Below are 72,089 nucleotides of genomic sequence, written 5' to 3'. Positions count from 1 at the left end.
TTGATAGAATTAGCAAACACCTGGCCTGCACTCTTTCATTTAATATTCCTGTGCATATTTTTTGAGGAAAAAAACAACTTATTAGCTTTTCCAAGAAGCCCAGTCTCATTCTGCAGATGGTGCAATTGTGTTCTGTTAATGAAGAGCTGTCTGCTGTTTTTTCTTCTCCTAGTGCCACACCCAGATAGGCATCTCCAATGCCGTCAGAAGGTAGAATCCCAACTTTTCCTGTCAGCTTTCTCATATTGTTCATCCATACATGGTAGCATATTTTGGAAATGTGTTAATTTGCATTTGCAATTTTTCTCTGTACTGGAAAGGTGTTTTACCAAGGGAGACTTGATTAAAGTGTCCAGTAATCTGAGATGTCTAGGATCTGCTGTTTCCAAACATTTAGCCTTTTACCGAGCTGTATTTCGTAAGCACAGTGATATTTGATTGTATCTGTGATTATATCCTCCTTTCCTTCTTTTGTTGTTCCAGTACCTTCTATTTCCTTCTTCAGAGTTTCACCAAATCATTGGCATCAGGTTCTCTTGTCCCTTCCTCATCTTCTTATACCTGTCACTTTCCCCAGGCAGGTCTAGCTCTTCACTTGAGTGCTAGCTCCTCCTCAGATGAACACCCCCTCCATTAGTTGCACTCATTCTCCCTGGTTTACCAGTTTTCCTCTGCCTCCAGCTCTTCGCCAACCTGTTTACCCACCTCCGTTTGTTTCAAAACTGTGTTTTCCTCTAAAGGATCTAGCTGTCTTGCCTGAACAGCATTAGCTTCAGACATACAGCTCTTAAGCTGGTCAAATCGCAACGCAGCTCCATATGATTCTTGCTTTCTTTGTTTGGTGTAGACTAATAGAGCTTGTTGTAGTGGTGGGAAGTCGTCAAACAAACTGAAGAGATCTGAGCTTTGAATTTCTACTGCAGCTATCCAAAAGTTTATAGAATGTCCAGATGGGAACAGAATCATAGAATAGTTTGGGTTGGAAAGGACCTGAAGATCATTTAGTTCCAACCCCTCTGCCATGGGCAGGGACACCTCACATTAAACCATGTCATCCAGGGCACTACCCAGCCTGGCCTTGAACACTGCCAGGGATGGAGTATTCACAACTTCCCTGGGCAACCCATTCCAGTCCCTCACCACCCTTACAGTAAAGAACTTCTTCCTTATATCCAATCTAAACTTCCCCTGTTTAAGTTTTAACCCGTTACCCCTTGTGCTATTACTACAGTCCCTAATGAATAGTCCATCCCCAGCATCCCTATAGCCCCATAGGCGGCTGTGAGGTCTCCACGCAGCCTTCTCTTCTTCAGGCTGAACAGCCCCAACTTTCTCAGCCTGTCTTCATATAGGAGGTGATCCAGTCCCCTGATCATCCTCGTGGCCCTCCTCTGGACTTGTTCCAACAGTTCCATGTCCTTTTTATGTTGAGGACACCAGAACTGCACACAATACTCCAGGTGAGGTCTCACAAGAGCAGAGTAGAGGGGCAGGATCACCTCCTTCGACCTGCTGGTCTCGCTCCTTTGGATGCAGCCCAGGATACGGTTGGCTTTCTGGGCTGCAAGCGCACACTGCCGGCTCATGCTCATTTTCTCATCAACCAACACCCCCAAGTCCTTCTCCACAGGGCTCCTCTGAATCTCTTCCCTGCCCAACCTGTAGCTGTGCCTGGGATTGCTCCAACCCAGGTGTAGGACCTTCCACTTGGCATGGTTAAACTTCATAAGGCTGGCATCAGCCCACCTCACAAGCGTGTCAAGGTCCCTCTGGATGGCATTCCTTCCCTCCAGGGTATCAACCGAACCACACAGCTTGGTGTCATTGGCAAACTTGCTGAGGGTGCACTCAATCCCACTGTCCAGGTCAGCGACAAAGATGTTAAACAAGACCGGTCCCAACACCGATCCCTGAGGGACACCACTCGTTACTGGTCTCCAGCTGGACATTGAGCCATTGACCACAACTCTTTGTGTGTGGCCATCCAGCCAGTTCTGGGGGTAGAGGAAGGGGAAACTCTTAGTTCAGCCTGAACGTGTTCACTGCTTACAAACACATTTAAACTCAATAGTCTGGGGGTTTTCCAGGTAACAAAGAATGACACTGTTCAAGAAATGTGACATTACTTTCCTATTTTGGAGACAACAACCCTTGGTTAGACCCCACCTCAGGCCTTAAAAGTTGGAAAAACTAAATCTATGAGTTTAGAAAGGGAAGGGAACTAATAAGTATAGAATATGATCATTTAGTTGGGATCTACAACAGTCATTAACTTCAACTGCAACTAGATCTATTAGAGGAACTGTTAGACTGACATGTCAAGGATGACATGAGGACAATATTAGCCAGTTGATTTTACTGCAGAAAAACACTGCATCCATTTCCCTAGCTGTGAACAGTCTCAATGGCCATGTGACTGTAATACTGGTACAACATGGCAAGATGGAAATTGCAGCTTTTATGTGGTATAGAGCTAACTTCCAGGGGGACTGGAATAAAATCCCTCACACTGTGTTTGACATTGTTGCTTGATTTATGATGATGAACATCTTCAAAGCAAACCCCATGAAGTATGTAAGTCAACAGACCCGTAAAATCTTGCTGTCCTAAAGACTAATTGAGACCTCCAAGCAGGTTATGGTCCAGGAAAAGACAACTCTGTAGTACTCTGCTGTCTACAGAGTTCCCTTGAGAAAAATCTGATATACTCAACCGTGGTGCTGAGGCCAGAATCAGATCCCCATTGTACAATAAGCACTGCTATTAAATGATTCATGCTTGATTTCAAGGATTCTCTTTCCAGGAGTAACACTAAGTTAGTCATACTTTTATGGCTAACAGCATACAAAACTGGATAAATTTCTTCAGTGTAATAGGATAAATCAGTTCTGGTGAGAGAGAAGCCAGTTATAAAGTACAGAAAATCAATGTAAATGTGTTGATGTAATGGGTTAATTATGTACGCTATCATGAAATATATATTTTGAAGAGGGAAGGAAAAGAATTTATATACAGCTCTGAGAAGATAGATTTAGCAACTCTCTAAGTATATTTATCTTAGCTTTTCCAGAGAAATATTTTATTAAGCAAACTCAAAGACATGATTTAGACAAAATAAAATAATTTCTGGTACCTTTGAAGTTTCATTCAAATGTTGAGGTTTGAGATTTGAAGTTTCATCCAACTTTTGATATACCATTAAAATTTTATTTTTAAATTCTGGACTTTTGCAAAATTATTCCCAATTAAGAGATATGTGATTAAGATGAGTTTTCCGTATTTATTTTTTAAAAGAAAGGTATATTACCTATTCAAATATGTAAGCATCTGGCTTCTGTGGAGTTGGCACTGCCTTCTTCAATTCCCATGATCATAGGTGTAAATCACTGTACTGTTTCTAAGTAATCTACTCCTAGAACTTATTATTGGAGACTCCCTACCCCTTTTTCTTCTTGGAAACAACCCGTCTTCATATTTCTGGAATGACTGAGGCAGAGCTTCAGCAGAAAGCAGCCTCATTCACCCAAAAAAACAATTGTAATTCATTTCCTGAGCTTCAAAGGCAGGAGGAGTCCTGTGGAAAAAATAATAAGAAGAAGCAATTGTAAATAAACTATTGATTATCCAAATCTCTCTACTAAATGATCTGTTCGTATGTTTCTCTGTATATTGACTTCCAAACAGGCAGAAATGAATTCAGTGTCAGGCTGTTTAAGTAATTGAGGTCAGAAAATGTATATGCAAGTGCTAAAGATCAATACCCTATGTGCAATGTACAAACTCTACTGGAAACATGCGATATGTAGAAATTGGATACTGATATGTATATAACACATATTTACATAGATGCATATGCATATGTGCAGCTGCATATATCTTTTCATATACATGCAAATATTTCATCAAGCATTTTACATAGAATATTGTCATAAAATGAGCTGTGCTTCCAAAAAGAAAATATTTTGTCAGATATGTACATGGCAGTCAAGGCTGCATCAAACTACTCAAAAATTATTTGGTTAAAGGGTAAATACACCTTGTACTTCATAATGAAAATCTTATAGGTAGGGGTGGAGATTAACACTGCAGGCTGTCTGCAGAATATTAATAAAATTCAATATATTTTCTAAAAGGTATAATTTATATTTTGTGGAAATGAGTCTCTTTTCTAATAAAATTCTTCTGTCCTTCATTCTGTTCATATAATTTTTCTATAAATCATCCTGTAGGAATTTTTCTAAATATTCATCTCAGAGAGAACCTATTTAAATAAGCCCTCTTAGCAAGATATTTCAGAATTAAAATTACACTATGAGCAATACTGTATCCAATATGCTTCTTTCTATAGAATTTCTTTGTGACCGAAACAATATTTTGTAGAATTACATTATGTTAAAACAGCTGATCTGAGGTGATGCTTCTAGTATATAAATACCATGTAAATAAAAGATCAACAAATTATCTTTAACCATTTTAATTTAACCAGTCCCTGAACCTGTGCGAAAGTAGCTGATTTTCTCTCCACATCTACATATATAGTGGAAAAAACCTAAGGGCATTGCACTCAGCCTCACCACAACGAAAGAATAAGAAAGGGGAAAAGTGCTGCTGGTTATACTTTATTTTCTTGCATTTGCAGTAAGCTAGAACATTATGTTTTTTGTAGTCATGTAGAAATAAGGTTTGTGATGTCCCTGGAATTCTTGGGGAGGTTTGATTAAAAAAAAAAAAATGTAAATTATATTTTTAGGGAAAAAGGCTGGAACCAAACAAAAGAGAAAACCTGACACTATCTGCTAGATGCAAAAAGCTTATATTCCAATTCTGGGTCATATTTTGTAGTGCCTTTTCAACTCTTAGATTAGGTATTTGCTTGAAGCAGAGGGGGACTTGAACACATACATAAATGCTTTTCTGAATTAAGATTTACTGACAAACTGAATTATTCTCACTAAAAGACGGAAAACAAGTAGTAAATGAAGGTTAAAATTCCAGAAATGTGCCCATAATTTTATTTTCTACTTTAAATTTATATTTGCACAATGTACAAAAGAAGTGCACAAAAGTAAAAATTAAGGTCATATTTATTGGAAGAAATCACAGTTCTCCCCCATGTTACATATAAATCCTACCAGAGAACATATCTGTTGCTAAGTTTCCAGGAAACTTGGAAACTGCATATAGTTATGCTGATATGCATTACTCTGTGCCTACAAAAAAGCTGTTAAAGCTTGCATGGAAACTGACTGATGCATAAGAACAGGCAAGCAAATGTTTCACTACACAATCTGGAGTATAGACCAATATTTCTGTTGAAGCTAGATATTTAGTTAATAATAATGCCATTACTAGGTAATATACGATATCTAATTTACCACATATAATAACACATAGCAATATATAGTGGTATAAAACTATACACACAAACATATCTATGTATACACACATAATTACTTCCAAACCTTATACCAAACAAAAACAGCTTACTCCAGGCAACTCTACTCTCTGTGAAGCTAAATGTTCACCTACTACTGTATTTGGTGACTGTAAAAACAGCCAATGGAGGAAGAAAAGTGATAGCGGCTGTGTGGCAAATATAGATTAAGCTGCTTCTGCATAAGCTCCCACACTGGCTGCTACTAGTTGTAGAACTGTCCCCATCTGTAGGTCATGGTACAGAACAACACAGCACATTATGGACCCTCCAGGATTCATCTGCTTAAAAGATGTCTTCATATGAGTTGGTTAAGGATGCCTTTTCAAGTAATTGAAAAAACAAAACTCTTCCAATATAATATTCATTTAACCTAAAGTAATCATTTAAAACACGTCAGATGAGTCTCCCTGAGGAGTGTGATAAGAGAGTTAGCTGCTGACCTTAGACTGCCAGGTAACATCATACGAAGGGCCATAGTTAGTAGGTCTGAAGGAGGAGAAAAATAATTCTACAAACTCATATTTGACAAGTGAAGGACAACACCTGGACCCTCACTGTAAAGCCCAAACATTTTTACACCCACTCCGGTTCTAAGTGGTATTAAATTCTGGGAAGTATTTCTGCTTGAAAACATCTCCTGTCAGATTAATGTCTGTCCCTATTAACTCTAATTGACCATCTTCTGCCTCTTGCATTATGATATAGGGCAAACAAATATGGCCTACATTCTTTCTCTCTACCTTTATTTTATTGACTTTTAGTGTACAGTGTCATCTTTTCTAAAGAAGGATTTGCATCTTCTCGTTTTTTTCTGAGGTCACCATCAAAAGGTCTTTTCCTGAGCCTTTTCTAAGGTGCCACACTTCTGCTGCTGCCAGAAACATCCTGTCTACATGGGGCTGGTAGATTCGACCTAGGACATATGAGATGGCCATGCAAGAGCTGGGAGGTTGGATAGGATACAATGGGGCATCTCAAGTAACACTTGAATCTGAAATATGGAAGTTTAAATTAGTTGCCATCATAAGAATCTATGTGGATTCTTATTTACTTGTTAGAAGCCATAAAAATGTCTCACACATCCAAATAGTACTGGCAGCTATGACATAAAATCACAGAATAACAGAATCATTAGGGTTGGAAGGTACTTCTGGAGATCATCTAGTACAACCCCCCTGCCAAGGCAGGGACACCTAAAGTGGGTTACACTGTTCAAGCAGGTTTTGAATGTCTCCAGACATTCAAATCCATAATAGATGGGTCCTTCCCTGGAGCAGCAGCTTGAGGTAAAGTGGAAAGCACAAGTTCTATGAAACACCATTGGATGACAATGTATTGTCAGCTAAATTGAGCCCAGAATTCCACCCCTAATGTAAAATCAGGTAAATTCTGAGTGGTTTAATCTAATTTCCTTCAAATGTGTTTTTCTCCTCAGTACACCATCCTACTACTATTTTTGCCATCAGAGCCATTAAACTCCTGCTTCCTTCTCTTTATGACCATAAACACAGGAAAGGGTGACCATACAGCCTTTATGAGAAATTGATCAAAATATAGCAAAGGTCACAATGGGTAACCTTCTTTGTGGGAAGCATAAAATGTTTTAACAATTACTTTAAATGGTAGCTCATAATAGCTGTATACACTGTCTAGACGAAAAAAAAACACATGAAAAACCAAGAAAACCCCAAACAAAACACAGATATTTCATCCTATTTTTAATGTTTTGGCAGCATCTGCAGCCTCCTGTTCTTGAAGGGTTTTGTTTATATTTTTATCTTTTTATATAATGGGAGACAATTATAGCTTTGATACATCTAATCTGGAAGAAAATATTTCTTCTAGGAAATATTTTAACAGTCCATGAAGATTCATATCTTTTCAGTGATTCAGTATTCTTGTCTGTTTTGAAACTCAGTGTGTCTTTCAGCATTTTCAACAGGCCCTGAATTTTAGATCTGGCAAATTTTGGCCTTTTTCTAGGGTGGTCCTCCGAGACACGTCATTTCAGTTTAAATAATAATACTTAAGTTGTCATCTCAAAGTAATTATCTTATTCCTTAAGGGTTAGTGGGAAAAAAAAAAATCTGAATTTTGAAATTTGAATGAACATTTTCAGTTTGTTAATCTGGATTAGAGAGTCCTGTGAAAAGATGTTGCTCTTGTTCATTTTCTTTTGAGCTCCCATTTACACTGTGTAGTATTCACCAGGATCACTCACATAATGGTACTTTGCCTGCCACAAATACTATGCCCTTTAACAATTTCCTTCTTGGAAGACACCTTAATAAGGCATTCAGTGATGAAATACTTCAGGAGCTGAGTAGCTCATATTCTAGAAGGCAGCTGTAAAAAGGTAACTTTAGTTTTTCCTGTGTCTGTGGAAAACTGCCAAATCCTACCAGCATGTCTAGTTTCCCAGAGAAAGTAAACCTTAACAATTCAATCAATATTCCCTCTGTACAAGGAATCAGAAACTTTCCTATTTCACACTTTCCTCTGGAGACATGCTATGGGTAAAAAAAAGCAAAGATTATCTAGGAGAGTTGTTAAAGAAGTAATTCAGTCCCTTGACTTTTCAGGTAACTGGAAGAGACTTTCAAACGCCATGTTTCAGTACTTTCAGCTTCCTTTGTTAGGCTTAACTATGTCCAGAACATAAAAATTAAAAAAAAAGCATAAGTGTAGACACTTCACTGAAGAACCGGTGTTGGGAGTGCTAAATGTGGGGTGATCCATGTAGTCTGTATGCAACCTATGCAACCTATTTGACCCATCCACTCTTTCATATTTGTAGTTCAGCTTCATAAGACACAGACTCAGTTCGTCCTAGGCCTTAACTCTTCTCTGTGACAGACTTACATCATCTCAAACTTAGCCTTTATTCTGCAGGATGAGGTACAGTAGCTGAAGCACATTCATGTATTACCACCTCAGCTGCACATCAGGCAGACAGCTCTCCCGCAGGTCTCATGCCGGGAGCTATGTAGGCTCACTGGCATTAATACCCTAAGGGAACTAAAACAGCAGGAGCAGCAGACCAAGCTCATTGCAACTGAATCCACCTGAATGACGCCTCCTTATGTTGAGTCTTTATTTGCCTTTTGTAGGCTCTTTGACATACAGTAAACTATTAAGAACAATTTTCCCAGAAGCAATTTGACTGTCCTTCAACAATTACTGCAATCGGTCATCCTGACTTTATGCAACTTTCAGGTTTTTTGGCACATTGTACTTTTAATCGCTTTTCTTGTTTGTCCATTGCTCTGAACACTGTCTTTTCTTGTGATCATACCAGGTGCCACACCCATCACTCAATATCTGATCTCTGTTCTACTGCTTTCCTTTCCTCTTCTCTTGCATTATTTTGGCATTATGCTTGTTTCTCTGCAGGTTTTCCTTTTAATTCCATTCCTGTTTCTTCTGTCTGGGAATATAAATGACACATATTGTCCTGGGTAAATATTGAAGTGGTTTTGAGCAATTTTTAATTGCACCATTTTTGTTCTGGTTACTTCTGAGGGGAAGAGAACAATATTAAGGCATTATTAAAGTGGCTAAAGTATTTTTCCTCTTATTTTAAACAGCCTAAGTGGTAGGCTACTGTTGCAAAACAGTTTCTGCAGTTGAAAGATGGAAATAGATGCTCTTAGAAGATAGCTCATCTTGAGCAGCTGAATCTCAGTTCAGATGCCCATGTGTAAATCAGATGACTAGGGGTGCTCCAGGCCTCCAGGTGCTATTTCAGAAGGAGTTGTGTCTCCCCTAGCTCCTGCCTAACCAACCTGGTGCAGGTGACTCAGAGCTGTAGAGCATTTCAAATACTGATTGAGTGTGTTGATAACGTTGCTGTGTCCTCTGTGTCTACTTTGGGGTGAATCCAAGCCCTGAAAGTACCAATTCCTCTTTATTTCCTATAAGGAGGCCTAAATAATCACATCAGATCTTTCAAATAATAAAAACTAGCAGGACTGACATGCACTTACAGCTGGTGGAACTGATACCCTTATGAAGCAACAGACTTAAAGGCAGTCCTAATTTTTAGAAGAAGGTTTAGAATTACCTTGGAGCTTTTGAAAAACACACATGACTCTTAGAAGGGTTCAAAACCTTTCTGTCTAAGATAAGTTTTAGTCACTGTGAGTTAAAGATCCGGATTCTCTCAGCATGTCAGTTTCTAGCTGTCCAGTACAGCTTACTGATGCCTCTGACAAGCATGTGGACTTTTGCCACACAGTTCAAGATAGGATTAATTCCCTCTAAAACTGATCAATAAAGGGAGGGCTTTTTTGGGCTGTTGTTTTCTTCTCTAGTGTTCCAGCTTCCAGAGTTCAACAAAAGCTTGGTGTGCCCTTTTCAATCAGCAAAATATAGATGTCTTTTTAAAACCTGTGTTCTTACTTCTTCCTGCTGGACCTGGGAGGTGCAGCTCTCCTTTGAACTACTTCAGCTACTTGCTATGGAGCAGGGGGACGTTTAGAAGATCTACATCTAGATCTTGTCTGCCTAAATTATAGGAGGTGTTACACCTCCTGTAAAACTTTTCGTTCACTATTTCTGTAAGGTCTTCCCCTCCCCAAGGGCTCCCCTGAAGCATAAATAGTCCTTATTCAGTCTCATTTTCTCTCTGAGAAAACCAGCCAAATGCATATACATGTTCTTTCCTGAGTAACAGGGAGCACATTAACCTTTCAAATCAAGAAACTTGAATTAAATAGGAACATATTTACCAATTTAGCATTTCGCATGCTCCCTACAATATTTATGTAACTGAAATTCAACTTTTTACTAATTTTATAACTACTGTTTTGCATTGTTTCTTTTATCTCACTGGCATATCTTACATATTGATAGAATTTCATTTTCCTCTGATTTTACTCCTTTTTAATGTTCACTTTGTATTTTGACATGCTTGATTTTCTTTCTACAAAACCCTTCCTCTCTTACTTTGTCATTATCCAAATACAAAATACTGTAAATGTAGTTTTACTCTTATTTTATGTTAAGCAGGATTAAGGCTTAAATTCATGTCATGAAAGATGCAAACTACACTTGTATAATCTCTATCAAGAAACATTAGAATAAAAACAACCCAGCACTGTTTGCTCTCTACTTCATAGGCATATATCTAATTAAGTTATGCTGCTCCTAAAATTCAAAAAGCTTAATCTTTTTCTATCCTTAAATTAAACTCCCTGTGCTCTACAATGACCAAAACAAATAATCTATGACCTACAAACAAGACACTTGCATTCCCTAAAGATTTACTCCATCTTCTCCTCTAGGTTATACATCTTTGAACCTCTCTTTTCTGTAACGACCTTCTGGTGTTCATTAGCATGCTGATTACCATTAACACAGCTATAATGCAGCAATTTGCTTGGTGTATGTCGAGGAAAAATGCTCATCTGAATGCAGTCAAGGGACAAAATTAACTGCATAAATCTACAGCACAAACTGGATCTCATCCAACTTTACATGAGTCTTCCTCCCTCTGCTAGGTGTGACATCACCATCTTGCTCCCCGCTGGTGGCTTAATAAGTATCCCCAGGTTCCACACTATTTAATTTTCCCCTTATCTAAATTTTACAGTTCCAGTGATAGCTGACCACCTTGCTGTGTTTTCTTGCAATATATGTTTGCCTTTATTTTTCCTTCTGTCTCTCCTAATTAGTCCTCAAGTTACATATACATTATTTAAACAAAGGTTATACAAATATATGCGTATGTATGTATATATCTATGTGCCACTACTTTCATATTTGGGGAAATATTTTACAGGGCAATAGAGTAGGATATTTTGTAGCAAAGAATACATTTAAAGAATTAAGATTCTGGCTGAGATATGCATGCTCTGGTTATAAAATAATTATACCATATAAGAGGTGGTAAATACCAGCTTAAATATTTCTTGCTTTGAGTCTGAGAGAAAATTTTTTCCCAGGAAAAAGCCAGAACAGCTTTATAACTTGTCTCAAAATGACACAAACAAATAAAAAGTCTGATAATTTTGTCACAGGCTGGTGTGGTGGACCATGGTGGACCATGGTTGACTGCAGCAGGAAAAGGATTCACACAATGAAACTTACCAATTTCAGTCAAAGGCATAGGTTTTTTTTCTAATTATTGTAATAAAAGTAAAATTCCACAGTTCTCTGTATATGCATAGATCTTACTTTAATCCAGTTATCCTGAACTAGTCTCATTTGGAATCTGGGGATTTAGTTCTGAGAGAGGAAATGTAATTAAGAAACAAACTAGCTTTGGCTATAAGATGTTCAAAGACAGGGAAAATGGGTCAAGAAAAACAATAACTGGCAAATGAGGGGGTAACTGAGAAGGAGAGGAAGAAGTTAGTGAATTAGGGTAAAGACCCAGAAGAATGTAAATAGTATGGGAAAGAGGAGAGAAAAAGAAAAATGAATCCCACTGAAGGGTATCATGGTCCTGGCAACAGCTGTGTTTAGAGCAAGAAACCTGTAGGAAGACACAGATGTTTTTATTGACCTTACACTCAGGTTTCCTGGGGCAGATAAGAAAAAAGAGTTCATCCTGGCAGTGAATAAAGGACTTGATTGGAGTATGCATCCAGATCTGGGAAATGGGCAGTTTCCCAAGCATCATGATTAAGTTATGGCTAGAGTGAATAGTGGGGAAGAAAGAAATTACCAAGGAAGTGTATCTGTAAAACTTCTCTCCCCTGTGCTGGGCACATTCCTCCTCTCCAATCCCGCACTCTGCACTGCATTCCCATGGTGTACTGGGGAAAGAGAAGAGCCAGGTGAAAGACAAGGAGCAAGGCACAGGTTGAATAAAGAAAAGCATAACTTCAGCAGTGCTGTAGTGTCACCTCCTGAGAAGCCTCTATTGCCTTCTGCTGTGTGTCTTTTGCATCATAACACTTTTGTGGTATTAATATAACTTCTGTGAGTGGGGACCATAATTCATGCAAGTTTAATAGACTCCTCAGGGCAGGATCAGTTACAAGTGCACCAATCCTGGCAGAGGTTTGTTCAACCTGTTCTTAAAAACTTCCACTGATGGAGCTCTTATAGCCTCCCTAGGCAACTTAATCTACCACTTTACTACTAGAAATGTTTCCCAGATGTCTAACTGGGATCTCATTAATTTAAGCCCATTAATCTTGACCTCTTTCAACATCTTTTATATAGTTTAAAAAAATTACTACGTGCCTCCTCTTTTTAATCTCTACTTCACATTCCAGTTTTTCCAGTCAGCGTTGCTACTTGTCTACCTGGAATATCAACAGGGAAGGGAAACTACAGGCAAGAAATTAAAAAATAATTTAAAAAGTAATGGTGAGTAAAATAGACACCACTGGAACTTTACGGGATAAATTCTGTCCTGTAGAAGCATAAACTGGCCTATGTGCCAAAGGTAAAACAGAGGAGCGGATATCTTCAAAAAGGTCAGAGAAGTATCCCAAATGAAAATTAGAGGAACAGTGAATGATTATGCTTTTCTACTAGGCAAACTCTGAGCATCATTCATAGCAGTTTCAGTTTGGAAATCTTTACTTTTATAGCAGAATTTTGGGGGGACTGAGGGTAATCCCGAAATAAAGAATGATAACAATTATCAGCTGCTTGAGAATCCAAACATCTTTCAGACCATTGTTCTTTGCCAAATTATGTTGAAACACAACACAGACCAGCTTTTTGACTAACTAACAATATTTAGCAGTTTGCCTGTTACGCTTTTGCTTAGTGAAGTGGTGATTTCAGGGTTTCCTTAGAATAGGAAGTTCATAGTAGTTTCTTTTTTAATCTGATGTAAATTCTTCAGATTAGAAAGAGCTCATTTGCTGTAAAAAGAAGAGTTACAATGAAGATGCAGTAATAAAAAAGGTGGGGCTTTTGGGAAATATATAACAGAAAGAAAACCAGAGAAAAATAGAGCATTTTTTCCCAAATGTTGTTAACATGTGTCATGCTTAAACAAAAGTGTGAATTACTTCCTCTGCCTGATGACTGTAATAAATTCCCTTGTTGTTAATAACACTGACAAAGAAAAACAACAAGCAGTTTAGTAAGCGGTATGAAAAATTGGAGATCAATATCATATTAAGTCACCTAAAAATGCAAGTCCTTTAAGCATTTTCCAAACACAGAATAGGTCAACAAGGGGATGATGCTGTGGTGACGAGTTGTACACCACACTGTCACTTAAATGAGAAGATTAAGGAGTAATCTTTTATTCTAGTTCCTATGTGATTTGGGTATAAATGGAGATGTCATGAAAGTATAGGATATCTAAAGCTCAGATGAGGCTATGCCTATGGTAAAGCTTGGTTCCCAAGGATTCTTGCTGCATACCTGGCTATGTAGCACTGCTGTATATCAAAATGAAGCTGAAGAATCTACAGCAGCCTCATTTGCACCTTCCTTTCCAAATGATGGAAATTCAGCACAAGGCTGGACCAGAGTGCAGATTACAGAAAGGAACTAAAGAGAGACATGGAAAATAGGATGAACTTTACCTTGAATCATACCCTTAACTGTGAACTGATTTGTCTTTCTGCTGATGGGATAAAACCAAGAGAACAAGGAAGTCTTTGCCCTTTAAATTAATTTCTTAACACAGAGCTCTGGGTGCTCTGAATCTATGTGCTCCCCAATTTTAGATAACTACATCAAACACTATGAAATGGAAGGGCATACCAGAAGTTCAGAGGCAAGCTGAGCATTAGGATCAAAAGAAGAGAAGGAAAATAAAGTCATATTTTACTTTTACAATAACAAAACCAAACACTAACGCACATGTGGTAGTAGGGAGAAAAAGGCGCTGCTTATGGCAATCAGCTTGTCCTACTGGTCCAAAGCATCCTAATTATTACATCAGTATTGTGCATTGATCTCGTACATATGCATCCTACAAAATATGTTTTCTCTCCCTTTTTCTGCTCAGCAAAACCAAGTCTTAGCCTTTTTTCTTATTATCCTGATAAAGACATACACATTTAAGATCTCATAATTTATTAATCAGTTGTTTAATTTCCTTCAAATCTGGTGGGAAATTCTACCTCAGATGCAGACCTCATACAACACTATGAAGAAGATATATGTATATATAATATATATATATTTAACTTGCATTTGAAGATGAGGACCAAAATCAGACACACACTCCACAAGTGATTTACAATTTTAAATATGGATAAGCTGCTTTTTTTCTCTATAATCTCATGTGTATTTACTAGTATCAAAGCATTAGGTGCTTGCGAGATATATGTGCTTTAAAAAAAGATTATACATATATGTGTTTTAAATAAAGATTATACATATGTGTAACACAAGTAAACAGAAATTGATATGAACTGAATATACAGGAAGATGTAACCGAAGGAGATTGATAAGGGAAGCAACAGGACACAATGAAAATCTGTGACAAGTGGAATCAAAGATAATAAAAAGGAATTTTTGAAGTAAATCAACAAAAGAAATCCAAAGAAAAGTTCTTACATGGTACTATACAATGTGAGTAGTAACTCAGAAAAGGTAGAAACATTCAATTAACAAGTCTTTTCATAGACAAGAAAAAGCCACAGATACAGTCTCTTTAGAGGATGATTAAACACTTCCCAGTCCAAAACCAATTCACTTAACACAGAGATACCTGAATTAATCAATAATAACTCAACAGATAACTTGTATGCAAGAAATTTAGTTAGTTTCTCAAAGACAGCCTCCCTGGACCATAGATTCTATCTTCTCAATAGCTCTTAAACTACTTTGAAGCTCAAAATTCGTACAGGAAAACCCAAAGCAATTGGCTAAGATAATAACAGACTTATTGTCCTGTGCAAAATAACAGACTATATGGAAATTCATTAACAAATAATTAAAGTACGATAATATAATTAATGCTAATCAATAAGGGCTCTTGAAATTTGGTCTTGATGCTGTAATGTTATTAGAAGTTTAGTCGCTAAAGGTAATTATGTGAATATAATACACTAAAACTCCTGTGAGACATTTGACTTGGTGACTCATGACATTTTGATTATGAAATTAGACCAATATATTATATAGGACCAATTAAATAGATTAAAACCAGGTTAATTGATAGCTCTCCAGATGTAATTATAAATCACTAATCATTGTTGTCTGGGTACATTTCTACCTAAGTTCCAGTGGGTTTACTTCTATTTAACATTTTTTATAAACGACAATGAATAAAATATAAAATCATCACTAATGAAGTTTTCAGATGACATAAGATGGAGGGAGCATGCAATAATGAAGAGAAAATATCATTGATGCAGAGTGATATAAATCCCTTCTAGTCTCAGCCTAAATGCAAAAAAAAAAAAAAAAAAAAGGGTGTTTTTTTGAGCACAAATATACAGAAAAATTAACCAAACTGGGGTTAGCACAATGGAGTTACCTAATGACTGGAACATGTTTTGTGGCTCATGTAATATGGAAGGAAAACCTTTAGTATGACCCTGTTAAAAAAAGCAGGTGCAACTAGGCATTTTGTCAAGCAGAAGTTAAGCTGAGATGTGTATGAAAGACAGGAGTCTCCGTCACCTTTGATAAGGCAACAGGAAATTTTATTCTTACTGTGATGAATATACATAACCATCACTGGTGGAAGCTGGTCCTTCGCCATCATGAACAGGAAGCAGTGTTTCTATTTTATATGATAATGTATATGATAATGTATATGATAATGTGACACTGAAATGAGCATTCTCCTAAAACACATAAATTCTGTGATTTATCTGAGGTTAAAAAGGATGGACGGAGAAGCCGATCTTCTCAGTTAACATGCTTACTAGGTCAACATATGGGAGTTACTTTGATCTTGGCTCATGCAAGATATCAGGAAAAAGAAGCCTCCTATTAAAATTTCATGCCTTATAATTAATGATCCCTTTCATAAAATTGCCTCTAATATCTTTGAATCTCAGACAGACTGAGTCTACCTGCAGGGAGAATTTTCTTTGCAGAGATGCATGGAAGATCATAAATTGCCCTGTTTTAGTAATTTATTGGGTCTTCGAGGGGCTAAAACTTCCTTTTTCTAAAGAGCAGAATTCAAAAGAAATTTCCTGCTGTAATGAAATTAAATATGGAAATGTTAAAGATCTACAACAGAATAAAGTATTGTATATACAGTATCTCCCAAAGAAACTTTGGATCTAAGGAAATTTGTTGTAAGATTTATTGTGTAAGATGAAGAAAAAAAAAGATTAAAAAGAGAGATACATCTTTCAGTGTATCATAATGTCCTGCTTAAGTTCAAACCTGAAATAGCAGCTGACTATCCAAAAATTTTCCAGACAGTGATTGTGAGAAGAAATTATTAACATGTGCAGCATATAGACACAATAAAGCAGAAAGGAGTGCCTTTACAAACAGAAATTAAAACTGCAGAGCAGCTTGAAATGAGCAGCTAGGAAACCCCTTCTCTGAAATGGTATCTGAGAAATGTGCTGTGAAATTCAGAGCACCCAGTGATGAACAGGCAGGAATATGGCACAGGATGGGGCCACACTAAGCAGACACCTGAGATATTAGGAGCTTGGCAGAACCATCTGAAGGTCAAAGACAAGTTTCCTAGGCCGACAGTAAAGCAGGGGCTTGGATACAGCACGTCAGATAAGCACTCAGCATCTTTCACCACAGGCTGTCTGAGACAATCACCTTTGTGCCTTTATCTGTAGAATACATAATAATTGTTGAATCCCTCTATAAAATCAAGGACTAGCCTTCAGAGACAGATCTGCTTCATTTACATATATTACCTACCTAGGTTTCTCAGCTAATTATAATGTAGCTTAAGCAATTTTGCCAATGACTTTGAATTGCTAAACATAAAGTTTGTGTAGAAATCAGACCTGCATCCCCGGCTGCCTGGATCCTCCTTGCAGTCACAAGTCTGAAATCACTTCCTGCTAATACACTCTGTTACTGGCTCTCATTTATAAAAGCTCTTCAGAAATCTCAGCAGTGTCTAGTTTGGGGGCATACCTACAGTGAAGTACTTACAACAAGTTAAAGCCTAAAGTTCTCTTTGTTAGCTTGTTGGGGTTTTTTTGTGTTGTTTTTTTTTTTTGTTTTAATGAGATTAAATAATTATTAACCCTAAACCTATTGCAGCTTCAGGTAAAGCAAGGTTCAACCTTTCCACTATTGACTCACTGGCCAAATTACCCTAATACTGGTTTTCATTTCTGGTTATTTAGAAGCTAGAGACCAAAATTCTCTTTTTTTCTTTCTTTTCTTTCTAGTTTTATGCAGTCTATCTACTGGTTCTATCAGATTCAAGGAGACATTCCACTGCTACCCCACAGAGGCAGTCAGAATTATTATTCCAGTTTTTTTATCATATTCCCATAGAGCAAAGCCTTAGAACTTTTTCTTGTGCTTCTAAACATACAATGAGTTGTGAAGAATTTATTCAGCTCAGCTAAGGCTGGGTGCATTCTAAAAATTATTGTTGTTATTTATACACTGTTTTGCATTGTGTAATTGAATTTGGTGTTTGTGAAAGCCTTGGAGATGGAAATATTTTGCTTATGTATTCAGATAATGAGTGTTGGAAGTACAAGTTGCCCAGCTAGCCTCTATGGTGGGCCTCAGGAGAGGCCTGCTGCAGGACTCAAAAGAGACTGTGGTCTTCAGATCCAGCAAATTCCTGTGTTTTGTGGAAGTGCAGAAATCAGAGTCAGAAGCACAGATGAATTCTTTCCAGAGTTAAGGGTCTATCTTAGAGACATAGGTCTTCTTGTTAGCCCACACAGTTACAGGAGTGGATGATAGAGAACTGCAGGAGGTCATAGGCAGAGTCTCTGTTGACCGTGCAGGTTGTCTGGACATCTCACAAGGCTAACGTAGCTTCTACCTTCTATGCACCAGAACCCCCTTCTGGGTTGTTGTAAGGAACAACCTTCAGATGATACCAAGCCTCAGCTGCTGCTGAGATGGGCAGAAGACACTGTAGCCCACTATTAGCCCCCTAGGCCATCTGGTCCCCAAGAGTTAGTTTAAGCTCCACACTGACCTTTTCATTCAGATTACAAGTTTCTCAGAGGTGTATCAAAGCTGGTAGCTGAAGTGGCAAACTAATCACTTGCATGTAGTGCATACTGCTGCAGGCACTGGGTGATAAATTGTCCAATTTACTAAGCAAGGTTGCTCGGATAAAAGAGACTCACAATACCAGTATGTACAGCTGCCTTTGTTATGGACTAAACAATAATATACATGGTTCTGATGCTTTTTTGTTTTTATTTTTAATTGTCAGAGTAAGGAAAACACCTTCAGTGAAAGGATTTTAAAAGATGTAATTTGCATCAATATTTTAGACCATTTTTGAAGTAACAGCTGTCATGAAAGGCTGTATTTCCATTTGTTTACGAAAATAGGCAATCATTACCATTTTGATGTCCCCTGAGAGTTGAAAAATACATATATAAACACAGAGCATATTAACACAGAGAACAAGTGTATGTCCTTGTATTCACAATGGTTGAGCTGCACCCACTGCAGCTGTGAGCCTTAAGTTTATACTTTGGCATTGGCCTCCATAATCTCACTTTCATGTTTAAATTATTTAAAATATTAATTTTCTTTTAAAGCAATAGGTGGAGCTGTGCATTCCTTTCTGACCTATGGCTATGTTCTCTCACATTCAGGTGTTCAGAATATTTGCAGACAATCTCATAGTTTTTCCTTTTTTGTAAATTTATTTATTCTATATGTTAAAATGCTTTTCACACATTTAAAGCCTACACACTGTATACTTTAGCTTAGTTTTAATAAGACAACAAAATTACCTGTGCTGAAGCTCCAGATACGTATTACTGACCATTACAAGACATGCTATCATATGCATGAACTTACGTGAGCATCCTCTCATAAAAATTGCAGACAGAGTAGACCAGCTTCATTTCAGGTTTATCCAAGATCCAGGTTTTCATTCAAAACAGTACATGATGCTGAGCAAAATTTATTTTGCCTCTTTTACAGCCATGTGAAAATTAGATGTGTTGTCTAACTAGACATTATGTCTACTTCTAAATTCATTGCGGATAAAGAGTTAACCACTGATACCTATTTCTACCATCGTTCTCCACTTATCAGCTACTGTCAGACTAATTTATTTCCAGAGAAGATGGTATCAGAAAGATGGTACAAGGCCAATACAATCCTTTGCATGGTTTGGTTCCAGAAAATCTCTTCTGTTTCACTGAAACAAAAGATTATGCAGATATAATCTTAGCCACACACACGTTCCATTTGAGCCCCAAGGAGAAGTTTGCAGCATCAGTGAAGCTTTTAGGTCTGTCTCAGCTGCTGACTCACTTGCCACATTGATGGACCCTGGCAGCTAGCTTAGTTATGTTGGCACTGCAACCACAAGTTTACATCCCAGCATATACTTGTATGAATACCTGAGCTGGGGTAATTACAGTGATGACTGAAACCGCACAGAGCTCGGCAACCTGAACTTGCCTGAGATTGACTTGGGCTCCCTTCTGGCATGATTACATGACTCCTGGCACAAGAGCCAACTGTCCCAAAACCAGGTCGGGTTGCTCCTACAGCAACTTCAGTTGTAATTCTTGTGGTATAGACACGCCTTAGGTGTCATTTGAAACATCATAGGTGACAAATACCCCTTGTGGTAACACGGATTTGACTTATAGTATATGAATCTCTAGGAGTAACTGCCATACCATGTGTTCAGAGAGGAACAGACTGGATGTCTGTTTGCCCTTACTGCAGCTAAGAGTCGTAAATTTATACTTTTGCATTGGTCCCCAGGATAATCTTACTTTCATATTGCAATGTCATGACACTCAGCAATGCCATGGTTACTTTCCATATGCCAGCTCCCTGCATAATACTCACAAAACCAAGTTATGCTCCCAAGTTTTTTCTCAATGGGATTGGTGACTCAGATTAGGACCTACAACAGCAGCATATTAGTAAGGTAAGTGGAAAAAAGGAGAAAGAGTTCAGTGCCTAAAATAGGCAAGAGGAAGCATGAAAGGGAAAGAAATATTTGAAATCTTGTCCTTTCTTGGAGTTAGGCATCTACACCAAGAAGGGATTGAGGGCACCTAGAACCAATGTTTTCTGCCTTATCCTGAATTGCATAGGTTCCTTAAGGCAACAGTGACTTCCTAGCTTCTTTCTTCTAAGAGCAAACTGGAAGAGCCTTCAACCTATGATGGCTGGAGGACTCAGCCCAGACAGATTCTGTGACCTATTCAACTCCCGACCCGCTCTTAGCTCCTACAGAAGGTGTTACTCATTGTAGCCAAATGTGCAGGATTGAGAAACATTTAAAATGGATGTCAGTCTGAGCTCAGATGTGAGGCACAAATCTGTCACCAGTGATTACAACATCAAAGTAAAATCAAGGTAGAAGATTACATTACTCTAGGCTGCTATGCCTGCAGCCATTTATACAATGACTCTTGATGTATAACACATAAACAGTCACTGGGCAACAGAGGCCCATTTTGTTTGCTCCCTTTCTAAAGTTGATACCTCACCAAGACAGAAAAATAAGCAGCTTCCCTGGTCACAGAGGAAAGGAAAACCTGAGACACACAACTGAAGTTTAAATAGCTCCCTCTGTTGCTTAGAACGGTTTGGAGCAGCATGATGTGGAAACACCAAAGAGCCAAGATCAGCAAAATTTTAAGACACATATCATGCATAGGAGCATATAGAACAACTGAAAGTGTTCACTGAACTACCAATAGAATCCAGGCACAAGGCTTTTACCTGCAATCTTAACCTTTATGGCTCTATTAAAAGTTGCCCACTGACTCCACTGAAGTTGCTGCTGTTTTGAGCAATGTCCAATGTAGGCAGGAAGAGGGAACTGATACCGCAAAGATAACAGAAAGTTGAGAGGTAAAATGAATTAAGCTGGAGAAATTCATTGAGATAATTTGAGGAGGTAAATGGGGAAATAAAATGCTAGTGTGTTAAGGAAGAGAGCAGCTATCCCACAGGGAAGGAGATCAGGAAGGAAGAAAGTGTGAGCTAGTGGCTAGTGACCAAAGTGAATGAGGCATTTGTGTATGACAAAGCATGACTTACAGGCTGGAGTGGTAGTCCAGGATGCTCTGGGTAGGAACGTATGCAATTTCAGAGGATTTTTTCGTCATATGTCTCCAGACCAGTGTGGCTTAATTTTTCAGGCTGAAAGATCTACTTTGAGCATGAGTACAGACTGGGATTTTGCCCTGAGTTTCTTTTGGCACCTTAATCCTCTTCACAGCAGTGTAGAACTGAGGCTGAACTCTCTTGCTTTAAACACCGAAATCTCATAAAACAAGAGAATCTGTTTTGATATTGAAATCACATCCCAAACACAGATTCCTGTGAAGGAACACTTTTCTGTGAGAAGGGCTCCAGATAACGTAGTTGTACACAACTAACATTGAGGATCAGTGCTTGTCCAGATTGTACTTTCTTTCTAATTAAAAAAAAAAACAAACAAACCTTTGTTTCAGAACTTTTTTTTTAAAAGGGCAGATTCTAGTAAACAGACAAACCGGACAATGTCCCACAGTTAAATATTTTAGATGAAAAAAACTGTATGGCTTTCAGTTCAGAAATTTCAGGTTTTCTTGGGAAACCGGTATATAATATAACAAAAAGAATGCTTTTTACTCCTGTCGTTAGTCTGCAGGATAATTTAAGCATAAAAAATGTAGCGATACTGCCAAGCTTCTTCAAGTGGTTTAAATAAGCCTAATTCATACATGTTATAAAAAGCATATGATCTCTACACATAAATAAAGATTGAAAGGGTACATAATTCACAGACAGAAGGCCTGAAGAAAGCATGTCTAAACTTGGTCAATAGCCTTTCAATCTATATCGACTTTGTAGCATTGGTGCATCTCACCTATAGTTTCTATTAGAGAAATAAAAATACTTCTATTGTGCTGACAACATGAAAGGAAACAAATAATTGGATGGTGTAGCCTGTCGATATTTACAGCTATTCTCCCCACAAATAAAAGCATTGAAATATCATTTTATTGAAATTCTATACTGTAAACAATACTGTAAATGTGGCCTTGGTGCTTTAAGATATAGAGTGAGTCTGCTGCATGCACTATTTTAAGGAAAATTTATTTCAATAGATTGGGAAAGACTCTGGTCACATTTACACTGTAGTAAATCCATAGTGTGTTTGGGAAAGGGGCATACTAATATATATATTAAAAAAAACAAACAAACAAACAAACAACATAGTTTTAAAAAAATAAATATTTCAGCCTAGCAGTTTAAAATGATAGAAAACACAATCTGATGTAACCTGGAATCTGGTGTTACCTGGCATATAAAGTGTTACATTCAATTAGAAAATATTAGAAAATTAACACACATGAACGTGCTGATTTAGCATATATTAGGATACTGGACAAGTTACAATTTCTTGTGTCCTGACAGGTTTTGCTATGATAAAGGGTTGGCAGGGCTGGTAGGAAAAACTTCTTTGCACATTGTATATAAACTGCACAACCTTTGCTGTATCAACTTTATGCTCCAATAAACAAGACAATAATGACAAATTATCAAAGCAGTCCTCAGATGTGACCCTCAATTGGAAGAGCAGCAATTTAATGAAGACAAAAGCTAGGTGAAAGCTGCTAATATCATTTACTGATAAACAGATTTTCTCAAGAGGCTCCTAGCTCAATCCCCCGAGGCCCTATAAACCTGCATAATTCCATTTAAAATATTGTGCAATTCACTAAATTAGTCTTTGAACATCCTTACTACCCAATTACGAAGCCCCAGCATGGAGAGAATAATGAAATTTTTCAAACTGTGGAATGCATGTGGTCTTAACAAACTTATGACAAACACCAAAATTAGCTTTCAGTTTTGAAGCCAATGTAGACTACTGCTAATGCTTCAAGTCAGAGATAAAACAATAAAACACTATTGCAGTGGTTAAGCAGGATGTAAAAAAAAAAAAAAATAAATCTTTGACTTATACAGAATTCTCAACACAGGCTACCTTCAGGAAGAAAAAAAATTTAAGAAATTGAATGATGATTTTGCATTTGCAAGCTATTTGGCCTGCTTAAGTTCTAGTAAAAGCTTTACTGAATAAAGGGTACAAAATACCTCCTGGACAGTTTTATCTTCCAGGCAGGCAGAATAAGGCAAGAGTTTTAGAAGTGAAATTTATTTCTGTTCAAGCATTGCAAGCTGTATTATTAAAGTCATTTGTCATGGTTTGAATATTTCTGCCTGATTCACCATTAAATTGGCCTTCTAATTACCAACTTTGTCATGAAAAGCAGTTGGCCTGTTTCATTCACCAGAAAACTTCAATCCCTTAATCATATCTTGGTTCAAATAGTGGGGGAAACATTGTTACGCTTAAAATTTAAAATCGATAGAACAAACATTAAAAAAAAAAAAAAAAGTCAAAACTGAAACAAATGGTTTTAAATGCTACTCAGAGAATATTTAGAATTTATTTTTAATGAAAGATTAATTAATTTGTATTGTAAAGATTTTACCATTTTAAATCGCTAATTCATTTATTTTGAATGTATATACAAAATTGAAATAAATCCATGTAACTTAGGACGGTGAATATTAACCTAGAAAAAAAAAAAATGCATGCTCTCAATTCCTAATGTTATAGAGGCTCGGGAAAACGTACAGAAATTATTGTGCAATTCTTTGTCAAATTTGTGCATTCATTTAGAATGATCATGCATGCTGATGTAACTGCTCTTAGAAATGATTAGACAGATGTCAAACTGACTTCACACATCAAATATACTCATGAAACTGTGATAGTGAGGTTGTGTATGTAATTGTGAATGACTTTTTTTGATAGCTGTTTCATGGCAGGTGCTTCCCCTTGCGGTTCTGTAAAGTGAGCTCTCAGACCCACTGGAGTTAAGTTTATAGGCCAAATCACATTTAGAGAGTTTTTTAAGGGTAAATGTGGACTTTATTATATAAATTTCACTATAAGATACAAATTTTGTCTTTTCTCTGTGATAGGCATGTGACTAATCGCATCAGTCAGGCCACATGAGTGTATGCAGTCTACATGCAGTCTGTATCTCTATATACCAATTTCTTTTAAAAATTTAGCTCTTATTAATCTGTATCAAAGAATTAGGAAGGTAAGGATTAATGCCTTTTTCAGTAAAACAGATGCTGATCCTTACTTTAATTTCCAGAATAAGTGTGGAAGCCTTGTTAGCATTGGCTTTTAATCAAGACTTGGTATCATTCTACTCTCCTTAGACCCTTCTTGCCCTAGCATAAAAAGAAAGATTTGCCATACTCAGTTATGGCAGTAATTCCATTAGTTCAAATAGTTTCCTTTTAATATTTCACAAAAGATCAGGTGAAAAACCTTCCCAATATACCTAAACAAAGATGTAAATCTTCGTTAGCTATATCTAAACCCAGGCTAGGTTATCATTTCGACTTTGTTTTCTGAGGTAAAGGAGACTTTTGCTTAAAACAAACATACTTTAGCAGGAGTTGAGATGACTTGGGTCCTTAAAAATCAGACCCACCTATTAGATTGCTCATATTTTTACCACTGTATCTTTCATTGACAAGTGAGGAAGTTTGCCAAGCAAGTCCAAAACAACAACAAAAAAAAAACAATATGGGTATGGTCATTAGAAAAGGTTACAGGATGAGGAAATTCCAAGCGTCTTTATTACTCAGGTCTGTTGTTGACTGTCTAGTGCCCTGGTGTACTACAAGAAACCTTAGATCCTTCTGCAGATTGTCTCAAAAGCCTATAGGATGAAATGTTTTGCTTTGACTACAGCTTTACAGGATCCTGGATATGGGTATCTCGTCACCTACGTACTGTGAATCCAAATTATCAGTGACAAAACTGTTATTGGTAACAATGTTTTTTGCAAAAACCTCTGTTTCAATAAGAAATGTATTTAACTTCAGGGTGCTTTCAGAGGGGATGTCCTCACTGACTGTTGTACATGACCCGGGGGATTATGTGAAGGAAATTAGTGCAGATTATGAGAAATTACAAATAAATGAATGAGAAATTTGAAGTGATAGCATGAGAAAGAATGGACAGAGATATGGTGGCAACAAGCCTTCAGAAGATAACAGCGAGCTACACACAGAAAAGAAGGGATAAATAGACAAGGATCCTATGTGTCTGAGAATAGACAAAAGATTCAATCTCTTGGATGTCTTCCTATCCTTGCCTAGCCCAGTCCTCCTTCATAGTCCTTTTCCCCTGCCCCACTGCATGCCTCAGTGAAATGTAACAAGATTTGTAACTTAGTACCTCTGCTGCATTGGATGCTCTGCTCCTCAAAGTGAAGTAGGTCAAACTAAGCTGGCTCTTCTGGATTGTCCATGTGACTGTGTTTGATGTAAGTCATTTGCCAGCTTGTGTTTCAACATCTTTGCTAAGGAGGGCAGTTGGTCTGCTCTAGACTATGATCAGCACTCGAATCAGTTTGGGGGTGGCAACTGGGTAACTTGAGCTACAGTATAACTTTGAGGCTGCAGCTGATACAGCAGCATAGACAAAGACACCACTCTATCTGCCAGCAAAGCATAGACGAAGAATGTAACTGTGAAACACAGCTTCCTGCAGGCAGGGTGCTAACAAATCTGACCAGGTGGCTAAATTTTATTATCTGAAATACAGGGATCTGGAGAAAATCACAGACCGCATCATCCTGCAGAAAATTGCTTCATACATGTTGGGTTTTGTTTTTCTGGTTTTTTTTTATTGTGGCAAAAGTATTATACCAGCATCCTGGAGGAGTTGAGCTTGTGGTCTATACTATAGAGAAAAGGGGAAGATCAAGGGAAGAAAGAAACTTAGAAGAAAAAAGAAAAGAGAGACAAAGATCTTTCTGGTAGGAACGCTGTCTTAGTACAAGGTCAGCTCAATGGTGTCCTGACTATGATCTAGACATCAGCCCAATACAAATGATAAATTAAAATTATAGCTGATAAGAAGACAATGACGGAAGGAAGACATGCTCAGAAATAAAACATATTGCCATGATTGTAAAAGATTAACATTTTTCTTATTAAATGATGAGCTTGCTTTTTAATATCAGCATTATAATAGACTATACTATGAATCTCTTTATCATACCTAAAGCACTGTTAATTCATCTTTCATGAATACATTAGAAGAGAGGGTTTTCCCATAGGCAAACACATCATACATATTTGCAAATGTCTTACATAATGATGCAAACACTATGCATAGAGAGTAGCTGTTATTATAGTGAAAGGGAGAAACGGCACATGCACAAAAAAGACTTTCATTCAATTTCATTAAATACTTAAACTGACAAAATAAAGTCCAATTTGCTGTATATAAATCTTGCAAGGAAGGAAAAGGTTGCTGCTTAAATTTATTCTTTAGTTTAAATTCAGCTATTCATAATAAGGAGTTGGCAACTGTAGAGAGAAAAATGATTTGTTAACACGTCAATTGCATTTGTTCTTAAAATAAAACACTGCCCATTTTGCAGTTATATCTACTAGCAAATTCCTAAATCTCTTCTTATTTGGGAAACAGTGCAGGCACCATACTCTGCTTTAAAAAAATCTTATTGACATACTACAGTATGGAAATGAAATTGGAAATCACAGCCACAGCCACAAAATAAATAGTAGTCATTTTATTTAGCTTGTTACCATCTAGTCTAGTCCAAGAACATTACCTTAACGGTTGGACTCTGAATTCATGAAGAGTTACATAAGAGCCCTGTTGTCAAACATAAAACTAACCCATTTAGTGCCTGTTTTGCATCTACACAGGAAGTTTTCTTTCATTATCCACCAGCCCCTAGATCTTATTATAGCCATAGTTTAATTTGTGCTCTGTTTTACAAGTGACACTTGTACAAGCCTCATGGGGCTGCGGATAGAAGTGTGGCTGTCTCCTCCCTTTGTGTCAATTCTTTTGTGAACCTTTATAATTAGCCACTTAACAAACTGAGGGAAATGAATCTGTGGTCGTGAAGTACTCATTGGTGCTAAGTCAACCATGTGACAGTCCAAGCTGATACCTAAAAAGCCATGACACTCAGCTGCCCAAAGGGTTAACAAAACCTCATTATGGTAGGTTAATAAACAGAAATTAGGTATGTGATCACCAAGAGAACCTACTAAAGTTAGAACCATTCTCTTTGGTTGAAATACGTATGATTCCTTCAAAATGAAGGACTTTCTGGGAGGAAGTTGCCAAATTATACAACAGCGAGTCACATATCCTGGCTTAAAGCCTATGCTGGCCAGCTCCCAGTGTTCTATCTGTAGGACTTTACAGGCAGAACATCAAGTCAGCAGTTGTCTCTTGCAGAGGAAAATGTGTCCCAGCTTTTAGCATGTCACATTTCCCATGTTCCCACAACATACACCACGGCTAATTTTCTGATATTAGCTTGAATAAGTAAAGATATTTCTAACAAAAATGTAGTAGTCATACACACTTTTCCCCTATATAATATTCTTTTGCTTGCTTTTGCTAAATATTTCAGTCTTTTTTATCTTGTCAACTGGAAAACAATACCTTGTTTCTGTTTTTAGGAATCAAAACCTGGTGCTTTTTCTTTTTTTTTTTTTTTTGGGGGGGGGGGGGGGATTGGTTTTGGTTTGGGTTGGGTTGGTTTTTTATGTGCAAACATAATTTCTTTCAAAAAACAAATGGAATTTTTTGGTCAAACATTTTTCACTAGGATTTTTTTAATTGGATTATTTCCTACTAATTCTATTGTCTATGTAGGAAAAGAATCTCAGGGGATTAATTTCATATATACACATACATACACTTATATGTGTTAACGTCTTACATCTGTATCCACCCAGAGTTCACCATGCTTACAGCATGTTGATGTACTTAAAGGTGTGAAAATTTATTCACATTAAGTGAATTTTACTTACTGCAGAAGCAACCTTTGAACCAGGAGTAGGAATGAGAATCCTCCTCATTCTCAGGTGAGTAACTGAACCCAATTAGTCATGACATCTTCTTCCTGTGTAGTGGGAGGATACCAGTAGGGAAAGTAGAGCAAGCTTCACATGCTGAAGGTGTGAAACCAGGAAGAAGCCAAGGTGAGCAAAATACTACCAGTGGCTATAGAGAACAGCTTGCTGTGGACATTTGAGAATGGGTGCAGAAGTGCAGAATCTGAAGTGTAAAATGAAAGATGAAAAATAAGACCCACCTGCCCCATCAGCAGTGGTACACCTACATACCAGTGAGCTATGTGAAGGACAGCAGGTCCCTGTCTTATCAAAAATCCTGCCTTACAATCCCCTTCTGGTACACAGTCTTTACTGTAAGTGCTTCCCACTTCTTTTATCTTCTGAGACATAAAATCCTCTGAGGCTAATGAGGGAGATAGCAGTATTATTTTCTCTGAATGAGGTATGTACCTACATTTCCTAGCTTGATATTATTCCACCTGACTACAGAGAATTAAATCAAAGAGGCTGCTAGGGAAAAACCAAGTTAGAAATGAAACAATGACAGAGATGAGCTACCTCCAGAGAAATGCCAAGCGACAGGGAAGAAGGCAGGGAGCTATTAACTGTGAGACAGGCACCTGCTTGTCTCCAGTCAGGCTAACAGGTGTATTGTCCCTTACCAAAGCCTCAGAGAAAAAGAAAATTAAATTGTTCAGAAAAGAAATAAACCCCTGGCTAAAAAAGGGTGGTGTGGAGAGTATTTAGCTGTAAGAAAATGCTACAAGGAGGCAGTGAAAAGCAAGGGAAGGAGCAACTGCTAGCAAAGGGATGTCCACTCCAAAAAAGAAAAACAAGAAAGTTAGCAAAACTCACAGGAATAAGCAAGATTCAGAAATAGGTCTTCTGCTTTTTTTATCTCCATTCTCTGAATCCTGTGTACTTTGAAATGAATAAATAATGCTTCGTTTTGAAGAAACGGCCTTGCAGGCACCAAATAGGGCTGGATTTGCTGCTTTTGCACAGGTGAAAAACAAGAGAGCTGTAACCCAGTGATCTAGTCTAGGGGCTGTGTAAGTATATCTAAAGAAGGGCTTTGAAACCTCTCACTAGTGGGATGCCTTTGGGAGAGATGAAAAGAGCCTAAAATACAGTTCACTGTAATAGCGATAGACATAGTTGGGACTGCTGGAAGTTGTACTTGCTTGCCTCTCAGGTTCTGCTGTGGACCTGACAGAAATAGATGCCACATATGCTGGGTGTGGCAGGATCTTCTCTGCCTTTGTAAGTGTGCAAATTGCCAGAAGGCATGAGTATCTTGAAATTAGAGAAGCAGCAAAAATAATGGCTTGGTATCCTACCTGCTTTGGAAATAACTGAAGAACTCACTTGGGGCCCTGGAAGACGAAGGATATTTGAATGAGAGTTCACTAGGGCTGTGAATGTTCATTGACCTGATAAGCACTTTCACTTCTAAATTACTATTGAAATCCACTGTAAATCAGTAATAAGCAAAAGTGGCTGCTGACTTAGTGCCATCTATAGCCTAGAAGATACATGTACATCATAGGGGGCCATTTCTACACTTAACATATTGGGAGTCGCAGCAATGAAACTGTGATTAAAGGAGAAGAAGAATAACATATGATTTTAAAATATATTCTCACTACAGAAGAAGAAAGGTGTTTTAAAGGGATGACACACTGAAGCTTTGTCTGCTACAAAATGCATCACAATTATTCTGTGACTAGAGAATATTTATATCTGTGATTTTCAAGCTGGCAGTTCACATAAACACTAAATTCCCATCTAAAATGTATATATACACACACATAAAATGACTACATACAAATGTACAGACAAACACATCCCCTTCCTTAACTATAAAGTTTTCCTTTCCCTATTTAATTGTTGCATTATTGAGCCGTATTGACTTTTATCTCTTCTAAGCGTGCATCATACAAGTAACTTACAATTTTCTCTGCGTTATTAATTTCCCCTGGCAAGTTAAAATTTTAAATAAAATGGCCAGAATATATGATCATGATGAACTGAAACAAATTAGATGTATTACTCTAGGTAGGAGGCAGTATTGACCTATTCTAAAATACATTATTGGACCAATTCTAAAGCAGAGGAATCACAGCAATTGATTAGGAGGTGTTGGAATGCATCTTACATCAATACATAACTGTATTTTCAACAGTTTTCAGTTTGTTATTACTAGAACTCATCTGTAGCCTGAATTTTGCTTCCCCCTCCTTTATCCAGCTTTAATATGTTTATCTGCTAATACTGAGGTGTGAAGGGGCAAATTCTCTGGACTTGATCCTACTGTCAGTGCTGATGGTGTAAATCACTTAGAAAGAAATTGGATTATTCAGGGTTCACACTGGCTAATCAAGAGATGACAATTGTCCTTTGTACTTCCTTTCAGAAGGAACTCTGCTGTATTGCATAAGATTCCCTTGCACTGATATCCTTTAGAAATAACTTCCAAAGGACAAGAAAAACAGGAAGGAGTTTGAGCTTTTTCTCACTGTCCAGCTACATGGGATCTGCAATCTTTGCTATTTGTGGGACTACTCACATTAGAAAGAAACTCTTTGAAAATCTTCAGGTCACAAAACTCAAAAAGGGACAAATAATCAAAATCAAGATTTAAAAGAGGTTTTCTTTTTCCAGTATCAGGAATAAAAGCATTTAGGATAGTCTTTATTAAAATGCATGATACCAGCAATCACTTCTCATTAATCTCTTTATGCAGTTAAATTAATGTACTACTGTTTCTAATAAACACACACTGTTTTTTTATCAGTTTCTATCAGTTTCTCTCAATTAAATTTTTTTATCAGTTTTTATCAGTTTCTCTCAATTAAAAAGCAAAGGTTGCTTTGGTCGAAAGGATAAAATAGAATTAAATTCTTTGGTAAAAGATTAAAAAACATCTGTGCTAGAACAGCACAAATAAAGGCATAACATAACATTTAAATACACTGGATTCAAATTTGTTTTTAGCTTTTTACTGTGTGTGTACATACTCCTTTTAAATATGCAATAAAAGACATTTTTCACCTAGAATGGATTGTATTTGTCATTTGGTACAAAGCCCCTTTCAGAGAAAATGTTGATTTTTCGCACAGGCTCCTACACTTCTCATTCCTTTTATATTATTTCAATCAGCAATGGATATACATCTTTGTTAGCCTAATTTGGGGACCTACAGAGCAGGAAGAAGGAAAGCACAAAGGAACACACTTGACATATTGGTCTGTTTGCTACCTCTTTTAAGCTCAATGCATACTAATGAAAGTGATCCAAACTATTCTTCCCCACTCCTCACTTAACAAGCATAATAATAAATGAATATTTAAACTAGCTGCAAATATATTAAGTGGAAACAAATAGGTTTCATTTGTAACAACTGCACACAGGTTAATTAACAAGAAGGAGCTTTTGTGTTGAAACAAGGCTCCCTGATGCTGTACATGCAGGTGCCGTTAAGGGCCAATTGAGCTCTATAGGATAATTATGAAGTACCATTGTGCTCTACCGTTTGTTAACAAAGTGCTGCCTGCAATTTGCCTAAACCTATAAACCATCATCTGTGATCCTCAGCAGCAATTAAGTGACAAACATCTTCTCATCGGAGACTTGGGAAAACAAAAGAGACATGATAGCATTTAAGGAGCCAGATGGATATTTCAGAATGTCAACTCTGACAGCCTCCCTTTCAACAACAAAATATAAACCAGGAGCCTGCTTGGTACCATGCTGAGGGGGAAAAGTCACATCCAAATTATTAAGAGCAGGGCAGCGTTAATAATCATAGGAATGCTCATTTGAACAGCTCTTAGTGGGAAAGCCTTGGACTAGCAAACAAGAGAAAGATAAAACCCTTTTCCCTCTCAAAACAGCTCTAGCTGCAGCTTTGTTGAGTCTGGGTTGGTTTTGTTTCTTGTTTGTTGCTGGGTTTGTTTTTTTTTTTCCTTTTAGTTCTTCCTTCTGATGTCTTAACTTCACAAAAGATGAGTTTCTTCCTACGAATTTAAGTGCAAACATTTTTTTTTTTTTTATGAAGAAGACAAACCAACACACAGAATTTTCTCCAGGGCATAAGTTACTAATTAGTTCTGCAAAAATAGCCTATATTAGGAAAAATTATAGATCAGCACAAAGAGGCTTTTTAAAACAAGAGATCTACTCCTACTATAAAGTAATTGCTCTAGAAGTTTTGAGGACATAATCTTTAAAACGATTCTGGAAGCTCAGCAGTAATTCCAGAAGCTAGAAACTTTATAAAGGTTTAGTTGAATTAGTTCACTTAATTGCTTGGTTGGGAGACCCTCCAAAACTTGTGTTTTCATAGATAAGGATCTTCTGGGCATTTTGTTGCCTGCATTAAATGATGCTGTCTAGCTGATCTGTGTAATTGGTAGAGTTAAAGGCTATTCAGTAACATGAAAAAATAAAAAAAAAAATCATAAAAAATCATTAGCTAATCTACTCCCCACCCCCCCGCCAAAACAAGAGCAAACAACAGCATTTACAAATGTTTTCAGCAACCATTTTGAAGCTACAGATGAGTGTGTTTTAAGATACCATCAGGTCAACAGCTCTCTTGAAAGAAAAAAATCAACCCAGGGCCAAACAGTCAGACAGGCCTAATTAAGTACTTCAGGAGTAGGAGAAGCACTCAGATAACTACAGCTGACTTGACCCTTTTCTTTGTACTTCACTGGGTTCCTGTATACCTTTGCCACTTTCCTCTGGATTTATGTTTTTTATGAATTATTTAAAAACTGCAACTTCAGATCTACAATTAGTTTTCAAGGAAACAGATGTGAGAAAATAATCACAATTTAAACAGCTTAAAAATGGCTCTGATCTTGACAGAATGCAAAATGCCAGGTTTCCAGGCCTGCAGAATTCATCACTTGGCAAAAAGTGTCATTAATCCCTGTGTGCTTTCTGGCCTTTCTTTATGGTGCTCTGTCAAATGTCATGGATCACCCGGAAATCTAAAAATCATGACAGAGTATTTTTATCTTTAATGTGGAAAAAACAACCAAACCCCCCCCAAAAACAAACAAACAAACAAACAAACAAACCACAAGCAACCAAACAAACAAGGTAATTATTTCAGTTCTAAGAAAGAAAGATTAGCTAAAACAAAGATAATCCATGTAGGCATGGCTTAGTTTTATATAGCGTTGTGCCCTGTTAGGTCACTTATGATGGAAAACTGATGATAAAGTATTTTGTCATTCTGGGGATTTTATAATTACATACTTTTTTAACTGTAACAAACACAAGATTGAGTTTTTTTGCTACCTCCAGTGGCATCCCTAATGACCCAAGATTCATGACTTGATTCCTCTTTTCCCTCATGAAAAATATTCTCCTTTAGCTTAGAAGTCCTGCACAATGCTTGAAGATGCATCCTGCAACTTTTCTTTAGGCAGATTAATAAAGGCCTGTTCCCAGCATCATGGACATCACTGGGTAGCCTTTCATCAGTTCCTGTAAGGATGTACCACCATCTAACTTGCTTAACACAATAAGGCTTTGAATTTTCATTTAGGGACACTTGGACCTCAAAGTATGTGTTGAGAAAAAAGCCAATCCCATGTACAAGGAGTGATGTATCAACGGAAATGAAAGATGGAGCCACCAGCACCACCCTGAGAGGCATGCAGTGTCTGAGTGAGACTGTGCGATCTGGGGACAGCAGAAACTAAATCCTTGAAAAAAAAATGTAACTTCCAGGTAACCGAAAATAAAACACTTCAGGGCAAGTTTGCAAAGCCTGATGAAAAATCATAAAAGAGGTGTATTTTGGAGGAAGTTCTGGCTTGCTTTGTGATTTTTCTTCTTAAATGACCTTGGAGACTAGTTCTTTGTTTCAAACAAATTCTAGGCAGATCTGGCTTTGTGTTAATGCAAGGCTGAACTCTAGATAAAATTTAGGATTGCATACACCTATGCAACAATCTTCACTTGCCTCAGCAAACTTCACTACCTTGGGTAATGATACACAAAAATGCATAACACTGAGTTACCGTCATTCATATATAATCATCTCTCTTACCAAACTGTTTACAATTTGCTATCTTCTCTACCAGATCCTTTTTTTTTTCCTGAGCAGAAAATATCTTTTTGTGTGCAAATTTCACCTAAATTATGATGAAAGCCAGAATTATTTCTTCATCGATTGATTTTCTGGACCAGTGGCTGGAAGAGTCATTCATGACTATGTGATTCAGTCAGAACAATATTAAAAGTCTAATGAAAGTGATAAATGTGTTATTTAAACATTTTTTCAGTATTTAGTTTGCTACTCTACTCAAATAATTCATTAACTGCTAGTTAATCAAATTCTATTTTGTACTTGCAGGTTTTAATCCACTGAAAAGAAATTTTAAAAATACCAACTATTATTTTTTTATTCTCCATTGGCTAGACCTTTTGGAATATCATATCCTGTTAATTTATAAACACGTGGATTGTCACAGCCTATAAAATAACTTTCAAGCATTGTGAAAGAAAAATACTGCTTACAACTAGAGGCTTTTAACCTAATTAGCATAACCAAGCATAAAATATAAATGATCACAGACTGCAACGTGAAAAATAATTGAAAACAATGACTATGTTTTAGAACTGTACCAATCAGACGAATGGTTTGTCTTACATTATTAAGGTCCGAAGAAGAAGGATGGTAAATAAATGGGAAATAAGTATTGTAAAGATGTGTTTTGGGAACTTACACTGAGAATATGAAATCCAAATTACCCAAGTGGATTTAAATATTTGAGTTTTATTTAGATCTCCTGCCTATATTGGCTGGGAGGAGAGTTAATAACAATCCATTCACACAGTCCTTGCCCATAAGAGTAGAAGGCTGAAGGCAGCAGTCCTAGAAAGCGATGTAGAAGTCAATTAGTGGTAACATGCATAGGTACACTCTTTCCCTGGGGGGTCCTAACTTACCTCAAAAAGCAGCAATGATAGCAGAAAAGGTGATCAAGACCGACAGAGGAACTTTTTTAGACTGTCTGGTTGATGTAAGCATACGAACAGGTAGAATTTGGGAAGCCTGGCAGCATGGAAAAAAAGGAATTCAAGAGAAAGCAAGATCCACAGCGTTTTTCATTGTAGGTCTGATCTGACTGCTATTTGAAAGGACACATAAAGAATCTCTCCTGCCATATAATCCACTGGACTGAAATGAAAGGAGGAGTATTTGTTGCTAGAAGTTTTCCAAATCAGCCTAAGAATTTCTGCTCTGGGAATTAAATCTGTACAGCAGTCTACTGGGTCTTAGGGTTACTTAGCAAAATACATAATTCAAACTGATGTGATTTTTTAAGGAAATTTGCTTTAGCAAAAAAAAAACCAAACAACAAAGCCAACCAACAAACAAACAAAACAACCAAAACCAAACCAACCAACAAACAAACAAAAGCAAACAAAACCAAAACCACCCCACATTTATTTTTGAGAGGAAAAAAAAAAGGAAAAAACAAAACAACAACAAAACCTAGCATCTGTTGTTTCCTGCTGTTTCTACAAATACTTATTCCTTGACTTAGAGAATAGCTGTAGAAAATTAGGCAGGTAAAGTGGAATTTACCTGACTTGGAATGTAAGGAAAATCGTATATCTAACATTTGCTCAGGAATTAACAGAGCAGGATTGCTATGTTATTTAGAGTCATAGCAAGTTCTTCCAGTTTATTCGACTTGCATATAAGAAAGAGATGCTAAACCAATGTTCAGCTGAGTAAGTGTCTCCAATACAGCAGTGGAACTAAAAAAAATCCAACAATCCAATAATAATAATCCCATTTCTTTCACCCTCCCAAGAAAAAATGCCTTACATTGTACTACAGTCTGGCAGCAGTGATATAAGGCATTTGGTTGGCAGCAGTCACTAAAGGACTTTTTTTGAGAAGGAAAAAGGAAAAAGTGTAGCACTTTTCATGCCTACGAAGCAAGTTTTACACAAACTGTTGATGAATGGATCAGTCTACAAACACAGGAGCTGTCATCTATGTGACGACCAGAAGGTGGCATAATCTCTACGTTGATTGAGGCCTGTCAGCTCCGCTGCTGAGCACAAAAAGCAGGGTTATTTGCAGGCGGAGATGCTACCGGTGCTCTCCGGTTACAGATGATCAGAACTGCCGTTCATGCGGGTCACAGTTTTGCCTTTTCTGGTGGTTCCTTGTCACATCGCCAAGAAAGTCACTTGTCGGATTTATACGAATTTAGCAGCATCATCTATTTAGGTTGCTTTATTAATACTTGAATTCATTGTGTTATTTTTATCTTAGTTTCTTTTCCTTAGGTTAGTGATTTTTATTTTTTTTTTTCCTCTCAGAGGAAAATAATCAACATTGTCTTCTATTACTGAGTCATGCTGTCTTTTAGTCATTATGGATCTGATCCTGGATCTCTAAAATCAGTAGAAATTTGCATAACTGTCCTCTTAAGTGGTTAGATGCAGCCTTAGAGCTGCTTGCTATCAATTTATTCCACTTTGTGTAATTCAAATATGGGGATATATTGCGAGGGAGATGCCAAGCTATCTGTTCTACACAGACTATGTTATCCCTTTAAACTAAGAGTTCTCACTTCAGGGTAATAATGCTGCTAGCTTCCCCAGGTCTCAAGTATTCCCAGAAAATTTCGGGACTGATTCATAAAATTCACCATCAGTTGTATTTCCCTTTTTCCTGATCTATTCCTGAACTGACTGGGATGTAAGAATGCATTCCTAGCTCTTTTATCTTTGGAAGTTCTGCAGGAAGGGTGCTATTTAAAAAGAAATTGACTGCTCAATGACCTAGTTTATTTCCTATGGAAATAGGGATCTTTTAATTTACTGTTAAATTGCCTTTTAATGAAATCTTGAATTACCTTTATGTAAGAGAAATTTAGTGCAGGGAATGGCTATTTCATTTTGTCTTTGAATTTGATTCTGTAACTCCACTTCCGTGATTTGATAAGCATGTGTGCTTTACAACAGCGCTACTAAAAGGAATAGAATGCAACACGATAATGCAGTTACAGAGTTAATTTACAGCAAAGGGAGTTTGGATCATTCCTCCAGATTTTGTTTCTTTTTAATCCATTAAAAGGCTTAGAGAGATGCCTCTTTGAGTTTCAGCATTTTCATTTTCCGAAATTATTATGTCTTCAGCTCAACAAGAGAAGCCTCTGTGCATTACATTGGCACTTAAGCTTTCTGCCCTGGCCATTGGCATAACACAGGTCTGCAAGAAAGCAGAAAGATAATCTTATGTAGATGGAGATAGAGGAAAGGCAGCATAAGGGGTGCAGTAGACAACAGAAGCTCAGGGGCCCAGTGCTGCTCTGTAAATTCTCTAGCTTTAATAAGACTTGCACAGGTGCTGCTGGAGGGCTTCCCTGCACTGAGTTCAGCACAGAGCCAAGTCTGGGATTAAAATGCCTTCAAATGTAGTAAAAAATGGTCATTTACTATTACTGTTCATAGCAATGAGAGAAAGTTATCAAACAGTTTTAGAGGAAAATATGCTTTGCTTTTTCTCTACCCAGCTAGCATGTAGCAGAGGCAGTGGTCACCAGTATTGCTGCTCATTACCTGTATAGACTAGCCGCAGACCTGACACACTGCTACCACAAACACTAACCAAACAGAGAATAGTTGATAGGGTTTATACTGGAAATTTGAAGCACATTTCACCAGTTCTTGAGAATTTCCCAGTTTTGTTTAGAAAGATGGGATACAAAAGTCTCCTCTTAAAAAACCCAAACACAAGCCATTTAACAGATGTTCTTAAAAGTTCCTAGCATAGCTTTCTTTCCTGCAGTTGTTTGTCTGAAGGGCAAGAGAGAGAAGCAGGGAAGAATATGAATTAGAGTTTCTGTCAGCATATTTTTGTGTTGCTGATCTAAAACCACATGGCTTGATTTTAAATTTAGAAGTTGAAATATTAGTTAACATATCCATAACATATAACTAAGCCGTGCTACGTTAATGGTTGGACTTGGTGATATTAAAGGTCTTTTCTAAACCAAAGGATTCTATTATTCTATTCTATGATAATCAGGTGGAGATACTGATCAAAGGTGTTTTAAAATTACCTTACAAAACTGTTCTGCACACTTATTACTGGATCTATCAAAGCTATAAAAAAAAGAAAAAGTTAAAAATAATTTGATTGCAAATATGCCAAAATCAGTCTGAATTTTTTGTTTTGAAATCTTAAAGCCTGCCACATGGGCCCTTTAGAAAAAGCAAAAATGAAACAGCCCCACAAGACCTTTTACATAATGTAAAAGCCCAACTTATGCACTTTCAGACCTCTGTCTCACTGAATTTGACAAAAGCTTCCATTCACACCTTGCAAAGTTTCTTCTCTCTACAGCCTGTTGAGAGGAACTGTTTAAAAGTGTAAGGCACTAAGTCAGATATTCAAAAGTCCTTTATCTTCAGCTCTGCTTGGCTTAATTGGAGTAAAGTACCATTTTTTTTCCCCTATAATCCCTCAAGCAACTCCATGTGGGAAACATCTCTTGTGCTTTGTGAATAAATCTTGAGGGTTCAAACTGTGAAGTGAAAACAATTGGACATTTTTTATTTAAAAAAATATAAGGGGGGGGGGGAATAAAACCAGATAAGAAACCATATTAACTAAATGAAGCAGAGCAATGCACAGAACTGAGTCTTTCTTGTCTCTGTCCCTTGGAAAATTCAGGTTCTTTCTCCCCCTTTTGTTTCAGTACAAATTTCAAACTTCTGCTGAAATCCACTCTCATTGAAATTATTGACTAAAAATTTCTGTGAAATGTTTGGGCTTCAGCATAACAGTTTTTAAAACATTTCAATTAATAAACATCACAGTTGATGATTTCTTGCAGTAGTATCTCCAAATTCATTAGAATCCCTGTTGAAAGCACTTAAGTATCATCTATCTAGATGTGTAACTCTGTACTTAGTGGCAAACTTCTGACTACATAAATGCCATTTTGTTTCTATTGCTAAAAAAAGAGTTAGATTTTTAATCTAATAAAATGTAAAATATTATTGACAGGTTTCCTTTCATTACCCTTCTTTTTATGTCAGACCAATAGCATGAGAAGGGTGGAGATGATGCTCTGTTTAACATCTGATGCTGGATTAAGAATGCCAGGGAAGAATCCATTTTAAAAAAATCTATTTTACCTTTTTTTCTTTATGTTCAGGCAAGATCCTCATGTATTGCAAAATTAAACTAATTTAAGCTTCATAGATGAAGCTCCTCTTTCTGAGGCTGCCTCCTCAAAATTGGCTGGTCTTTTATTCAAGCTGTGCTGTCCATTAGTTTTCTCATTGGAAATTTTATTTTTTATGCAAGTTTACACTGTGCAATTAGTGTAATCTCATAATCTCCAGGTTAATTAACACAATTTAACATAATTAAGTGTAAGAATAATCAGTACAGAAAATAATTGCTCCTTGCAAATGTGTAGTTGACAAACAACTTGCTCCTAGAAATCTAGAATTAATCCATTATCCTAACAATGAAATTGTTGAGCTATGCTGAGCCAATGAAGCAACAATCCTCATGCAACAGTTGAAGTCTCACACATCTGAACCAGTCAAAACCCAGCTCTCAACAGAGAGACATGATTTCTGTTCCTCTTACAATCTCCTCTAAATCTAAACCTGAAGATTATTAGGAGCATCTTTAACAAGTTGCTGCTGCTGGGCAAAGGATGCAGTTTGTCACTTGAATAACTCAGACCAAAACCATCTAGAAACCCCCTGCATGTGGTACATGACTTAGCGAGTGGATCACCACCTGCCACAGAAGCTGGCGTTTCTGAGCAGTATTCAAGGTGCCCCATATCAAGTGCATTCAGCAGTCAAACCAGGAGGTACCAAAAGCACAGATCCTCTGGGAACGTTCATCAAGACAGGAAAGTTCCTATTATCTGGCTGCCTGGGGCAACCAAAACCACACTTAATTACCGCCCTTCAGACAAGGTGGAGACCTGCATTTAAAAACTGTGTATGCATTGAGTGAGCAGCACATAAAGCTGAAATGGAAAACTGCCTCCCTGCCTCAGAGTTTCCTAGTGCACATCCTTGAAGAGCACAAAACTGGCAAGGAAAGCTGCCATCCTGCCTGTTATTTTCCTAACATTGTTTGCTCAGCACAGACAGCCAGTCACCATTGAGACTGTTTCAGAGAGTGGCGATATGTCTAGCTTCCCAAAATGTGAGCCATTCATATATTCCTTTCTGAGAACAAACCTCTGGCCCATAATGTTTCTGAACACGGCACAATACTTCTTTGTCCCCTAAACCACTATGATGTTATTTCTATGACTTGATCTCTTGTCAAAACATTCCAAGCTGGCACTAGGCAGTCTGTGTTCAATTTAGGTAAAGGAACTATAATATGATATCATGGCATGTTTTCAATCAATCAGAAATGCCAAGCTCTTTTTGGTACAACAACAGTATTATTTGCAATGAGACAATTTTGACACGTGCATGTACCTTATGCTCAATAGCACTGTCTTTTTCAACTAATAAAAAAATGCCAGTTATCAAAACGTGGTTTAACACAATGAATGAAAAGCTCTTCTTTTAGCACTGCTGTAATATGTTGAATGGATTACTATAATTTCTAATATTGTTACTCCTCCATAGATGTATGGATTAGGCAACAAAAAAAAAGAAAACTCAGGATTATTCTAAGATGCTTGTCATGATATTTTCCCTCCCAGACCCCTGCACCTCCATTGCAAACTAGAGAAGCTATGGGTGGAGCCATTCAAGTTAATGGGTTAAGAACAGGCTCACACACAGAGAGAAAATTCTCATATGCCAATGCTCTTGCTTATTCCTTTGTCTCTTTAGGAAGACAAACCCATATTTGAATTCAGCGCTTGGCAATCACCTCCATCCCTCCTCGACCCCGGCACTCCTAGTTGAAACAGTATTAGTTTCCATATGGCTAAGTGTGATCTGCATTGTACAGGGGTGTCTCCAATTATCTAGTGTAGTCTGACACAAATGCTCTTCATTCTTAAAGCTGTAGCTATGAGCCTTAACATCTTGCTCTGGGCATATGAGGCTATACGTAATGATGACAGTTGGTAATGTTGAATTTTGAAACTTGAGTGACACGACAATGAATCTGAAAAAAAAAAAGTAAAAGGGCATCCACCTAGGTACAGTATGGTTACATTGTCCACTTCTTTGTTAATTGAGAGACTTCTTAAATTATTAAAGTTAATCTCTCCTTTCTCTTATGAAACAACGACTTTTGTGTAGTACTGCTGACTTTCATATTAACATTTTTGACAGTTTGCAGTTGGTTTTAGGAGGAAAGACGTTGACTGAGACAAAATACAAGAAGATACTCATCAGGCAAAACTGTCTTTGCCATGGAAAGGAAGCATTTAAACATATACAACAAACAGATATATAAAATAATTTCATGGACAGAAATTATGATATACAATTTCTTCTGAGAAATTCAGGAAACACCATTATTATGTATGTGATGCAGACCTCCACACAAATACAAGAAGTGATGTTTTGGAAGAGATATTTTGATGTATTATAAAGTGGGATTCACATTTTTACAATGCTTCCAGCATCCAAGCCTTGCAAAAGAGCTTTTCTTGGGCAATAAAAAGCAAACATTCCCTCCTCCTAAATAATTAGTGACATTCGAAAGTGAAGATGAGTTGTCAAAACTGCTTTGTTCTTTGAGAAGAGCATGGGAAGACATTTATTTATCTCCCAACTACACAGTTGGTTTTCTGTGCAATTTAAGATTGCAGTGATATTGCTTTAGATATCCCCTACAAACTAGCATTAATTATTCCTCACTATTCTGATTTAACATTGCTTCTCCATGTGTACCAAAAAGAGGACAAGCACAGCGGGATTTTACTCTGTTTCAGTTCCACCTCTGTAATACGCGCATCTCCTTACAGCATGTGCCTACTCCTTGATTTAAATGCTTCTTTTCTTCTTCGATAAGAGGCATAGGAACAAAAAGTCTAAGGTGGTTAGTGTTTTCAACTCAGCGTGTCAGCAGCTGAAAGTACATGCTGTGGCCTCAATCCAGCAAAGCACTGGGACAAATAAGCAGGGCAAAGCCCACAGGTTCACTGTGCGTAGGGTTACTTCTATGTTTGACTTAGGCAGGCTCTCAGAGGTTTTAGTAGAGTACAGCTATCAGCTGCAGACAACATGTTAGATGTGTCCAAGTTTTTCATGTTGTGGTGAACATAGCCTGTTATAAAAGAATGTCCTCATTTCTCATCATTTAAAGGGCTTCTGCTACCATCACAGAATCATAGAATGGTTAGAGTTGGAAAGGACCTTAAGATCAACTGTCCTCTTCTGATATCAACGTAAAGATCAAAGAAGAAAAGGAGGGAGAGATCTGAAAAGAAATACACCTACAATACCTAGAAATCATTCTGCTAACAAGGAATAAGACAAGTGTCTCTGTGAAGAACCTATTTCACTTAATATCACAGAAAAGAAAAAAGAAAGGCAACAGAAAAGAAATATTTCAACATATGTGTTAGGTTTTATGCAGGACATGCAAAGAATATATAATAGTCTGACAAAAGAAAGGTGATTTCTTGTATGTCCTTGAGTTATTGATAACTTTTAATTCATCAATAATGAGTGGGAGAAATGATGTATTCAGAGAATGATTCTATGTTCTGTTTATGCAACAGTGTGATGATGAATGCGTTACAAGGAGGAACAGCTGGGCATTCAGAGCTAGGGAAATTTCTGTGAAGGACTTTGCAGTCACCAGGAAGGAATAATACTACCCTACACATGGTTTTCAACCAAATCTCTTCCAACTGACACTGGACCAGGTTGCTCAGAGAAATTGTGGGTGCCACATGCCTGGAAATGTTCAAGGCCAGACTTGATGGGGCTTTGATGGTCTAGTGGAAGGTGTCCCTGCCCATGGCAGGAGGGTTAGAACTGGATGAGTTTTAAGGTCCTTTCCAACTCAAACCATTTTAGGAATCTGTGATTTGATTTTATTTTTTTTTTCTCTAGAGCAGGTGTCAGTTATCTGGCTGCCAGTGAGTGACAAGTAAACCCCACTTAAATTCTCTGAAACTGTAGAAATTGATCAGTATGGGAATAGTCCTGGGGTATGTGAAAATGTATTTAGCTTTGAAAAACACCTGTGTTCTGGTTCTGTACATTCATTTCTTCTTCTGTCCTGATCAATATAGTTAGAACTGCCAAAAAAGAAAAAAATCATCCCTGATAGAAAAGTTTTCTATCATAAAGAACCGGATGGTTGAGGTGGAAAATCCTTAACCAATTTCCCCACACTCCCACAAAAAAAAAAACCTTCCCTGCAGGTAAACAAATTAAAGTGCTTGCTTGAATAGAGCAAAATCATTTAATTTTTATCTGTATTTTTCACTTTCAAGTTATATATTTCCATGTAATTTCAGATACATTTTCCTGAGTGTCTGTTTGCCTAGGAAATTATTTAAATTGTATCTATCTTTTCATTTGAGTTGGAAAGACGACTGGACTGAAAGATAATAATTCTTTACAGAATAATTCTGTAATTTTGACTGTTACTAATGACTGGCAGGACTTTTCCTTAGGAAGTAGATCAGAAAACAGTTTAAGAGGAAGAAGAATTTCTAGTAAGGGATAGAAGTAGTAATAATAACATTTATTTTGAATACAAATTTTAATTGATGAGCAAATAATCATCATAAAATTATCTGTTCCTGTTAATTTTTATGCTTGTTTCAACAGAACACTTGTGTTTACACTTGGGATCCTCTTGAGAATTTTAAACAAACAATATGTACAATTCCTTAACTAAATAAAGACCCTTCTGTCTAAAGCGTTGTCTTATGTTCTGGCTAACTTAAGCACAGTGTCTATAATTCCTATTGTAGAAATATGTAAAGAAAGAAAACATCTGACTTAGAAAAAAAAACGTAATGAAGTAATTTTAGAGAAAGAGGTGTAGGGGTATGGAAACAGTCCCACATGACAAGCTGTCTTTAGAAAATTAAACTGTCAGCAGACAAAAGGAATCTATAACCATCTTCTCACAGCTGAGGTGCAACAGATGATTTCCTTCAGCTGTGTGTACTTAAGTTAGCCATTCCCTCAGATGTGGAGAACTAGGTGGTTTGATTTCCTAAGGAGCTGAATACTTCTACTTGGACCTAGGTGCTCTGCCTACAACCCATCATGAACAAGACTGGGAAAGAACTGCACCCCAGGCACTGTTATTCATGAGGGAAAACCTGTCATTTTTCAGTTTTCATAAATGTAACATTAGGTTATTTTTGCAACCTTTTGTGACTTGTAAAAGAGAGACAGTGAGGAAATATATCACAGTTTTTAAAAAGTATGAACAGGCAGCTAAGAAATGAGGAGAGACAAAAATATCAAGCATGAATTTTTCCAACCTCCCTAAAAACTGAAAATCTCTTTTGTCTGAATTTTGTCTCTCTTTGTTTATTTCATCCAAACAATATCACACAGAATTAAAAATAAATGAAAAGCTAGAAAAAATCAGAGCCCTAAATTCACAATTATTATAAACCACTAAGGGATTACAATGATTTTCCCCTATTGTGGCTTGCAGCCTAGAAACAGGATATACAGTAAGTGCTACTACTGCTAGCTAATGGAGATTCTCTTTTAGCTCAAGCGGTAGCGCTGTTGCTTTGGGATAGGAAGGTTATGATATGTTGCCTAAAGGGATATAAGTGTTGCAATTCAGGTCCCCAGTGAGAAAAAATCTTCACATTGGTGCCCAATTAGTGATCTGATTCCTGGTGTTAAGTCTAATACAATTTAGCATACACCTGCTGAATAGCACGCATGCCAAATACCAACTGCACTGCTCTGGCTCTGTCTTTGTTCACAGAGTGTTGAATGTTTTGTTGCAGGGTAGGGAGTAGAGCAAAGGGGCAAGGGGCAATTGTGAACATTTGCCCAAATGAATCTGCAGATTTGCTTCAGCAACATTTTGGAGCTGTTCACGTTTGCTCTTCAGCAAATGGATTTGTATATTCACTGAGACCATACTCCAAGTATATAGAACTCATCCTAGCAATGGGGTAATACCTTACTATCCCAAGTGGTGACCTAATGGCCTAAAAGAGACTGAAAGGGACAATTACTGCCTTGATTTTACAATTTGAAATATAGAGAAAGTAGGGCCCCGCAGATACTCTAGCCTAACTTATTTTATTATTATGTTTCTGTATTTCTTGTGGACATATTGTAGAAAACTGGAAAGGAGCTGAATAAGAACTGGATAAAGATTTTTGCAACATGTGAACTTTTAGTGATCTGACACTGCTTGCTAAGGGTAGCCACAATTGATTCATTTAGATTAAAATAATTAAAAAGATGCCTGTCTAAGACTCTAAACTCCCTTACATATCATTAATAATACAATAAAATCCCAGAAGAATAAAAATAATAATACAAGCAGGAACTCAGCCAAGCAGCATTCTACAGAGACTCCTTTCCAACCTTTTATTGTTGTGGGAAACATACCTTCAGCCCTGTTAAAGACTGCTATTAAACAGGTGTTGTTTGGAGACAACTGTATAGAGCTATTTTGTGCCAAAAAGGGGACTGAAGCTTTGGAGTTTCAGGGTCACCCAGAAAACACACAATTACACCTCCATTTTGGAATGAGAACTCAACTTGGACATCAGCTGCTGGCCAGAGATGACAATCCTAGTACACACAATTAAAAAAACCAAAACCAACCAACATTTAATTCATATTCAAGCTAGTTTTAGGTTCTAGAGGCTTGGCAAACATGTTAAGCTATAAAGGTCAGTACAAGACCATGAAACTCCAGGGTGCCAATATGATTTTTTAGTGAGAAGCCCTACCCAGAAAGATAGCTGCTATATTTTGTCTCTGAAGCTGCCCTAAAGTTAGTCTTCACGTGGTGTTAAAGTGTAACATGGTGTAAACCCAATGTCAGCAAAAGCCTCTCAGCATATCCAGAGCACAGTTAATCTCAAGCGTATCAGGCAAAAGAAAAAGTTGCAGTTTCTTAGCTAGACGCAGCTGACAAAAAGTATTGGCAAGTTTGCTGTACACTCTGACTGTCAAAACTGGTGGAGAATCCAACTGCTCAATTAAAATTGGATCTTAAATGGAAAGAAGGACACACCATGCTCTCATAAGGATTCTAGTTGCTCCTTGACCCTTCTTGAGTGCACCGTCGTTATCTGTATCTTATGTGATTTGGCAAGATTTTGTTGGAAGCTCCTTTTTTTTCCAAGGCACTATTCTAGATGTTTGCTCACATAATACAAGTTACGCAGAAAAGCAATTAAACATCATGCATTTCTAAATGAAATAATAGAAGAAAGCAAAATAGCCAAATGACTTGTGGGATGTGCACCAGCTTAAAATTAGCAATAATCATCTTATAAAAACATATCTGGGTTAGAATTAGAGCATATACTTCATTAACTAAAGCATGCCCACGGTGTTTTAGGAAATGCCATGTAAGAGTTTAAGCCTCCTCCAACTCAAATTTGTGGTCCAGCAGAAGGAATTCCAGGTTGGAAATTGAAGGCTGTAAAGTGCTGGCTCTGATCCAGTACACTGGCTTTGACGGCAGTTTTCTTCTTTTCTGCAGTAGGGCCAGAATATTATCTTTAAAGTTGCAGGTTCCTCTCTCAGAAGACAAGTGCACTTCTGTCAGTAGCCTAGAAACAAAACTCTGATAACTCCCTGTAGCTCTGTAGCTCTTGCCATTCCACAATGAGGCACAAAGTCTGGAGTTGGCGTTTCAAAGTGGAGTAAGATTAGTGTCTTTAACAGCAACTACTTTAGCAAATTGTTAAGGGAATTATGAAATTATGGAACAATGTAAGTCTTCATTGCCTCCTGTAAGATATGTTTAATCAAAGTTACTGGTCTGAAATTTGGATGCGCAGAAAGAAATACAGCAGGCTGGGCCATGCAAGAATTCAAAGTAGATGATTTTAGTTATTTGAATGATTTTTTGTGATATTTAAACCCATGAAAAACGGGCAAACTAATAATTTAATATCTATAAGTTAAATCATAAAATCTTTGACTTTAACTCTATATTGTCACATAGGCAGATGCAACCTACACTTGTGTATTCATTTTTAAACATCATTCTCCAGAACTCAAAACTTGTGAAAACATTAACTCTTCATGCTACAGCTGAGAACTGAGAACTTCTTCTGTGATTTCATAAGTAAAGTGAATAAAATCTGTAGTTCAGCTAAAATCTGCAATACAGCTAAGACAAACAGTTTTGCTTTTGCTGTTCACTGGTTTCCATAATAAACAAACAGAAAAAAGACCGTGTTACTTAGTTTCACAAAATGCAGCACGCTAACTCTGAGAAAAAGCAACTTTTTCTTTTAATTTCTGGACATCTTTTGATGAGCCACCCAGTACTGACTCAGCGGTGCTGGACTTTCACTTGGGGCCCAGAACTCTGCAGCTGCTCTAGCCCTGCATTTGCCTAGAGCAATGTACCAGCTGTCTCTGACTGTATTACACCACAGTAATGTGAACAACTGGAAGCAATAATGTGTCTCCCCATTTGCCTAACAATACCAACATGAACAATAATTCAGAAGACTGAAGATTTGTGCTGTAATTTAATAAACCCCATGCACATTTCTACAATTGAGTATCACATCTGTGCAATGGATCCTAGAAGTGTAATATTCTTTTATAAGGGACCATTAACCAATCTTAAGTTTATAGGTTTCCTTAAATCTTTTTCATCAGCTGTTAAACTACAGTAAAGAGAAAATTGCCTCTTATGAGACAAGGGATAGTAAAATACAAAGACTGTGATTAAACGTCAATCAATTAAGGATTATAATATAATAAAAATGCTGACTGATGATTAAAATGAGTACTTTCTGGCAGAGTTTTATAAGCAGTATTAGGAATTGTTTTAAAAAGTCAATAGAATAAACCCAACTTACATCTTATTACATATCAGGGACACTGTCTTAGGTCTATTTAGAGGAGAAAAAAGAATTGTTATTCTGACAAAAATATCTAAGAAGCAGTTTGTTGTTGATCTCCACATTAAATAGGATACATTTCCTTCTGTCATTTGTTTTATTATACCCTTGACTCCTCCATTTTAAATCCATTTCTGGATGGAATGAATAATGTTATATATTTTAGTTTCAGCTGGCATTTGGCAAGTTCTAGGATACATTTCATGAAAACAAGTAACAGATCATGCAGTAAACTATGTAAATAAGTGACACACAAAATATTATTTCATGTAGCAGACCTAAGAGTGTAGCCCAGCTGAGGGCAGGAGAGCAGTAAATGCAATGTTTGCCTGTGTTTCTTTGCTGAAGATGCTTTAGTGATCTTTTATGGAAAAATCCTGTGGAATTTAGGATTAGACTGCATGGATTTTATATCAAATCTCACATAGAAAGAATACTAGTAGCAAATAATAAGCTTTTTATAGTTCATATGAAACATCCAGCAAAATACTGTGGCAGGAATATAGTTTTCTATTAAATTCTACAGACTGTTTCAAGAGAGCAATAGGAATGCTTTCGTTTTCATAAGGGAAACTCCATGTAATGTATATCTTGCCTAATACTCACTTCCTGTGCTCCTGCTCCCACACTGCCGAGTGGCTGTGGATGAAAATCACCATACCATGTAGTCTTTTAACATTACATTTTTTGTTTTCTCCTTCTTATTCACCATCTTTGAAAGCAGGCCATTGTTATTTTTCCATCCTCCTTGAACTGTGCCATATGTTTATCAAAGATGACCTCTAATTTACAAAACTGTCTATCACATCTACATGGGTCATGCTAACTCTTTTAGAGAACATCAGTGTTATGTCACATTTTCTGTCTTCCTAATCTCCCGCTTCGCTGCTTTTTCCTGATTCCCCTTTCTTTAAGAGAAGGGCAAATTTTTCCTACTTGCTTTCTTCTTTTAACCTTTTTATAGCCCTTAAAGCTACTCTTCAACTTCTCCTCTCTCCTTTCATCCTCTTCTAAACTACTTTTTTTAAATGGATCTTGTCCTATCATAAGAATCTCTTAAACTCCACATCTAAGAATTAGAGGCTGTGTAAGCACCAAAGTGAAGAAGAACATGTTTCTTACGAATTTGAATCTTGAGCTTCAGAGGGTGTTCGGGAAAATAGTTTTCAATATAAACTTTGATTAAAAATCATTGAAATTGTTTGGTAGCACAGAAAGGCAAAGACACACAGAGTGCTCATCTACTATCCTTGAATGTTGGCTGAAAACTACTCTTGTATTCTTTTATCTCTCCAGATACCACAGATGTCATGTGGGCATGTATTTTAGTTTTTAATGGAAGCTGCTACACTAATAATGATCAGGACAGTTGTTACACACTGTATTTTTCAGCTCTGAAAACATTTTCTTCTATAAAATCACATCTGCTACACATACAGACTTTAGAGTTCACACCTTTTATTTGAAAGGGGCTCCTGCTGTTAAAAGTAGTGCAAAAGCAGGTCCCTGTATGTATAAGTTAAAAAAATCAACTATGTTTGATCGAGGGGTTAGGGACACCTGCTTTAGAAAGGCACTATTATGTCAAAAATGCAATAACATTGATGTAAGATTTTACTGTTCCATACCCCAAAACTTCTGTAGTGGCAGAGTAAAAACCACTCTGACCCTAACCTGGACAAAAAGCTACTCTAGCTGACCTTTTATGTGCCTTTCTCAGTTTTAGCATCTCATGAAAATAATGACCTAAAAATTATCTCCATCTCCAGCCACTTCTTGACAAGCATGCTAAAACACCTCCCAAGAGATGTGGTCAGTTCACTGAAGACTAATAGTAGTAATAATGATATAATGAGGGAAAACCACTCAGGTCACTAGTGTATGTGTATATTTGTATCCTGGCAGGAGTGAAAATTATCTGAATGTCTGCCTTAAACCAGCAAAGGATCTATTCTGGCATTTCTCTTGTATCCAGAAGAGACCTCAATATAAATTTTGGTTGTGTGACAGCAACGAAAATAGTGTATTAGAATACTCTTATTTTAAAACATGGGCTTGTTCCCTGTTTCAGCAGTCACTCCTCACTGGCAAAGCATTGGAATTTGTTGTGCCTGCTTTGTGCCTCTGAAGTCAACCACAGAACACGTGTCAGTCGTGTGGTATGTTTTTGATGGATGGAAATGGAGGGGTTAAAAAACCCTCTCGAAAGAAAATAAAATTCCCCTTGTGTTTCAATCTAAGTGATCACACACACCACAGTAATAATGATGACTATAGGTAAAAATAATATGAACTATTTATATAAATAAAAATAACACAAATTATTATTTTTATAAATAAAAATACTTTTTATGAAAGTATTTTATTAAGATGGCTAATTATATGTGGGATATTATCTCTGAAATATAGTAAAAGTTTATCATTAAGTTCCCTCTGCCATGTAGCAGGTATAATAAAAAGGGTGGGTTTTTTTTCCCCTTTGCACAATATCTCAATAAGAGCATTCTTCACAGTTGTATTCACCTTATTATTGGACTAAACTGAGTTTAAAACTAAGGTAAAGTTAATCAGAAACTGAAAGAAAACCTCTCAGGTTACAGACTGAATGATTCTCTTCATCCTTACCATGTGTCATTTTTGCTAATGCAAGACATGTTTTACCCAGCTATCACAGTCTTTTTCTTCTAAAGATTGATGACTGAAAACGCTGCACTGGTAGTTATCCATCACATATGCCTATGGATGACCACGGCCTTGTGATCCGTTCTTATACCAATTAAGTTTGGATCTTTGCCAGCTACAGATCCTTGTTGCACCACTCAGAAAGAACTGAGGAACCTGAATGATTTCCTGATTATTATAGATTATTGAACCTCTTCCAGCCTAATTGTGCCGAAGGCCAGACCTGAAAAAGACAATTCAGAAGCCAAAGAAAATGAGATACTATAGGATCTGCTCTTTATAGAGCTGTGCTATTCTACTTAGAGCCATCAATGTTGTTTTGATTGGGAACTGGGAGGCTGCAGAGCTGGTTCAAGAAATCACCTTTAGAGAAGCTAATAGTGATAATGTAAAAGTGTCTTTTCCTGATACTTCTATAAAATCCCCTCTTCAGCCTTGCAAACCAATACTTTTAGGATGCATGCAACTCAAATTTCAAATATTCCTAAGTCTTTGTCCAGGTTGTGGGTGGTAACAGTACAATATCAAGACACAAAAAGATTTTTTCCTCAGTTGCCTCAGTTTACTGTTTCTTATGCATTGTTATTTGCAATCAATCATTTATCAAATGCATCAAATATAATCGTTCATCCCAATAAAAAAAAAATACAAAAATTTGTGGCCCAAATTTAGAAGTAGCATGTACAAACTAGTCTGAATCGCTCTTCCTTACAACACCATATGCTCTTTAGAAAAGCTTAGGTACATATACTAGTGACAATAAGAAAACATTGCTGTGATTTATTTGCATGTCAAAGTGTAGGAAGGAAGTTTAAGCATGACCAAAGGGATTGAACAAATTCTACCTTTACAATTTAAATTTCCTGTGGCAGATGCTGTTCTTGTTATAATTCTGTATCCTGAGCATCTGAAGAAGATTATACTAGTTTAGTCTCATCCATATGCCCCTACTGGAGTGCACCAGACTGAGAGCTCACGAGTAAGGTTAGTTCAGACTTTTTTCATATTGGTCCTATGGTCACTTAGGCATAAAAGCATGATTAGATTTGCTGCCTTACCTCCAATAAGTTGACACTATTATTTACTCTAGTTCTGGTTGCCATCTACATCACGTTGACTGTGCAAAGGGATCTAGGCAGAAGTGAAACCCAGGCCTGGTTTGGAACTTCAGATGAAGTAGAATCTAGATACCTATGCAAAAGAGATAGATTAAAGAATTGAGGTAGTACCAAAAGCCTGGAGAAAGCAGTGGAATATACATGGCAGAGTGAAATGATTTCTTAGGTTTTAGCTAACATGAATGTTAGGATGTCCTGAACAGGTAACAGTATCCTTCATGATACCATGGATCTGATTGATATTCCATTATGAATTGTGAAGGATTTTTTCCTATTGAACCAAACTAGCAAGGAATCTGTTTGCTTGTTTGCACTAAACTAATGTGCATATACTGTGTGTTTGTATCTGTCCTACCTCTGGCTTTGATAACTTTGCACAAATTTTTAATCAATCAGTTTGGCAGGAGGATAGAAGACTCAGATTTCTGTAAGCTTTGATAGCTGAGTAGACAGGAGAAAGCCCAAAGCAAAGGGCTGTCACACAAGAGCACATTGTAAAGATATAGGTCGGTAAAAATCACTAATTTATCACATTTCTTACAACTTCAGGAACGTGGAATCTAGACAATGGCAATAACTTCTTCCCAGACTAGTATTAAATACTTTAAAATATAAACTTTTAACCATTTGCGGGCTGTGAAATGTTGAAAGAGCTAATTTCCAGAAGAAATATTTTGAGAAAAGGGATACTGAAAGTTTGATGTACCTTACAAAACGAGAATGAAAATGTAAATGCTTATATCTAGGTGTGCACATGAACAGAGATTTCACCTGCCCAAACACAGACGTAACATTACCATTATCTGAACCAACCACCTGGAGCTGGCAGGTGAACAGCACCTACAGGAGAAACACGTATTCCAGAAAATCATCCAGTGGCCAAAAGAGACATACTAGTGCATCTGTAAATGTAGTAGACACTTACAGAGTAGACACCTATATTTTAGCAATTTAATGGCCTTACTGAGCTGTTCAACTGATTTTGCTCAAGTTTACTTTGGGTGAGCCAAAGAGCTTCTTTAACTCCATCAACTATATTGACTAAATTACCACTGAGTATAGTGGGAACTTCCACACCTAGACAGACACATAGACATCTACATTCTAAACCTTAATTTAGGTGTTTAATCTGTGAGCTGGATCCTGTCCCTCAACCATCTCTGTTTCCAACTTTAAACAGAAGCCAGTGAAGTGATTAGCAAGGAAGACCCCCTACCTAAATGGCAGAGTTAACCCACACTGGATGTATTAAATGCTTGACAGAGGTGATGTGCAGAACTTTGAAGAACTTTTTGAAGAACTTTGAATTAATGAATTTCTGACCTCCTACTTAAAATCTGTCTCTTATATCTGATGGTCAGTTAACAGCCCATCTAGTTGTTGTGACCACTTCTTGCATGTGCAGCCCCTGCTTAATGCTGTATCCAGGCTGGATGTACTCTACATGGAAACTGTAAAATGGGGACATCTTGTCTTCTAGCTTTCTCTCCCCACCACTATCTCCTCTTCCATTCCATGATCCCAGGCTCTTCCTGCTATGTTTTGCTGCATAACTACAGGAACCACAGGCATAAAGAGGCAATAAGGAAGAAAGAAATAGGCAATATTGTTACACCAAATATTAGTATTTTAGTTGTTGTTTCATATTTTCTTATTTCTGTCTTGAGTTTCCATAATGAAAATACTTTTTAAATATATGTGCCTGTGTTCTTTGATTTCATATAAAAGTATATTTTGAAAACACTGTATATTGTTATTCTTCATTAATAAATATTGTATAATAAATGATTTTTTTTTTCCTTTCTTTGAAAACAAGATCTTTACAAACCCTACATCTTAAGTAGGGTAACACCTAAGGTACTGGAGATTTTGTTAAATTACAAATTAAAAAAAAATATTTTCCTGGTTCTCACTTTTGCTGAGGCTGATTAAGACACTTTAATGCATCTTTTCACTTGATTTTTTTATAGGAAACTGTACTTTTCTGCTATTTCCCCTGCCCAAGTAATCTCTAAGACTGAGGCAAAACTCACTGATACTCTTTCTGGTTAAGTCAAGTTATAATGAAATAGTTTCCTGGTGAGTTGAAAAAGTCTCAAAGGAAAGCACAGTAAAGGAAATGGCAGGTGTGCGTCCTTTAATTTTTTCTTTCCTGAAACCTTGTAGTCTATCCTGAGTGACTCCACAGCACTGCCCGTAGAGTAGGACCCTTAAATAAAACATCACAAGTGTTTAAAACTGAAAGCTGCATGCAGGGAGGGGACAGAACCCTATTAAGGACCAATACAATAGGAGATCCAACAATCTTACCACTGTTCTGATTTTTTTAATGTATTTCGAAAGGTCTTCTCTGTCTTGTTTTGGAAGGGTAGATTGCATTGTTGTAAAACACACATGGATGGATGGCTGAAACTGTGGGCTGCATACACTAGGTGAAATGTATCTATTGACTTACAAGCTGGCTGCATGTGTCAAAATGCAATCCTGTATTTTTGTAATAATAGCTAGCAGTCATAGTTGTAAATTATTTATGGAGACTATTCAGTGCAAACAGGTTAGTGCATACATCCTCTTCGGCTTGACTGCCCTGGTTTTAGATCACTCAGACATTCAACTCCTTAGAGATCTGCTCTTATCATTGCAAACCCTAAAAAGGTACCAAAACTGCAGTCATTTCAGCAACTCAAAGCAGCTCAGCCATTTGCTAAAGTTCTACCTCAAGGTTCAGTGAATAAACACCATTTCTGCCCACCTCTTTCACACCCACCCTGGCCCTGGCGATGTAAGTTAATACCAGACATGAAGAGAAATCGATCTCTAGAGCTAAGACTCCAGTGTCCTTTGCTATCTTTTGTGCAGAAACATGGAAGAATGTACATAGCAAAGGCCACCGATGATCTTAACACAAAGTGACATTTCACTAATGCTGTGTTGCAGAAGGCAGAAAAACGACAGCCATCCAATGAGTACTTCTGGTTAGATTTAAATGAGTACAGTACCCTATTGCAATGCAGCACACTGATTTTCCTACCCATACAAGTATTGAATCTCATGAGAGTTTTGCCCACACCAGTCCATTTCAAGCAGCTGCATCCACCCTACACAGTCACAAGACTGGGGTTACAGAATGTGATGTTTGCAAAACACAGTGCCACACAGAACTAATCTGTCATGTACAGAAAAATCCTAGGACTTGACTGCTGTGATAGTATGTCAAAATACTTACTGTGTATGAATCTCTCTCCGGGACAAGTTCAGCTAGCAACAGCTTCATAGGGGCTGCTTTTGCTATAAGATATTCCTTATAATTCTGAACACAAAATAATGGATCAATTTAGTTTTTCTGGGTCATTTATTTGCAAATGGATTACAAGTTTAAAATACATTAATAACACTAACCCTACCAGTTATGAGTGGATTTTCTTGTGGATAATTTTGGCAACCATCATTGTCTGCCTCAATCTGAGGAATTTGGATTTTGGCCTTTATTATTTGTGACATTGGGCAAAGAGAAAATTCTTGCAGTCAGGGTTGTAGGATGAGAAAAAGGGGATGTAAAACCTGTACAGAGAGAGCAGACATTGCTTCTCTTCAGTCCTTCAGCCTCCTTGCCTGGCTCTTGTACTGCTTATACCATCACCAATTGCTCTAGCATGGTCCCCCTTTGGGTCCAGAAGAAAGTCCCTGTCCACATATAAGCAGCTGCTTACACGCTAGCCAAAAGTAACTCCAGCGCGTACTCTTAATGTGAAACCTGCCTGTGGCAGAGGAGATTAAGCAGCTGGAATCAGCTCTTCATACTCACTCACATCTCAGAGCTCTTCTTGTCACACGGCTAGAGTCTCAGGGGAAGAATACAGGACTGCTTATACCCATTCTCCCCAGGGAATTTGGCCCCAAATCTGACATAATTTCTAATGCAGATAGAAAAAAACAAAAAAAAAGTTGCTTTGCCAAAGACATAGCTTGCACCCATGAAGGATGGAAGTGTGCCCGACTAAATATGCACAGCACAGCTTAACGACAAAGGGTAAACAAGCAGCAGAGGGTCTGAAGGGAGAGAAGAATAAGCACAACACAATGCTGTATGCATGTGACTTGCAGCACTGATGGTAAAATTGTGATATTAACTTACTAACTCCTGTGGTGTGATAATGGCCCTGGGTTTCAAATGGACCCCAGGACAGGAGGTTAAATCCTGTGCATGCCAGATGCTATCATCACATTCATTTTTCTCCCCTTTTTTCCTCTTCTTTTCCTGGTCCTGACAGTAAAACTTGATCACTGAGAATATCAACCAGAATTTCTGGCTGGCAATGTACACAGTTAAATAGTGCCCATATCATGGAGTTAAGAAACAAACACCTCTCTCTCCCTTTCAGCTGTATTACACCTTTAATATAGATGGGACAAGGAAGAAGACCCAAAAGCAAAACCAGTACATACAAATGAACACACAAAAACAAAATTTCATATTTTAAATTTATAATTATAATTTATAACTGAAATAGAATTATATAATTCTTCAGTTAAAGACAGCTGAAAAAAGAAAAGCGAACCCAGTGCCCTGGATATACCTTTGCAGGAGTCTGGAAGGAATTCCACAAATCATAGGAATTTTCTGGGGCAGCTTTCAGGCATAATTACCATAGTTGTTCAATATTTAAAAACTGGAACAAGCAACAAACATCTGAAACAAAATACAAGGTGGTTTTTCCTCATTCATACACTCTTCTGGTTTTCATTACCACACCAAACAGCCTGAATCTGTATTCCCAATGAACCACACAATTCCCACTGCCTCAGTATCTGTTCATTGCTCTGTGTCAGGCCCAAAGCATCTCAGCATGGGAAAAAGTTCAGTACAGGAGAGTGTAAATTCAGAGCATACTGCAGAAACCCTTATTGTGAATACATCCACCTCATGGGTATAAGTGCTAAATTATCTGCAATCTTTTTTTAGAAAAAGGAGAGACACCACCATCTTCTCAGGGAGATTTATCCCACCTGAGATAGCAGCAGAAATTCATTTCCTTCTGCGTGTGTCAGAGGGCAATTCAGCCCACGTATTATCTTGAATTGCCTTTGGAGCCACCCACTTTTCTCTGTCCCCCACAGAAGGAGATTCAGTGACGAACATAAACTGGAATTGTTAATGCCTGAAGTTAAATGAGAACATGTCAACTTAGTGATTCAATGTGCATGAATGAAAATACTATATTTTAAAAGAGGTGGACCATTTTGTTCTTGTACCACTTTCGAATTTATCTATCTTACTTTTATTTTATCACTTACTTTTATTTTAAACAGGATTTATTTCCAATTACAAAATTAAAGGCAATTAAACAGTTTGGAAGACTAACTTTAGCCTTCAAATGAGATTCTTAATAACAGTGGCATTAAAAGCCATTTTGTAGTTTCTTTTGACATCTTTGATGTATTTCATTATTTTTTAATTTTTACATGACACATGATACTGAAATAAGGTATAACTTTCTAAGTGAATACCAGTATTATCAGAGCGATTTCCTGCAAAAATAAATAGGCTGCTCTTACCTAACATTGCGTAGCAACAGATGTAAACACCCGAGTCATTTGCTTACACTGAACTGGCTCTAAACTCTAGAATACATTGGACATTTGTGAGGCAGAAACCCGGCAATGTTTAAAACTGGTACCATAAAAGGAAAGAGCTCGTCATATGGGATTTTGAAAATTAGATAGTTGGTAAATTTAAGCAATGCTGAGAAGGTTCATTAGCCCTCTCATAATGAAGGCACAGAATACGCTCATATAATTGTAATATTCAGAGATGTCCTGGTTTGGGCAGAGATAGAGTTAATTTTCTTCCTGGTAGTAGGTGCAGTGCTGTGATTTGGTTTTAGTCTGAGACTAATGCTGATAACACACTGATGGTTTTGCTGTTGCTTACCCCAGTCAAGGACTTCTCAGTCTCTCATGCTCTGTCAGTGAGGTGGGGCGCAAGAAGCCAGGAGGAAGCAGAGACAGAATACCTGATCAAACTAGCCAAAAGGGTATTTCATACCACAGCAAGTCATGTCTAGATGGAATTTGCCTGGAGGGGTCAATCACTGCTGAGGGGTGGACTGGGTATCAGTCAATGGGAGATAAACAATTGTATTGTGCATCACTTGGATTTGTTGGGGTTTATTCCCCTCTCTCTTTCTCTTTTACATGACATTATTATTATTATTATTAATTATTATCGTACTTTACTTTGCTTCATTTATTAAACAGTTCTTAATCCATGTGTTTTACCTTTTTCCAATTCTGCTCTCCATCCCACCAGGGGGTGGGGTGGTGAGCAAACATCTGTGTGGTACTTTGTTTCCAAAGGAGGTTAAACCACAAGAAAAGACCATTTTAAGGAAAAGGAAAAAAAACAATCCCAAACCAAATGGAAAATATAGAAAATCTAAGACAAAAGAAATTTCGTCTCCATAAGCTAAAGTAAGTCTTTCAGTCCAAGCAGCTCAGGTTCTAACATTCAAAAGCACTTTCTTGATACAGACACGTATGTATGCATACATGTACATCCATACTCATGTATGAAGGTCTAGGCATATATATGACAATTCTTTTTTTTGGTTGAATTCCTCTTTAGCAATCTGTAGTTCATTGAAGCAAGACCTTACAGCAACACTAACGCAGAAAGCGAAAAAGTTTAATATCATCACTAGACAGTATCATTTCATCAATAAGAGAACTATTCAATGACCCTATATTACAGTGAACTCAGCATAATCAATTAGCTTTGTCAAGTAAACAGATCTGTCCCTTTGGCTGCTGAGTAACTTGATATTTCTTCCTGTTCTTACTGACTGTGAATGGAGAAATAAAATACCCTGAAATTATACCAGCTCTGACTGAGGAAAGAGAGCTATTTAAAAAACTGCTTCACTGAAGTGTCTGTCATTCTTAATCAGGGGCTTTTGTCTTCCAGCAGAGAAGAACAGTAGGACAGGGCTCGGTCCAGCACTAAAGAATGCTTAAGCAAAACCGGTATTTTCCACGTTTGGTGAATTAGATGCAAATCAGTTGGCAAACAAAATAAAATTACTGATGTGCCTTGCACCACTTGACATAACTAACTTGAGTAATTGCCTTCACAGTGTACTGTCCTTTGCTTGGTTTATCATTTTTCTTTTTTTTTGTTTTTGTTTTGGCTTTTTTAAAAAATAATAATGTAATTACTATAGCACTAATTTGAATGTAATGATTTCTATACACATTAGCAGTCTCTGAGACACAATCTATGATAGGTCATGAGATACTGGTCTCAGACTGGCCTCGTGTAGTTTGCATTACGAAAAAAAGCATGGGAAGGAGAGATCATTACTCTGCATAATTAGCAGGCTTAATTAAAAAATGGCCCAAGATATCAGCTGTAGCACCAGCTCAACAAACCCCCTAGGGCTTGTTCATAGATTCTGCTGCACTCTGATTATACTAGTATGAATCTAGAAATAGCCACCTGGAATCACTCTCTCAGATGGGCATTTGCTAAGTGCTAGTACACTGTTATTAAATCGGTTTGTTTGGCACAAATTTGTAAAAAACAATACAGGCTTTTAGACCTTTAGCAATGTGAAAAGAAAGCATGGCCAGTGAGGTGGAGTAATTCACTCTGTGGGGTTTATAACATTCCTCCTTTCCAATAAGCAAGGGCCTTGAGAAATATATTTGTCCAATTTCTCAAGTCCTATAAACCCTAATGAGTTTGGGTTTCTCAAATAAAGCCCCACTATAACAGCTTTAAAAAAATTAAATCACCTCAGGTTTGAATATCTATATTTCAAATAAAAGTAGGCTGCACTTTGAATCTCTTTACATACCTCAGATTTGTGATACTCATATAAAATCATATTTAAACTTTAATACCTCTCTTCTTCTAATTTTAATTTTGTCCATGCTGAACAATACCTAATGCTTCCTTCAGAGGCATATCAAAACCTTTCCTGCACACTACTGACCATGTAAGCAGGCCATTCATTCTAGAAAGGCAACTTTTTTTGAGGAATATATCTAGGGATAAATAACAGCTAGGAACATAACTGGATATATTAAGGAGTCAAAATTTTCCTCTGTTATTAAAGCAGAGATTGGTTTGATCCAGTCGGAACATAATTGTCCAAAGTGGAACAGCATGAGGATATTGAAGCTGGCAGTGATGATTAAAAGACAAGTCCCTTTTGATAGGTACATATTTGACATGCACCAGCAGTTAAAAGCAAAGCTGAGATCACACCAGAGGGGCAGACAACTACTGTACTTTTTCAAAGGGCTTTTGTAGCCTGATGGAGGGGGCACATTTTTATCATTAGAACTACTATTTTTACCAGTTCAGTAAAGCTTACTACTGCAAGGAGGAAAACAGAGACTGTTTAATAGTGAAGACATGATTTTATGTTCATCTCTCCAGAATGTCTGGGGCTGTGAAGACCCCTCACAGGCTCAAATTCCTCAGGCCCAGCCCATGACAGCCAGGCATGCTGCAACACCCCACTGATAATAGGGTGACGTCCATCTCCCTGGGGCAGGTTGAGCACATCAATTTTCTGAGAGGCTGCTTGTGAGCACTGAAGGTAGGGCGCTTTCATCGGCACTGCTCTCATGCATTGGGAACCTGTCCTCTCCAGAGACCCATTTAAGTACAAATCCTATTAAGATATTTAGATAATATGGCAAGATCCTTCTTTTTATGCTGAGCTTTTCCAGCTGATTAGAGAAGGAAATATTTGCTGTCTAGTCAAGAAGCTTTCTGGCATGTTTAACATCCTGGGAGCATATTTTTGTGTTTCTTTAGGTTAAAGATATCCTCATAGGAACTTATCTATCAGAGGAAGGAGCAACTGAGGAATATATCTGTCTGTGGGGAACAGACAAAAGTTTCTATTCCATGGGAGAATCCTGAACCAATACAGTCCTGAAAGGGAATGAAATATCTCATGCAATGTATTCTCTACTGTCAAGTACAAACAGTGTGTTTTTCAGCAGGAATGACAGTTTCCTTCTTCCTAACTAAAAGGGATGAAGGAAAAGTAGAAATCACCAGGAAAAATGACTGACAGATAAATCAATATGAGGTGAAAGGTCAACAAGAGGCCTGTGTTAGTCTGCCAAAAAGTATTTAATATGTTCATTTGATATTATTCATATTCTTTAAAAAATGATGTGAGAGAAAGACATGCAGCAATACAGCATTTTTGTCTTGAGGAGAGAAAAGGCTTTGCTGAGAAACATACACTGATCTAAGAGTAGTGTTTATCCCTAGAGCTTCCACACCCCTTGAGGGTTAGACATTTTTGCAAACGTAATGGCAATCTTTCAATACAGACAAATTAGCTATTTTCTAGAGAGCTAATTCAGTTCTTCAAGTTACATTAATTTATCATAGTTTAATTACCACTAAAATTATACTAATTCATATTAGAGGTGGCAGTCATGTAGCACATGATATTTGATACCTCGTGTGAATTCTTGAAAAATAATGTTTGTTCTGTTAGGACAGACCCAGGAATTTCCAGCTACAAGGTTGCATTCATCTTATAAAGATTTTCAATAGCTTCTAGCTGAGACAGCTTCTGTAGATTTCTCTCTTCAATCCCCTATTCATCCTTTTTCATACGCTGCAGTTTAGCCTTTTCTCTGGGATTGAGAATGTTTCTTGGCATTTTTAAGATGTGTTTAAAACTGGTGCAGCTATCTTTAATGAAAGTATTGCTCTAATTACAAGAAAAAGAAATTACAAGGAAAATTAATAGAACTAAGAATACTACAAAACATGTTTCCATAGTTCAAATACATCTGTATGCCCCAAATAAGAGAGGATCAATATTCTAAAAATAAAAGGTTAAATTAAAAACAAAAACAAAAACAAAAAACAAAACCAAAACAATTGCAAAGAAGAAAAGCATGGAAACCGGCCATAAAATGCTGGGAGGTTAAACAGCTGACACATATGTAAGCTCAGCTGAGAGGGATATCGGAAATAGGAGAGGAAGAGACCTCCTGGGTCAGCACAGATACTTGTGTGATATGAACCTCTTGATAAATGGATCAGATTGTTATTTTAAAACCACTAAGGATTTTCCCACCAGTATTTCTGCTGAAAAGCTGTGCCAGGGTCCTGTTTTCATGTGTGAACTTTCTTCTGATTTCCAGTCAGTCTCAGCTTCAGTCTCAGCAGCTATAAATGCACATGTTCATTACCAAACACTTTCTCCTTTGCACTGAACAGGTCTCCCTTACCCAACATATCAGCCCTCCAGATATACCAAAAACAACACTTTCTTCTTTCACCTTCCTAGAATTTGATCACATTTCCTTTCTTTATTCCCCTGATTACACTAACTCCTTTGCACCTGTATCTGGTTGGGTTCTTCTTTCTTTAACCTGTGATAACCATAAGTACATTTAATATTTCCTTTCTCTCACAAGTACATTGCTCAGATGCCCCATTAGTTCTTTTCCCTGGTGGGGAATATCTCTGCCATGCACTTGCTTGGCTCTGCCCCAGCTAGGGCCAGCTGGTGACTCACAGACATGGAGTGATCAGTCAGCAGAACACATCGATCTTTATTCCCAGACTCTCGCACATGGTGAACTCACAGCTTGTAGTTGGAAGTTCTTTTTGGTCCCCCCTTGCATCACTGTTTTGCTCCATTGAACTGAAGAACTCTGAAACTTAAATGCAACATTTCAAATCTGTGTGTCTTAGAATAGGCATTAAAATCCACATTTAATAAGGAATTCTGTGGGAACTCATAAGAACTTATCTGATCTAAAGCCTGCCAATTTTTAGGTACTCAGATACTAGCTTTCATAATGAAAAATAACAAATACCTTTACTCTTCAGGTCATAATTTAGAATTCTATTCTCTAAATGCAAGTACCATGTTGCACACAGCCATTTTTTACACTATTTGGAACATTGTTGTCTTCTTTATTTCTTCAGATGTCTGGTTTAAATTAAAAAATTCCTTAATTGTTCCAGAGCATCCTTTTGTTTAGAAGATCTGTCTGAGAAGAGTTGACCTGCATGCCATCTTAATGCAATAGTATGTCCAATGATGACTGCAACTTGCAGAGCTAGAATATAAAGAGAAATGAGTGAAAACACTGAGGAAGAAATTCTGTTGTTGATTTTTTTTTCTTCTTATATATCTATTCTATGATCTCCTCCCAAACACAACACAAATACCTTGTGTGATTCATCTCATCTAACTTTAGCTATTTAAAACCTGTTCATGCTATACTAGATGAGATTCTGTGCTTCCTCTATAACCAATGGAAAGAGACTTCTTAGTGTTTCCAGTCTAAAATAGGTGTTTAAGATAGATAGTATTTAATGTTTTATGATTCATTCTGTCTATCTTTAGATTGTCTAGAAGTTCATATCTTTCTTCACTGACAATAAAAGGAGTGTATCCAATTAGTTTAGACTTTCATGAGTAACTTGGGGACAGACAGCATAGACAAGGTGAACCTCAATCTTTGACCTAATATGCTGTTTGAAATAGAAATGGTAATTAAAGTCCATGCTGGTGCTTTTGAAAAATCCAACCTTTTAATGAAGCTAAATTGCTTGAAATGAAACAAAGGAAAATGAACTAAAATACCAGGCTCTTCAAATGGTCAAGAAACAGACACTGAGAAAATGGTTAGCCCTAAACAAGAAAAGACAAATCTATAAATTAGGCACTCAAATATTTCAGTAAATGTGAATATACTTACAAAAAAAGTGTTAACAACTTGAAAGTCAGAGGGAATTTCCCTTAGTGAGAAAAATCATCAGAACATAAACTCAAAAAAGATCTGGGGGTCTCAAAGTGAGACTTAGATCTACTATGTATTGAGGAGAAAGCCTAGCACATTTCTCTAAGACAAAGTGTGAGAGGAATTTGGTACATCAAGGCTACATTTTGTCTGTGGGCAAAACCTGTGAGTCCATGGGAACTACCCATGCTGTTTCAGAAGAGGTGTAGTCATAAGGGCAAATGCTGTCACAGTAGTATTCATCTTGACCTGAATTTAGCCCTCCAGAAATCATCAATTTTAGGCTAAACTGTGTCTACTGTCATCCCAGAGAGGGAGAAAGACAAAATCATTTGCAGATAAACTTCACTTAAAGATTTGGGGAGGTAAATCACTCATGATTACAAGTGTAAGACTCAAACACAACTGATTTTGTCTCCACCCACTGACTCCCGTTAAATATAAGAAGCGCCTGAGGACTTTCAAGCACAGGAACCACAGCTCCTAACTCACTGCTTCAGGCACCATGCAAAATCATGAGCCACTGAGGAACTTCAGAAAAAAAAAATTACTTAAATTTTACAAATCCCATTGACAGTGATCATAAACTACTTTTAAAGGATTCTTTTCAGAGTTTACATTCCCTTGTGCTATCTATTCTGAGAAGTTCTAGTAGAGGATAAAATGATTTATCTTAAACAAAACAACCTTTCTGATGGTGTTGATGATTATTAATAATAATAATAGTAATAGTCTCAATAGATAGAATGGAGGTGTATGTAGCAATATTAGTGTCTGATTTCACCTACAGCAGAGGGTTGAATACATTGGCAACTTTCCTATTGCAGAAAAAAAGAAGACCTACTAAGAAAATATCACAAGATTTTACACTTAGCCCCTTCTTCTGGTTTGACTCTCACAGTACAGCCACATCTGGCAAAGAAGAGACTTGTTTCACAAGATGAGTGCTCACCTCTGCATCCTGCAACCTCATTCCAATGCTCCTGATGTTGCTGCAGCTTCAGCACTCTCCATTGCCTCTACACAGTATCAAGTTATCAGACAAGGTATCAAGGGGCACACTCTGGAGCTCCATATGCCACAATTAGGAAATCTATTTCACTCTCCAAAAAGCAGAGCCACCACTGCCCAAGGTCACTGAACACTAATAACGGCAAATTCATAACACTGGAATTTATAAGGAAGAAACTTCCTCAGAAATACTTGGGTGCAAAACAGTAACTTGTATTTCATTAATACCCATGGATAATGTAAAGTTACTAAATGAATAGTATTTACAAGAGTGGTCTTTTTTGTTAGCTACAATTTGTTCATGTGTGAAAATCATGAGGCAAAAATGAATGCTGAATAGATAATTTTTGTTACTAATACCTCTCCTGTGAAAATGCTGAAGAATCAAATTCTCAAGTGCACATAAAAGGGTATGAGATACTTCATTTCAAGGTCTATCTCTGACTAGTTTTCAGTTCCCTGTTAAAATAAGTGCCATTTTTCCCCTTCAGGAACCCAAGATTTGCAATACGAAATTAGTCCACAGGTCTATTGAATCCTGCAGTCTTCCCACAGTGAAGTTGTTATGAGAAACAGAGATTTCCATAACACGCACAAAGCTCATTACACCATGCTGGTTAGCTTTAAAGAAAAAAAAAACAAACAAAAAACAAACTGATCATTTCTTCAAAATTTGCCTTTTAACAGAAGAAGTACTCTTTATGTTAAAGATCTTTTCATTTGTTCTCTTCATTTTTGCAATATTTACTTATTACTCTTGTCATGCTGAGAACATATGCCATGTTCCTCACTATGATTGCCATAGTATCTTGATGATCTGTTAGACAGCATCACAAATATCTCTTATGCATAATTATTTCTTCATTCCTTTCCTCAGTGGAAAAAATATTGTAAATTATTTATATATAGCTGTGTCAATTGTGCTGTCGAACTTCACAGCAGTGGAAAAGGAGTCTCCGTAGGGACAGGCACCTCCACTGACCATTTCATATTTTCAGAAAGTGAAAGAAATTAACTTAATTCTTGCTGTTGACTTGGTTGGCATGGGTATATAAATTGTTCTTATGACGATAATTCAATTTTCTCCTACACATTAGCTCTCGAGAGGTGAAAAAACTAGCAATAGCAAGTTGCTGTTAACATTTGAGATCCACAAAAGGACCAAACACAGTTTTGGAAGGATGGCCTAGTAGAATTTGGATCTTTGAAAGGACAATGTTTGAATGCCCAATCTAAGCACGTAGGAAAAAGGGAACTGTACAAAGTGTAAGATTTCGGATGATCAGGAGTTTTAAAAAATATGCTGTGAAACTATGCCCTAGGGTGCAACTGCCTTCAGAAATCAAAGTGATGAGCACATTCCCTAAAGTTTACATCTTGGGTTTTGATGCTCTGCAGAAGTTCAACTGAATAAGCTCCATGGTGTCTAGCAGGGAAGTCATTGTACAGGAATTACCCTTCACAAAAGAAATTAGATCAATCTTTCTAACCACAACTTTCTAAAATTAATAGATTTCTTTTTAGCACAAGTAGAAATGGTGGATAAGTGTTATATGCACCTGCACTGCAGCACTTCTTAGATTCCACTCTACTAATATTTTAATTGAAAAAACATCACCTCAACCTGAAAAATATCAGCACCTACAACTGTGAAGGATAAGAAAAAAATCTTATTTTTAAAATAAATTCATGCTCTGCCAGGTATCCTTCCCCATCTACAGAAAACCAAAGTATTCCACTATCTTCCACTAGTTGAAAGCAAAATCAAAAGATTAAATGACACGTTTTGCGTTCTGAGGCAAATAATTTATAATCTTAGCAATTAAAATAACAGAAACTAGAATATTAGGCTGAAGATTATAACCTACAGCTGTATAAGCTCCATGGTAACTTGAAAGGTAAATTAAAAAGAGAGAAAGAGTACTAATTTCTGGTGATCCTAGACATTTTATTCCTTCTAAAAGTAAAGAGAAGGTTTTGTGGCAGCCAAATGTGTATATTTAATCTGGAATCGGCAAGTTAAACTGTGATCTCTGGGATTTTGAATCTGAATTGCTAACACGGAGGGAGGAAAGAAAGCCCTTTAAACTATTTTTATTTAGTGAATTACACAAATACATCTCTGACACTACACAGGCTGCAAGACTCTACTGAGTAAAAAATACTCAGATAATTTCAAGAAGTGTAGCAAATAGTGAAAAATCTTAATATTCTCACCATGCCTCACACCTTCAAAATTCACCTGACGATGTTCTATGCCTAAGTCCCTGCCTCTGCTTCAAGATTTGCTAAAATATAAGAAAGGAAAAGAAATTACACATACACAATCTGATCCCAAGATCTTCCCTCTCAAAACTGTCTAATTACAACTTGACATTATTCCTGTGTAACTAACATTTTCTTGCCTAACTTTTTGGAAAGAAAAAAAATTAACCGAAGTGAAAGCAACTGCATTTTCACTTGGGCCTTCAGTTCTAATGATTAACATTCCAAAACTTTTATCTAGAACATGAATTCTATTAATAGAGAGATTTACAATAACTCATGGAACTAAATCTGAAACAGCACATTAAAAAAAATAAAATCTTAATTTTCCAACATACAAAAGCCATTTACTGCACATATGCAAGAAAAACAGGTGTTTGATGAAACTACAGTTAGCAAATAAAGAACCTGGAAATATACCAATGATAATAGAACATGGGGCAAAAGTGGTTGGAGTTTTCATCCTACATAACTGGCTTCTTTTCAACCTTGTCGAAAACACAGGTTTTGTTTGAATTTTCACTGGACCCTCTTTGGTGTACCTCTAACATCTGCAGAGGGACATACACCTGACTTCAAAGAAGAGAATCATAAACAAAATTGTGATTCAACAGGAAATGTGCATTTTAATAATCATCCTTTCACTAAATTTTAGGCCAGAAATAATTGTTAGAACATTCTTTTAGACCTAGTTAACTTGGCTTAGTATCTGTGGCCTTTTCACCTTGATAATCTTGATTTAAAGGCAATATGAAAGAGGAACTGGATAGTATTTCAGTTATAATTCCAGTGAAGTTTTAAGTGCTAATTGTAGGATTTGGCTAACTTAACCTAGGCATGTTGGAGGTCAGTGTCAAGGTCAAGCTTGTCATCCTAGCCAATGAAGTGATGTAAGTTCTTCCAAGGAACAATTTAGTTGAACATTAAGCTGGCCTCAAAATAGCTGAATCAGTGTTCCACTGGCTACAGAGCTATCTGCAGTGTGGAGATAGTGCAAACCTTCTGTGTTCAAACGTGAAGGGGACAGTGGTGCCATACAGCCTGCCACAGGGCTGCTGCAAGCAGGGGTACGAGGAGCACCACAGGAGATTGCCCTGATGTACTGAACATACCCATCTGCAAGCAGCATGGGCAACAAACTGCAAGGAAGAAATAAATGTTTAAAAGAGCAAGAATGATACCTCTCAGACTTTATTTTTCATGTTTTTACAAGATGACAGCAAAAACCATACAGCTGCAACCTGAAGGACAAATTATTGCCACTAAGAGCTTACTGGTTTGCTAAAAGCTATTAAGAAAATGGAAGCTATTAGTGTCATGCCAAATAATGGTTCAATAATAGCAGCCTAATGTAAAATTGAGATAGTTTGTACCACTCTAAAGTGATCATCCAAATAATGAACTGCAAACACTTCAGCAGAAGATGGTGTTTTTCCACACATGCGCACAGCTATGCCATCAAAATTCAACAGTTCACATAGGTAATTTTATGTGCAGATTTTCTGTAGTAGCAACCTGTGAGCTGTACACCTACATTGTATGAGTAAAGGCCCTATCCTATACTACTTATTCAGGGAAACATCCTACTGAGTATCTGTAAGGATCAATAATTGGAAAACCCTTAAAATCTTCAATCCATCAACTCTCAGGAAAATTCTGCCTTGTACAAAACTCAATGCCTTTTGTTAGCAAGTGAACAATAAGCTTTGAAATCTCAAATACAGGTTCCATAAACTCTTTTTAAAACATTCTTCATTATATTATGGTGGCCAAAACATGTTATTTATCATATAAATAAAGTGTATATGTTTGGAATAATAAGCATAATAATACTACAATAAATATATAGAACATATTTTACATTTTACTATAGACTATGAATATAGTATTTTATACATCTACAAAAAATTCTAGAAGCAAATAATTTAAAAAAAATACTCTTTAATAGAACTGCAGCTGTCTACCAAAAGATATTTTTGAACCTGGCTATATTTTGCATGTTGTTAAAGGGATGACTAGAAATAATCATGAGAGACACCATAAGTCAGACTTCATAGGTCTTCATAAGGTGCTATCAGTTGAGACTGCTATGATCAACCTTGCACAGCTGAAAACACTAGCAGTTTTACTGGAGAGCTCTTTTGACAGGTCCAGTTCTAACAGTCTGTGTCCCCATTCCCACCTAGAGTACTAAGAAAAGGAGACAGGCAAAATTTGAGACAGTCACAGAGAAAAAAATCCAGCTGATATTATTATTCTGTGGGTTCAAGGCACTGAAATTCTGCTCCATTATTCTATTAAGTGCCAGTATAAAACATATTATGTCCTCCCCATCTTTCTGTGAAAGAAAAGCTCGTGGTATAAGAGAAAGACTTGTATAAACGTATTTACCTGAAATGCATCAACTGAGAAGCTGCAAGCTCTGATTTCAATTTCTTTGCTCTCTTCCTGACCCAAACATCTAAACTTCTCAAGATGAAAAAACCCTAACCTCAAAACAGTATATATAACACTAGCTGGACTATCTTTTGCTAATTGTTCATTTTAGTCTCTCCAAGGTAGAAAGGAATTAGAGTGCTTTGATGAGAAATAATGGTCAAATATATTGATCTACAATGCAAGATCTGCAAGAGAGTCCAAAATGAAATTATCACAATTTAAAATCATATAAAGAAAGTATTGACTGTCTGCAAACTAATTCAAAAGTGTCCTAATACAGAACGATGGCAGCTAGTAGCACTGGAATTGCGCCAGTAGTCTGACAGATGATTTGGATGCATCCTATTATTAGACAATTATTCAACAGAAATAGAATGGAACAATCAGATTAATACTGATGTCTGAACAGTGTAGTTATGATTGTTTTAACACAATGAGTTACACAATCATACTTCTTTTGCAATATGGTGATGCTCTTTGAGGTCATAAACGTTTTCATATGCTTTGTGTGTCATATATGTCCACAGATGGATGTAAAAATGTACTTACACATATACATTATAGATAGAGAAATTGATTGGTATTTGCATACTTGTACAGTACACATGCAATGCATTTAATCAGATCTGTGAATAGCGTACAGCCAGAGCAGATTGATTAAGAGGATTTTTACAGGTTCACCGGAAACCCTCAGTAGCACTTGACAATAATCAAAGCTTTAAATACAATAGCAGGAATTGAGTAGGAATTGAGCTGGCACCAGTGAGGCTAACTCTGCACATCAATACTTAAAAATGAGAGCTGTCGTGTGAAAAAAAAGAGTGCTAAACTGGAGAAGTGCCAGCTGTTGAAAGCCTACATTTAAGTGCCTCGGAACTAACAGTGTTTCCAAATAAAGACTGGAAGAGCAGAGGATGAGTCTGAAAAAGCAGAGTCCACCCACAGTGGATGGGGCTCAAGACTGGCAATCCAGCACCTATACTCCACTGCCTGCTGTATCAGCCTGGGCTTAATTTCCTTGCTTCTCCATTGGTCCAACCAAGAAGGATGCTTCCCTTTCTTACAAGATGTTACATACCTGTGCATGAAAATATGACAGAACAGATCAACCCATTTGCAGAGCTGTGCTAAGGAATCACAACAATTTTTAATACCTGACCTGCCTTGGTAATTGCCGAGGCCCTGATTCTGTGAAGAGCAATATGTGTGCTCAAATTTACATGCTGTAATTAAACCCAAGGAGACTACTTTCAAAGCCTAGAGTTAAACAAGGAAAAGTTTGTAATGAGAAGTCATATCTTTCATTAGATCTGCAGATATAATTGGGAAAAAAAGACAGACTTTCTTGCATACAAGTCCCATTTCATGTCTTCAGGTCCTGGCAAAGAGCCAGGTCCTTGCAGGATTGAAGCCTAAATGTTATTAGCAACATTTCACTAGGTATAAATGCCATTGTAAAAGGAGCTTTTGAAAGCTTGAGTTTCTTTGCTTAGAATCCTCACCAAAACAACCAAAAAATATGGCTTGTTCTCTAACTGACTTCTTGGATTAGTAAGAGCAACATGAAAATTTTTATGAAAGTATTGCAAGTACTCAGTTTGATCATTTCTTGCAAAATGGTTTGTTTTGTTTAAAAAATAATTAAAAATTAATTGAGCCAAAGCATGAGGGAGAAATTGACTCTGTAACCCAGCATTTACAGACCTCATTTGGGATATGGGAGACCAGTATTGAAGCCTCTGCTTTAACAAACAGTTCATTAGTTTTACAAAGCAGAACCGCTTTATCAAAGGAGATTAGCGAGTCTTATTTTAGAAGAGTCAAAATCCTGGTTATAAGGATTCTTTCAATTGATTCCTTTGGATACGGGATTTATATCCCCTTTCTAAAGTTGGGAGGTGCTTTGGTTACTTCTGCACTGTCAAATCACACACTCTGTGGGCATTTCTGCCTGCAAGAATAACTGGTTCCTTTTTGAAATTCATTGGGCCATGAAAAACATATATACTGGTTTTAAAAAACTTTCAGAAACTATGAAAGCTGTTCATTTTTGGAGTGAATTCAGTACTTTCTAGGTTTTGCCTCTGGTTCTTACCACTAATTTCCAGCTCTAGTGAATTCAATCTATCCCTGCCTTCAGACGCATGATCACAGCTGTTTCTCAACTTGAAAAGATGCCATGTATATGAACAGAGGTCAGCTTCAAAGGTTTAACACAAAGCTAGGCAAAGTTATTATTTTCATCCACTCCATTGAGCCCCCCACAAATGTCTGTTAAAGAAAGTCCTGAAAGGAGTGAGA

The sequence above is a fragment of the Pezoporus wallicus genome, unplaced genomic scaffold, assembly GCF_028554395.1.
Source record: "Pezoporus wallicus isolate ANWC-B61680 ecotype Strahan unplaced genomic scaffold, APGP_CSIRO_Pwel_v1 contig_16, whole genome shotgun sequence".
NCBI lineage: Eukaryota > Metazoa > Chordata > Aves > Psittaciformes > Psittacidae > Pezoporus > Pezoporus wallicus.
This window is presented reverse-complemented; position numbering follows the sequence as displayed.